This window comes from Pseudoliparis swirei, chromosome 15 (assembly GCF_029220125.1).
Source record: "Pseudoliparis swirei isolate HS2019 ecotype Mariana Trench chromosome 15, NWPU_hadal_v1, whole genome shotgun sequence".
Lineage (NCBI taxonomy): Eukaryota > Metazoa > Chordata > Actinopteri > Perciformes > Liparidae > Pseudoliparis > Pseudoliparis swirei.
This window is the reverse complement of record NC_079402.1, coordinates 18,482,975-18,543,922: the sequence shown is the minus strand read 5'-3', so window position 1 is coordinate 18,543,922 and position 60,948 is coordinate 18,482,975. Positions and strand designations below refer to the sequence as shown.

General features: G+C 45.5%; 3 protein-coding genes across 3 annotated transcripts in view; 1 reads left to right on the top strand and 2 right to left on the bottom strand.

Moving 5' to 3' along the window:
- The first annotated feature begins 859 nt into the window (after window positions 1-859).
- Window positions 860-6,511, top strand: LOC130205307 (uncharacterized). Its single transcript, XM_056432577.1, has 2 exons — window positions 860-1,726; window positions 5,647-6,511. Exons 1-2 carry the CDS (start codon window positions 1,163-1,165, stop codon window positions 5,908-5,910), a joined length of 828 nt encoding a protein of 275 aa, XP_056288552.1. The 5' UTR covers window positions 860-1,162; the 3' UTR covers window positions 5,911-6,511.
- On the bottom strand, window positions 6,462-31,222 carry tnfrsfa (tumor necrosis factor receptor superfamily, member a). The gene is made up of 10 exons (XM_056432576.1): window positions 30,971-31,222; window positions 18,382-18,553; window positions 16,894-17,025; window positions 11,399-11,510; window positions 10,278-10,411; window positions 10,068-10,172; window positions 9,606-9,652; window positions 9,217-9,501; window positions 9,086-9,122; window positions 6,462-8,764 (listed from the first exon to the last, which is right to left on the bottom strand). The coding sequence occupies exons 1-10, from the start codon at window positions 31,001-31,003 to the stop codon at window positions 8,463-8,465; spliced, it is 1,359 nt and encodes a 452-aa protein (XP_056288551.1). The 5' UTR covers window positions 31,004-31,222; the 3' UTR covers window positions 6,462-8,462.
- A 12,504-nt stretch (window positions 31,223-43,726) lies between these two features.
- The window catches only part of LOC130205383 (netrin receptor UNC5D-like), a 181,429-nt gene continuing 164,207 nt past the window's right edge, over window positions 43,727-60,948 (bottom strand). The window contains exons 14-18 of the mRNA XM_056432711.1: window positions 56,930-57,160; window positions 54,057-54,206; window positions 50,880-51,044; window positions 50,483-50,661; window positions 43,727-48,499 (exon numbers count right to left, since the gene is read on the bottom strand). Coding sequence (XP_056288686.1) covers window positions 48,301-48,499; window positions 50,483-50,661; window positions 50,880-51,044; window positions 54,057-54,206; window positions 56,930-57,160 — 924 coding nt within the window. The 3' untranslated portion in view covers window positions 43,727-48,300. The remainder of the gene's footprint in view (window positions 48,500-50,482; window positions 50,662-50,879; window positions 51,045-54,056; window positions 54,207-56,929; window positions 57,161-60,948) is intronic.

Below are 60,948 nucleotides of genomic sequence, written 5' to 3'. Positions count from 1 at the left end.
CTCTGTCTCCCTCTGCTTTTCACTCCAGGTTGTTTCTGGGTAAGGAGATCTCGTATTTCTGCTGAGGTCAGACTCACCAGCGGCGCTGCATGTCATTAGCGGAAGCAGCCACATCGCCATGGATGTAGCAGAAGGTCGCCCTGATTCATGGACGCTGCGTCGTCACGCGGCCGCCGCCTCGGGCCGCCGTTTTCCGGCCTCCCGACTGGAGGAATCCAAGAGCCGGACGCCCCGACGCCATTTTTCAAACGCAGAAATTGCTGAGGAAGAGAAACCGCGTCCCGCTGTTTTAAAGCGGGCGGAACGAGATCGGCAATGAACGTCCGGAAAACGTCCAAAGAGCGATCGGCGCGAGCGCGAAGGAGGCGAAAAGAGAGCGAGCGGCGACGGCGGCCGAGGGACATTAAAGTTCACATGAAGGACGCCGGAAAAAAAAGCCGTCGTCCGTCAGCGGGACGTTTCCCGAGCTGCTGCTCGGCGCTCTGGCAGCTCTCCGATGGAAACCTCAAGCGCTTCATCGCAGTTAGAGATACGGAGAAGTTCAGCGATGAAGAGAAATGAGCATTTCAACTTGAACTTGTTGCTGATAAGAACTCAGGAGCAACATCCTGTAAAAGCTGCATCGAGTGAGCCTGATGATGATGATGATGATGATGATGGATTTTATGTCGAGGGGCGACTCTCGCTGGCATCCAGAGAGAAGACAGGATCCATTCATCGGCCTCGGGCCAAGATAAAGGCTACTCAGAATGATAATGAAGTGGATTTCAATGAGCAGATAATCACACAAAGAGACGAGTGGCGACGCCAAGAGGGAGAAGGGGAACCAGAGCGATGGCAAACAAACACTCACGCAAACCAGAGAAGATTAGCATACCTCCTCGGGGCGGACTTTACACATAAGACGGCTAATAACGACGACGTAGAGACCAAACAAGTGCTCACTGAGTCGGGAGGAGGAGTCTTAATCGTGTTATTCCTTCCAGACGCAGACAGGGAGACGCACTCATGCCCGTCATGGTGTCTGAACGCAGACGCTCGGTGGGAAACAGTAACAACACCCATTGAGTGGCAGTTTGACCCCCCACCCATGCGGAAAGTTATAAAAGAGATCTTTATTTTCGAACCAGAGAGCTTGGAAGAAAGCCTGTTTTCATGAGAAATGCACGCGGCGGATAGAAGTGAGAGAGTAGCGGAGAGGAGAGCTGAAGCGACGACAGCGTCCGCGTATACTGAGGATGGGCTCGAGGGAACGGCTAAAACGGAGAGTGATAATAGCGTGCCTGGTGAAAATATGGGCATAAATCACACTAAAGAGGAGGAAAATGTGACATCAGACGAATCGGTCGTATCTTCGCCGCCCTCACTCAAGGTGAGGGAGAGGGAAACGGCAAAAACGGCGGAGACAGCTCAAGTAAACAAAGAGATCAAAGAGAAAACATCAAGAAGGGAAGTCTTGGCTCAAGGCGGCCCACGCAAAGAGGACAGCCTGCCGAGCACAGAGACACCAGAGCAGGCCAGATTCATCAAATGGACAACTGGGAGTGGAGAAGTTCCTGTTGGGAAGTCCTTCTGGGGCCTCAGGATGAGAGAGGACGTCCCGGAAGAGACGAGCGGCCCTCGAGAAGAGACCGGAGCCAGAGCTTTGACCAACGGGCCGGAGACAGACGGGAAAGTCGTCCAACGTGATTCAGAAATGAACTCGGTTACGGACACGCGGCCAAAAGTGAGTCACGTTGCACAACCGCAAACATACACATGAAAAGCACCGGTTGGTCATCTGGCACCAGCGTGGTGCGCGATAACGGATCGCCCTCCCACATCTGTCCGTTATGTAATCGTAATGTGTGTCGAGATGAATGTTTACTTTCCATCGCAAACAAAGTCTACCGACGGGTAGTAAGTAAGTTGAACCTCAACCTGCTGACAACCGATTAGCTTAGTTTAGCACAAAGAGAGGAAACACAGTTCCCAAATTACCATTTTATATCTTAATTGTTTAATCTCCATGAAAAACAAGGTGTAGGAATGTCTCGGTCAGACACAGTGACTTCCTGCAACCAATAAAAGCAATTTTCTTGAAAGCGAATTAATGTATTTTCAAAATGTCGAGCTTTTGATTTAAGGAAGATAAAGTGAGATATAAAAAAACAGAAGGAAAATTAGTTTTTTAATTTCACAGAAATGTGCGAAATACAATGCAGAGATGAATCTGACGGGAATTTAAAGTGATAATGCTGCAAGGATGAGAAAACAATGTAATAATGCACAAAGGCAGATTATTTGAAATAACTTTTTTGATACCCAATAAATGATCCAAGAGAGAAAACAAATGCTGCATTGCAAATAAAAGGGCCACAATATATATATATATATATATTGTATTTTATTTATAAATTTATTTCTATATATATATTAGGGCTGTCAGCGTTAACGCGTTAATCTATGCGATTAATTTGGCCGCGATTAACGCACTAAAATATTTTAACGCAATTAACGCAACTTTGTTTACTTCCGGTGTCGTTGAAGTTGTTGCACTCCTCTGAGTGTCAAACCGCGGCAGTCCGCCTCCTTCCTCCCGTCTGCTCCTCGATATTCACAGAGAAGCAGAGGGCGACGTGTCGGTGACGCGGGGCCGAAGGTGCAGGTGACTTTTTTCTTTGCTCCGCTCGATGCGCGCGCAGACGCGCCGGCATGGAGCTCAGCGGCGCTGGACGGAGAGCCGAGACGTGTGAACGACACGTGGAGACAGAATGACATGCTGCTGTAGAGACGATCAATAACAGACGTTTTGTTTAATAAAAGAACAAAGACGTCTTTAAGGAAAGAACCTTACATTACTTCTGCTGTAATCTGGCGCTATAGAGAACATTACAGGGGGGCGGGGCCTCACCCTGATAGAATGGTGGGGGAAACACTGGGATGTGTCACATGCAAAAGCCTTTAAAAGGTGAATTTAAATTTTTTGTAAAATCGAGAACATGAGCCCAGCCTCCAGAGGGTTAACATGACATATTTGTCAGTTTACTAAGGCCACTTGTTCTGCTGCTGTTCAATGTTAAAGATGACAGGACCAATGGGGTTTTCTAATCTGGATGTTTCACTGAAGAAACAATTTATCATCCACGATATTAAATACCTCGCTGGCACTTTATATGTAGGAGCCTCTTTGAAAACACAGCTCTGTGTGAAGTTTTGTCCTTAAAAAAGAATACAATTAAACAAGTGTCTAAAATACACGCTGTCTGAAGTGATTACTCGTTCATTGAGAAAATGTAGTCTATAGAAGAAAAAAAGTTGTAATCGCGATTAATGAATTTCAAAATGTGCGATTAATTAGTACTTTTTTATATACATATATATATATATATATATGTGCATGGGGGGGGAATCTAAAATGAAGAAATAAAGAAATAATAAAAATTAAATATATATTTTATTTATTATTTTTTTCATAATATATATACGATAAAAGTATTTGCATTTTTTTTTTAAAGTTAAAAAACAGTGTTCAGCCTCAGTTGTTGCTTACTCAGTGGAGCCCGTACTGCTCTCGAGAGGCTTCTTTAAACCCTCGGCTCGCACTCGACCTGCAATTACACCACATGCGCTGTAGGGGCCAATCTGCCCCCTGGAGGCCAATGTCGCCGCTGCACGCTCCCTATAGCCATGCTCGCAGGTAGGGCTCGGGCTCCGATGCCGTTGCCTGAGCCCTGGATGCCTCCCGTGGGTATGTACAGGCCCTCCTGAGCAGCGACAAACTGACACCCTGGCTGAACTACGATATGACAATGTGTTCCAGGGCTATTTATAGTACTGCAATCAATCACCATTCTCAGTCAAGGTGCAAATATTAAAAAAAATGTTTTGTTTGTGTTGATGTGTGTGATATATTACGGCGATATATATATACGGTCACTTCGCAGAAACCGTCCGCACATTTCCCAATGCTTTAGTTTGAAAGTTATTTGCTTTTTGATGTGGCTGAGTTGGCTACCCCGGAGCATTGTGGGTAATGGTAAGGTCCACTCGGATTAGGGCTTTGTACCGAAGTACTGTTACGATGATTTGGACCTTTTTTGGTGTTACTTTAATTCCACCTGTACTGCAGCAGTGAAGAGAAATGAGTTGCAGTGCCGTTTCCAGCCACACCGACACGCCGTCGGACCGGTAGCTTCTGAAACGGCCGTGAACACCAACTGAAAATCCGCCATCTTGGATCCACGCGCCGCAGCTCCTCGCTGCCAAAGGACCTGATTACACATCGCTGTCTGTTCAATGCACGATGTATTGTAACGTCTCGGACGTTATGGCACTGATGACACGGAGACGGGACGACGTTATTAATCCTCACTTTATTGGGCATCCACCAACACAGACGCGTGCTCCTAAACTTAGCAGCTCGAACGTCAACAACAACGCTTCCCGTCAACCACCCTTAACTTCCGTTTTCCGACAGGTTAACCCCGCCTCCCCTCTACTCCGCCAATCATAGGCACGCCCCCTCGACCAGCACGCACGGTGCCACACTGTGATTGACAGCCACTTCACAGGGTCGCTACAGTATTATCATTTTTTATTAGACATTATGATATATAATAATTCATATATTATATGTCACCCAATGTTTATGTAGTATACTGTTATTAGATATTAGATATAGTATATATAATACATATATTATTACATATATATATATATAGATATATTTTTTTAATGTATATATGTTAGGGCTGTCAGCGTTAACGCGTTAATCTATGCGATTAATTTGGCCGCGATTAACGCAACTTTGTTTACTTCCGGTGTGCGTTGAAGTTGTTGCACTCCTCTGAGTGTCAAACCGCGGCAGTCCGCTTTTTTCTTTGCTCCGCTCGATGCGCGCGCAGACGCGCCGGCATGGAGCTCTGCGGCGCGCGGGACGGAGAGCCGAGACGAGTGAACGACACGTGGAGACAGAATGACATGCAGCCTTTAAAAGGTGAATTTAATTTTTTGTACAATCGAGAACATGAGCCCAGACTCCAGAGGGTTAACATTACATGTTTGTCAGTTTACCAAGGCCACTTGTTCTGCTGTTGTTGAATGTTAAAGATGACAGGATCAATGGGGTCTCAAATACACCTTTGTGGATGTTTCACTGAAGAAGCAATTTATCATCCACGATATTAAATACCTCGCTGGCACTTTATAGGTAGGAGCCTCTTTGAAAACACAGCTCTGTGTGAAGTTTTGTCTTTAAAAAAGAATACAATTAAACGAGTGTCTAAAATACACGCTGTCTGAAGTGATTACTCGTTCATTTAGAAGATTTAGTCTTTAGAAGAAAAAATAACTTTTAATCGCGATTAATGAATTTCAAAATGTGCGATTAATTAGTTAATTTTTTTAATCGATTGACAGCCCTAATATATATATATATATATATATATATATAATGCTGCATTGCAAATAAAAGGGCCACAATATATATATATACAGTATATAAATATATAAATAAAATACAAAATATATATATATATATATATTGTGGCCCTTTTATGTGCAATGCAGCATTATATATATATATATATATATATGACATTAGTAAAAAATCCTCATTTACTCATTGAAAAAGTGAATGCAGATGAAATAAATTCTCCTCCACAGCCGGCGCTCTGCAGAGGTTTGACACATCGCACTGTCGCCGGGCGGAGACGCTGTGCGGAGAGAGCTGCAGCAATGGGATCCAAGAGGTCTTCCACGGATGCACTCGAGTACACAGGGGAGTGGGAGGAGGAGGAGAAGGAGCACATCAGATGCCAGAAGGACAGCCTCCTCAATCACGACCAGCGCGATCATTTCTATTATCTTGATGGAGTGATGAGAAGGGTGAGGAGTAATCTGTACCCCTTTTACAGGAGACGCAGGTAACACAGAGAACAGGGTCTTCAGGGCGAGAAGCAGAGGAGGCTCTCGGGAACGCGTCCTCGGTTACATCCCACGTCTTTCCTCTGGGAAATAAATCCAGTCACTTCAAATCATCAGGCGCTGAAGATGATTAAATATAAACACAACAAACTATTGGAGGCCCAACAAAGAAACAACGTATTCAAGCACCGACGATGCAGAGGTCTCATTTTTACCAGCTGAATATGAAATGCAATATTTCTGATTGGAGGCGAGTCGGCCATGCTGGAATGTCAAGGAGGAAACACACTTCCTGCCTGGGCTGTATGAGTTCATGTAGTATTTATGGAACAGATAATGACCCTTCTGACCAGGGAGAATACTGAATTCGGTCCGAGGAATCAGAACATATGTACAAGAGAAGTTATATGCCAGAGCTTGATTTTATATTAATGTTTAATACTTTGATCTGAACAACCCCGGCAGGCGATAATATTAATTCAATGTAATAAAATGTACTATGTGTTATATAATTCAATGTAACTCGACATGAAAACATCAATTCAAAGACGCTCATCTGTACAAAACATTTATTTGAAATTGACATAAAAACAGCTTTGACTTATTTGCATAATTTATATCTGAAATCCATGACAAGCAAACAATAACTGAGGGAGAAATGGCTTAACGGCAACGCTGGACAGAACGCTTTTCATTTGAGTTCATTGAACAGTTTAGGATTTGGCAAGAAGATACGCTAAAGTAAAAACAGGGACATTATTTTTTTGTTGAAAAAAGGACATACACGTGACGGCGCCACGGAGCGAACAAAACATGCATGCTGCTACTTCAAAGGCCGAGAGGAATCTTCAAAAGAAACAAGAGAACTGTTTTAAAAAAAGGAGTTAAAAAGGGAGAATGTTCATGGAGAGAGGGAGCGGGGTGTTTGGGATCCCTAGAAATTGATGCCGGCTGTATTTTCATTGTCTGTCAACAGATGGCAGTGCCAGCACTGTAGCGTCGCTCTTCAGCAATAATATATATCTCTGTAACTCTTTCCTTTATACATGCTGCAGGGGAAAAAGAGGGAAAAATCTAGTTTACAAAACGTCACAACCTCGACTGTAATAACTTCACGCTGCACTATCTTCATGTTGGTTTGTTAATAGAGCTGCATACACACACACACACACACACATTGTGTGGCTTCAGTGCTCTCTGGACCTTCCTATGTACACGTGACAGACTGAGGGAAATACATTTATGCTTCTTTTTTTTGTCTTTCTTGAATAAAAAATATTTACCCCCCCCCAAAGAAAGAAAAGAAAGCGTCCTTCATCTTGTCCGAGTCCGACCGAAGACGGTCGGACTCAGCGGGTCAGTTCTCGTTTTTTACTCTCCGACCCCGATCCGAGCATCGCGAAGGCCTCCCCGCCTCCCGAGAGGAAGATGGCGGCGCATTGACGCACTGCCGGGGTGGACCGGAGGGCTCCGCTCGGGGTCAGAGGTTAACGGAGAGAGAGAGAGAGCACTGCGGAGCGTCAACGGCACCCTTTGAAAAAAGTTGGACGTCAGTAATTTTTGTTTTCCAGAAGACGTGTTTGTTCGTTTGTTTGTTTGTTTTCTGAAAACGGCATAAATAGTGAATTATTATTCATTAATAATAAATATGTCGATAAATAAAAACGTCGTATGCGGAGCCACACGAGCAGACAACAGACAAAAGACCAACGTGACTTTGAATGTTCAAATATAAAATCGTTACGCTCCACGGACGCCGTGTCGCCCGGGTCGCTAAATAAAGTTTAGGTGATCAAATAACAACGCTTGCGATTAGTAAAGCTGCAATTTGACCGGCCGTGTTCTTCTGACCGTCGGTCAGGGAAGTGTTCACGAACTGGTTTCAGAGAAACCGAAAATCAATAAAACAACGGAAAAATATAGCATGATTTAAGTTTGAAATCCTACATGTGCCAGAGGTCAGTGCACCGTATGAGTGACACAGCTAATGCCACTCCTACAAACCAGTGTATATCCTTGTTTCCAGGTCGTGTGATCAGAGGACCAGATGCGTGACACACTCACACACAGAAACACACACACTCACTCACACACACGCCCAGAGAGGTTTTCAGTATTTGGACGCGTGTTGCTCCATTAGAGCGTAACACATGCGGCCGCGTCTGCCTGTGGAAGCGGAACAACTTCACGTTAATCTGCTCTCGTTTAAAAAAAAAAAAACATTGAAAAAAAAACACGTTTTTCATTGTCGGCGGCGTCGTTGCGGAACTCGACCGCGCGTCTCTGTCTTCATTTTTCGGTATTACGCCTTTTCGCATTCGGCGAGTAGTCAACATCTTCAGAGCTCTGATAAATACGGCTCGACTTTCCCCCTTTTTGTGTGTTTTTTTAATTTTTTTAAACTACTGGCTTTTTGAGTGCGTGGCTCGTCGGCCACAAAGAGGTAAGCCCGTTCGTGACGCGCGGCGTCCACACGCGGCACGTCCGCGTGCTTCCCACTGTTCTCGCATTAAGTTCTTTGTGTTTACTTCACTCCCCCCCCGCTGCCTCGGCTCTCAGGGCGCGTCCGCGTGCTTGTAGTAGCCCCTCAGCAGGGCGGCGGAGGCGATGCTCTCGGCCGAGCGCCGCTGGTCCATGCTCAGCAGCGCCTCCAGCAGGTCGTTGATGTCCGCCTTCAGTCCCTGCCGCTGCATCCAGTTCTTCAGCAGCTCGTACACTTTGTCGCCGGGGGCGCCGTTCTCCGCGATCCGAATGTGGTTGTCGCTGACCCCGATCATTCTGAAGAACTTGTTGTGGATCCGCACATCCAGGAACTCGTCGAACAAATCGAAGCTCTTCTTCAGGGACCTTTCTGACCCTTTAAAGATAGAGAGAGAGAGAACATGTAGATTGAGCACAAACTTTCCCCCGTTATCCCTCCGGGGATGCACACGTGAACATTTTGATCCACGATCAAACGCAATCTGTTAAGCCGTGTCCTCTTTAATTCAGCATAAGAAAGAAAAAAAAACGAACGCCAAAGAGGAGGCCGCGCTCCTCCGGAAGGCTCGGTCGGTCGCCTGACTGTCATGAGGTCGTTAATCCATCAAGCAGATGATGTGAGAGTCCCTCTCTGCGTACAGCTGCCGGCTCAAATCAAGTGGCAATAACAAATGTTGAGAGCAATCAGAATTCTCACCTTGGAGAGGCACCAAGCGATGCTGCAGAGGGTCGTCCTGCAACACAGAATACAAATGTAAGCCCGGGGGGGGGGTCACGACTCGTAAATGAAACGCCGATGATTTAAAAAACGCCTGCAGTTGCCCGCACCATGTCTGCGGGCGGCAGCCGGAGGGCGGCGGGGCTCTGCTGCGGGGTGTTCGGGGGGTTATCGGAGGAGGACGCGGTGGGCGTGGCCGACAGGCTGGTCTGAGAAGAGCTGGTGGTGTTGGGCAAGCTGTCTCCGAGACCCCGGTCCTCGTCTTCCAGGGGAGGGGAGGCCTTGGTCAAGCCGGTCTCCTGCAGCAGGGGGCGGGACTCCGGGCGGGACTCCTCGCCCTCCAGACCGGCGTTCTGATTATTCTGTCTCTCCTCCGCCGTGTCGCCGCTCTCGTCCTGACCACAAGAGAAAGGAGGACGGTGACGCATTCTGAACCTGCGACACGGCCATAACTAATATTACGAAGACGGTTCAAAAAAAATTTTAAGCAGTAACTTACGATAGGAATCTTCACAATTTCACTGGCCTCACACTGGCTCCTTGAACCTGTTCATAAGCAGACAAACGGCATGAGGAATACATACTTCCATAAGAAAAACAGCAATGCAAACTAGAATGGGCACTCGGTAGAGCGCATACCTTCGCATATCACAAGATTGGGCATTGAATTATGAACATTTTGGCATTAGTTGCATGGCAATTGATTAAAAATTGACCGTGCTATGGTAAAAAGAAGATTTTGACCTTTCCATGACCTTTGACCCGATTGATCCCAAAATCTAATCAAATGGTCCCCGGATAATAAAGAATCATCCCACCAAATTTCATGCGATTCGGTTTAAAACTTTTTTTGTTATGCGAGGAACACGCATACAAATAAATAAATAAATACACGGCGATCAAAACATAACCTTCCGCATATTTCAATGCGAAGGTAAAGATGCACTCCACGTCAACTCACATGGGATTTCACATGAGCGCCGCTTGAAGATGAACCACCACCACAGAGCCAGACTGGCGAGGAAGGCGAGGATGATGATGGTGAGGGAAATGCAGATGGGTGAAACTGGAAAAAGAAAATAAAAATGGGTGAAATGTGATGGATCAATTAGGAGAGAAGTCACCAGCAACGCGAGGCCGAACGGCTTTTGCGTGAAACAGCGGGGTTTACCGATGTCCGCCGGGGAAGTCGGGGTCGGCGTGGGGAGAGCCGTGGTGGTTTCCGTCGGGGACAGATCCCGCTTGCGACACTTCGTGTTCGAAAACGGGGTGCAGCTCTTCACCTCCTCCTCCCCGGATTTACACCTTTTGTGGAACAGAAAAATGTATCTGCGTTAATAGAAGAACTGAATGATAATTGCATAACCGTTGGAGCTTCAAGCTGGTTCTCAAGACCAAGGAACTTTACCCAGACACTAGAAACCTTTTGAGGACCTCAATGCGCTTCTATTGCGGGTCAAAGGGTCCAGAGATCTGGTCTGGAGGTAGAACTTCATCTAAATTCTGTGCAGCAGTAAATGCCGTGGTACAAGGTTCATTCATTATTGTGTATACTTGTTCCCCTCTTTCTTTCGTGGCGTGAGCACTATTTGATGTTTGTTGTTCTTTGCGTCTTGTACACTGTACCTGGATATCATGTGTACCGAGACATACAACAACAACAAAATGTACACAGAAAGTGACTGTATAAAAATACTTATTGTGGCGTTTTTGAAAACTAAATAAAAAAAGTGAGGAAAAAAAAGTTGATGTACTCAGCGTGTCCGATAAAACCGTGTGGAACACTGAGTGAGTTTACCCCTGCACATTGTCTTCAGTTCTTTGAAAAGTTGTCGAGGAACTAAAAATGACCAGGAACGTCTCGGTGGAGACTCGAGAGTCCTTTTGTTTGTTTTCCGCCACGCCGAGGCTGAACTGGAACGAGGCGAGCATGAAGCCACGAGCAAAGCCGTCGGAGATGGAAACACCAACAATGCGACAAGTGGACGCTTGAGAATTAACCCTTCGTGCTAAAATGACAATTAAAACTGGAAGACGTTGATATGTAGAAGTGGAAGCGATTTCAGGAAGGAAGCAGATGACAAAATGTCTAAATATAGTCACTTGCACCTTTGGCTTTTGGTTTGCTGTTTGTTTTGTTTGCTGTTTGCACTCTTGACCATATCTACACTGCATTTTTTTATTTACGGTATCCTGCTTCTTTGCACTCTCTGGTCAGATGTAAAACGACATTTCGTTGCCCCGGTGCCTTCAATAAAGTTTCATTTTGAATCCGAATCTGATGACACTTACTTGGCACAGCGTTTGCAGACTTCGCAGGCCTGGTCCGGGATGCAGAAGGTACCCGGTTGGCACTGGCAACTGGTGTCTGTCGTCGTGGTGCAGGGTGCAGTTTGGATCTCGTCTGAGGAGAGGGAAGTTACGAGGAGAGATGAACTCGTGGCGGGGGGGGGGGGGAGTTTGTTTGAGATACGTGGTCAAAAATAACGAGGGACTCGAATCCAGCCAAGTTAAAAGAGATGAACTCTCCACACATGTAGTGTCGAGACGATCCAGTGGCGTTTCAGCCAGTGAAACAGAGAGTCTTGAAGATAAGCGGTGCAGCTTTCACCCGGTGATCCAACTTTGGACTCGTAATGAACTCGTGACCGCTGGCATCCATGAATTGAGAGAGTACAAGAAGGACTTCTCCGGTAATTCGTTGGCGCTTGCCAATTATGGCGTATTTTTTTCTTAGAAAGATAGGAGGGAGATAATTGTGTTTCCAAGTTTGCCTCCCTCTTAGATAGAATTTGGCTCATTTTAACAGGATAATGAGCGTGGAGAATCTGGCATGGCTCATTTATTAAATTGAGACGTGAATAGACCGTAGCCCCGGCCTTTGAGATGAGATCAGAATGAACGACGAACCAGCGGTCCACCTCCACGGGATGACCTTTCACACAAGCGCCGCGTGCATGCTCGCCAATTAAGGATCGGCGAGCACACTTAATGTCAAGTTATCTTCTTCCACACCACTGTTCCTCACATTTCCTTCAGACAATTCGTCTCATTTATTGAAGCAAATTATGACGGCAAATAAATCGTGTAAATAACCCCTTAAAAGGTTTATTGTTTTGTGTTGATTGCCTTATTTTGTATCTGCTTTATTGGTTTTGATGTATGCCTTTTTATATTGTATTGTTTTAATGATTATCTTCGCATTGAAAATGCGGAAGGTTATGTTTTGATCGCCGTGTATTTATTTATTTATTTGTATGCGTGTTATTCGCAAAACTCAAAAAGTATTGAACCGAATCGCATGAAATTTGGTGGGATTATTGGTTATTATCCGGGGACCATTTGATTAGATTTTGGGATCAATCGGGTCAAAGGTCAAGGTCATGGAAAGGTCAACATCTCTTTTTTTTTTACCATAGCACGATACATTTTTGTCCAATTGGCATGCAACTAATGCCAAAATGTTCATAATTCAATGCCCAATCTTGTGATATGCGAAGGTATGCGCTCTACCGAGTGCCCATTCTAGTTTTGTATATGTTTTAATCTACTTCCGCTTTGAGCTAAATTAGACTTTTGTTTTGAAATGTTAAAAGGAAGCGCACCTTTATTTTATGTTAATATACAAACTTGACGGTACGGCTAAATGTTACGGACGGATGCGCATTTGATATAAAGTTTTCATAGTTTTAATGGACCCGTATGAGGCTAATGCTCTTACGGTGGTGACAAGGAGGTATTAATTCAAGAGTTTCGGTTCATGTTTATACAACGAAAGAAAGGAAATAAAGAAGTTCACCAGCAGTAAAGTCACGCCGATTGATATACGGGGATCCGTTACAAATAGAAAGACAGAGACATTAAGAGCGAAGATATTCATCCGTAAGGCGAATTTATGACCCGATTCCCTCGTCACGAGACTTCTGTTCAGTCAAGTACAACGTGTCCCGAGGTACAAAGTCCACAATTAGTCACCACTCGTGTCGCCTTCGTGAGGGAAATCCTCAGCGGTGCTCCGTTTATGAGCCGAGGACGTGTGTGTGTGTGTATTCCACGAGGTGAATGTCTCTCTCCGTGTGTGTGAGGTATAGATTACAATAAAGTGTAAAGATGTCAGCAAGATGAAAGACTTGTAATAAAAGACTCGGGGAGTCTGTCTTCTCTCAGTCGACCTTAAATCCTCGATGTGACCATCATTGGGATGATCACAGTCGCCGAGGTGTTGCCGGGTAGAACGGGCCGGCGGATAGCACAGCTGTGACTTAAGCTATGCTATGCAGGACTATATATGGAACGAGCTGACGGCTCGCAGCAACTCCTTGGATTGTAGGAGCATAAACACGCGTCGAGAGCAGGCGCTTCGTCACCAGGCTCATGTATGGGTTCACAAGTGGGCTTGATGGAGTTTCTACGCATGACACAGGATCAGTTATAATCCTCTTCTTTCTCCGATGTATTTTGAATATTGATGTCTGGGTGTCACAAACCGTTTCACAGCCAGGATCTAAACAGATATTTACCTTCGCATTGAAAATGCGGAAGGTTATGTTTTGATCGCCGTGTATTTATTTATTTATTACCTTCGCATTGAAAATGCGGAAGGTTATGTTTTGATCGCCGTGTATTTATTTATTTATGTATTTATTACCTTCGCATTGAAAATGCGGAAGGTTATGTTTTGATCGCCGTGTATTTATTTATTTATTTATATATTTATTTATTTGTATGCGTGTTATTCGCATCACAAAAAAAGTTTTAAACCGAATCGCATGAAATTTGGTGGGATGATTGGTTATTATCCGGGGACCATTTGATTAGATTTTGGAATCGATTGGGTCAAAGGTCTAGGTCATGAAAAGGTCAACATCTTCTTGGATCGCATGGAATTTGGTGGGATGATTGGTTATTATCCGGGGACCATTTGATTAGATTTTGGGATCAATCGGGTCAAAGGTCAAGGTCATGGATAGGTCAACATCTTCTTTTACCATAGCGCGGTCAATTATTATCCAATTGGCATGCAACTAATGCCAAAATGCCCAATCTTGTGATATGCAAAGGTATGCGCTCTACCGAGTGCCCATTCTAGTTATGTATGTTGTGATCAAAGCGAGAAACTAGTCACAGAAGTTAAATTTCCAACAAGGAAGAAACCCTTGGTGTGGTCTGTGACTCTCTCTCCCTCAGCGACAGTAACGCTCTCCTCTGTGGTGGATGGCCGGCCCCAGAGGGAGAGAACACACTGCGGCTGTGTGTGAAGCGGTGAGCGGCGCCTCAGGTCCTCTGACACGAGTCTGTCAGTCGCTCCAGAGTGCAGGAGGAAAACCTTTTGGAGAGCCGGCTTTTAGCTTGTGTGTCCTTCTGCCTGAGGACCTGAGAGCAGCTGGAGGAGGTTCATTTTTCCTGTTTACCTCAACTTAAAATCTAGCTATTCGGCCAGGCCTTTGATTGTGAATGATAATAGACATTATATACTGTTATTATTCACTTTTTTTTTGTTGTAACTTTTTTTTTGGGATTATTTTTCTTATTTTATTCACCTTTTTAAATTTCATGTTGTTTTACTAATGTGACTATTATTTCGGCTTTTAAATCAAAGCTGTTAAATTGTTCACGTTTTTTGGTCATTTTTTTGGTCTTTTTCTGTTGTACTATACACATAAAAAAAAAATGTTTTAAAGGTACTTCTGACATCCGAGAGGCATTGCTATTGACATGACCGTATCATAGCGTGTGCTGTTGTGTGTATTGGTTCATATCTCTTGTATGTTTTGTGAGCCGGATCACATCTGCACTCGCTGCATGTAAACATGACACAAAGACACAAAGACACAAAGAGTGTATCAGAGCAGTCCTTAACGGGTTCCCCTGCCAAGCTTCTGGGACAATGGAGTAGTTTGTTTTAATTCACATGTTATACAACAATCAACATGTAACGGCAATTTTCCAACACAAAACTATTTCCTTTGGGATGTTGTTTTGTTCTTTTTCGTCAGACGGACTGTAAAAAATAGGTTAAAAAAAACATTTTTAAAACTAACGGGAGATTTCTCTTATTGATCCTTTTTATTGAAAAAGAGAAGAAAAAAGTCCTGATTGTAAACTTTCAACAAAGAGTTAAACAGTCGACCAAAGCGGACTCTGCTCGGCTCTCTGACTGCACACTTTAGTTAATTCCATCAGATATTCTGGAGGCATTTTTATTTATTCGGATGCAATGTGAAAAATACTATTATTATTATTTGTAACCCTATTTGCCCGGTCCTGGTCCTGCCCAATGTGAACAATGGATTTTCTGTGTACTCGCGGTCTACTCTAAGTAGTTTACGACGTTAACCTAATATAAATCATACCTCGTAGGTATGAAAACAAACGCCCTCCTCAACATTAACAATACGGAGACAACATGCAAAACGACGGCTTAAACTTCGAGAACGCAAAGTTCCAACTAGCACAATAAATAATTCATTAAATCAGCTGCAGCCTCGACAATAGAAGATTCTTCCTAAAACAGCAGCAGTGCGGTGGACCGGGGTCCAAACAGCAAGGGCCACTTATTCCAGGTGTAATTCACATTTCCTTTGCCGTGTCCCCGTTAATTATCACGTGGTCGTAAATAAAGTTCAAACCGGAGCAGAAAGACACAAAGCTCCGTCTTCTAAAGCGCGATGAATGAGCACAAAGCGCGTTCCGTGTAACTCTAGCCTCTTTTCTGCAGCTCCGGCCTTTCACGGGACACAAAGACGCCCGGCGTGGGACACAATGAGACACGGCCACACCCAGTTCAGCCAGGTAGGAGAGAGACACACAAGCGGCTCCCCAGAGACGGCCGGCGCGCTCACATTCGGCCCCAGCGGAAAAAACAAAACCGCGGGGACACGCCCCCGCGACTCTGTGTGGAACATCACAAGATCACATTTTCTGTGGAGTGGATCTGAAAGGCGGGGGGGCGGGGCCTCAGACAAAAAGGTATTAGCTTTCCCCAAACAATACATCTTTGACACACCGGATTTCAGAAGACTCCACTTTGGAGATAAAGGGAAAGTGGCGCTACTTTAATTCTTTTTTTTTCTTTTTTCTCATTTTCAGTGTTTTTATAAACATTTGTCAAAGAATATTTCCTTGTACGAGCTGAGCTGTACTTCCTGGAGTTATTTAAAGAAAACACTTGTTTACAGGGCAGAGGCCCGAGACAGTCACCTATTTATCTTTCACATGAATGGATGGAAAATACTTGATTAAATTGATTAATCGACTGGTCGATTCATTAGAAAGCTTCAGAATTTGAATAGCAGCTTCGCCCTGAAGTCATTCATTTTTACACATAAATGCTTCCAAATGTAATTCAGATTTTCTTTCAGAAGTTTGTTTTTACTATTAGCAGACACTCCATAGATCTAAACTATTTGTTTTTATTTATTTAACCAGGAAAAGCCTCGTTGAGATTTAAAAAATCTCCTTTACAAGAGTGTCCTGGCTAAGAAAGCAGCACATTACACAAAGTCTCAGACAATACAACATGAAACAGTGACAGACAATCTAAAAATAAATAAAAGATAATTTTTTTTATTTTTATATCACAGCATGAATGAAACCAAAACTAAGACTATGATTAATGTTGCATGTTAATATGGTGAAATGGGAGGTTAAAAAAAGCCTGGTGGTCTGACTGGCCGAATAGAAGCCATTGTTAAGTTGTTCACCCAAATCTTAGCCAATGTAATTTTAATTAACAAGACAAATCATGACTGCTTCCCCCTGACTCGGGGGTGCGGGGCCCTGGTTACCTGAGCGGCAGTGCGTGCACGGCAGACAGCGGTTCATCCCGTTGGAGTGCTCCGTGTAGGTCTGTCCGTGCTCGCAGGGCAGACAGGTGCCTTGCTCCTGGTCTCGGTCGCATCCCTTCTGCACAAAGGTCCCTGCAAACAACAACATGAATACATTCATGAAGGCAGCCGGCTTCTTTGACGCGACGACAGAGTTCCTTGTAGAACGAGGACGCTGTGGCAGGACGTACCACACTGCAAACCGACGGGGGGTGGCAGCCAAGTAGAGGAGGTCGGTTTGATTTGACAAATACGCAGATGTTTGGGACTTTGGAGGTTTTATGTGTTACCCGAGGCGACAGGTTTCCCAGAGGTTAACGTCCACATTTCATGGCGACTAGAGGAACGAACCGATTCGCTGAAGTGCAACACCCAACCCCTCTGGTCCGTTGCCCCGCTAATGGTTTGCGTACTGGGAATAAAACCACTTGATTCTCGTGTGATTTCGGTGCAGAATGGAAAACATGCAACAGAGGACACCGGCATCTTTGGTTGAGCTCTGGGTATCCGGTAAATAGTGTGTAAGTACACTACCGTTCAAAAGTTTGGGGTCATCCAGACAATTTCGTGTCTTCCATGAAAACTCACTTTTATGTATCAAATGAATTGAAAATTGAATATAAAATATAGTCAAGACATTGACAAGGTTAGAAATAATGATTAATATTTGAAGTATTAATTTTGTTCTTCAAACTTCAAGCTCAAAGGAAGGCCAGTTGTATAGCTTATATCACCAGCATAACTGTTTTCAGCTGTGCTAACATAATTGCACAAGGGTTTTCTAATCAGACATTAGTCTTCTAAGGCGATTAGCAAACACAATGTACCATTAGAACACTGGAGTGATAGTTGATGGAAATGGGCCTCTATACACCTATGGAGATATTTCATTAGAAACCAGACACTTCCACCTAGAATAGTCATTTACCACATTAACAATGTAGAGTGTGTATTTTTGATTAATGTTATCTTTATTGAAAAAACAGTGCTTTTCTTTGAAAAATAAAGACATTTCTAAGTGACCCCAAACTTTTGAACGGTAGTGTACGTCTGGTTACATAAAAGACACAAACAGCACAATAAGAGTAACCTTACGGTATCAATTATTTGGTCATTCGACGTGGGGGGCATGTGTTTTTAGGAATACAAATGTAGTCTACCAAGTGAACGGGAACCAGATTGGATCAAATACAAGCGCTTCTTGGAATTCAGAATGGCAAACGACATAATTAAATCAGCGAAGCAAATACATGCAGCGGCTGTGTGTCGGCGTAATGTGTTCTGGGCGAAAGGAAAGAAGGTTAACGGACTCAAATTCTTTATATAATATATATAAATACAGCGGTTTTTTCTTCTTTTTCCTACGACTTGGAGCAGTTGGCCTCCTGCTCCTGGCCATCAGGCTTTATTTCCAGACAATGCAGAGAGTTCTGCGTGGGTTCCCCTTACCGGCCTCGCAGTTGAGGCAGCAGAGCTCCTGGTGGAGGTACTGCTCATTCTCCACACACGTCCTGTGCCGCCGCAGGGTGAGGTTCTTGTGTTCGTCGCCGGCCCACTGAGACGCCGGAGGGTCGGCCGCGTGACACACCAGCCCGACGAGGAGCGCCGCCGCCACCAACAGCTGCATCGTCGAGGTCAGGGCGTGGAGAGAGAGAAGAGGGGGCAGAAGAGGAAACGCGTTGCATTAGTTTTACATACAGACTCGCCCACTCAAAGCAATTACGCGAAGAGGAGAGTCTCTCTTCGTCGGGAACCTTGTGCGAGCAATCTACGACTTAATTTGAACCATCTGATCTGAACATCGGCCGTGGGAAAGCAATTACGGGAGCCGGAGCGGGCAAAGCTACCCCATGTGTGTGTGTGTGTGTGCGGCGCACGGAGCTACACGCTAACGTAGCGTGACCAGATTTGAGTTTGTGAAAAAGAGGACACTTCCGGCGTTTCTCAATTCAAAGAACACAAGTACAGACTTGTGTTCTTTTGGAGTCCGGACTCCGGAGTCTGGTCTTGGGAGTCCAGACTCCGGAGGACGGTCTTTCTGCGATTGGAACAGCAGCTGACTTGATGACGTCACCACATCAGCTGTTCTTGCTCCTGGGTTTACTCTAATTATTCACTGTAAATTATGTTTTACAGTCAAATAAACAAAACATCCTAAAATGACATTCCGTGACTCAACAACAGTGGTATTTATAAAAAGTCAACTGTCAGTAGTTTATTTTCTCCTCCGCTACTGTTTCCGGTTGCTGGTGAAATGCATTCTGGGATATATGCTGGCCAGAGTACGCACAGGTCTCCTCTGATGCATCCTCCGGAAAGTGGGAGGATCAAGTCACATCCGGGCATTTTGACCGTGCTTTGCGAGAAGCGGATTTTGAATTGGAACATGTCCTCGGGCTGAGACTGATGACGTTTCACGAGTCACGAGGACACAAGTAGAGGAAAGTACGCACAAGTACGCATATTGAGAAAAGCCGTTTGTCCCGGGGTAGTAGTAGTGTATAGCATGCCGCACAAACAACAATGCAACTAGTGGAGGCGGCGAGGTGCTCAGTGTTGCCAGATTGGAGATGTGAAGTATCGTACCAAAGGCTCAAAATGGTCGTATTTGGAGGATAATTATCGTGTATCTGGCAACCCTGAGATCGGTCGACCGATGACTGTTCTCTCGACAGTCGGAGCTCGCGCAAGAAGGTGGAACGTAAGGGAGATACCATTTCCAAAACTTGTAAGGGCGTAATAACTAGTTTGCGAAAGACCCAGAGAAACACAAATATCCGACGAAGCAAAATCCCGGACGTTTTTGGAATCCCTGCCGGACGCTTTTTTTTTCCCGGTCTCAAAAAGAGGACATGAGGACGTCTGGTCGCCCACGCTAACGACATGCGGCGCAACGGGCGACCAAACTTCATGACTCCGTGATCTGGTTCTCTAGTCGGAGCGGTGTGAAAGGAAGAGTTTCGTGGAACAGAGAAAGGGTCTGATGAGGTATCTCGGTCCGGAGACCCATTCATGTGGCGGATAATAACAGGGCTGGTCCAGGTGGGGTACCCGAAGAAGAATACAGCCGATCGCTTTAGTGTGGCCCCCAGGCGCTGGTGTTTATTCACACGCTTTTCACCATGTCAATGTGAGAAGGCCCCATTCACTGGCAAACAACACACTTTAGTGCCTCGACTTCAAATGACCCACATTCTTAAACCCCCGGCCCTTTGAATGCCGCGACATGCGACACCGCCGTCCAGCGCCCCCCAAACGCAACGCGACACCTCCTGGGTAAAATGAGAGGCCTAGATCTGGAGGTTTTTTTGTTGTTTTTTTTGTCTCTCCCCTCTCCACCTCGAACCTCCACCTCCACCTCCACCCAGACCAGGAGAGAAAGGAGGAACAGGTTAGGGGTGGAGAGGGGCCAGGTTGAGAAGTGGGGGTCGATTCAAAGAGAGATATTGTAGACGGCAAGTTGGAGGTTGAGATGAGGTTGGGACGCTCTGCTGGGAATACAAATTTTAAAAAAGACAGTGTGGGAGAATGAGGGGAATAAAGAATGATAAACAGAGGTGGAGAAAGAGGATCAGGCTGGAGCTGTGAATGACTCCTGACGTTCGACTTGGCTCTCTGGAGGGCCGCCATGCCTTGTTGTTCAAAAGAACTTTCCCCCCTCTCTCTCTCTCTCTCTCTGCCTTTCCCCTTCTTCCTCTCCCTCTGCTCACGTCAGACTTTCCAAAGACGCTGGGAGGCAGACGGCCGGCAGAGCAGTCACAATCACACCATTTAGATCTATCCAAACATTCTCTGGGAGGGGGAGACACTAGAGAGAAGGAAGAGGGGAGGGGAGGAAGATAAAATGAGAAGGGGGGGGGGCGGAGGGGGGGACTTGCATGACACAGGGTGAGTCTTTAGACTTGACCACACTGTGTGTAGGACTGCATGGTTGGGGGGGATGCAGGGACGTGGACTTGGGGAAAGAGTATAAGTAGAAGGCCGGGAGCAAAAAGGAAAGACAGACAGCTGAGGAAAGAGGCACTAGGAGGTAATCCTACACGTCTGCAAAGCTCCAGTCGAACGTGACATCGAACTAAATTACCAGAAGTGTCTTCATCCTGAGAAATCACATGGCCGACCTGACAGCAGAGATGCACGGACGGCATGGAGATGACCTCACTTCCAGTCTTTGTTCGGTCCCGGGCCTGTGATTCAAAAACACTCCCAGCGGTGCAGCTGCCCCCAACAGCTGAAGGTTCGCCACACACAAGATCCAGTTGCATTTTTCTTTTTTACAGAAGAGAAGCAGAGCTTCATCGCTTTCATCATCGATGAATCGTTTGGTTTCTAAAACGAAGCGGGGAAAAGATTTTTTTTTTAAAATCACGATTGCCCAGAGCTCAAGAACCGCATCTGTTCAGCTTTTATTTTGAAATGGAGGTTCAAGGAGTCTGAGGGCAACCTCGCTGTGTGGTATTTTCTTTGAACGCGGCCTGCTGGCAGACAAGGAGAAGGAACGCGTGTCCGCGGCGGCTGCTGAACCACTGAGCCAAACGCGGTGTTTAAATAAAACACGTCGGGCGGCCACAGCGCGGCTCGGTTTTACCGCCGCAACCGAGCGAGAAGGAGCGAGAGGGACTGGAGTGACCGTAACCTCAGCGTCGCAAAGCCCTCCAAACCCACAATCCCTGGAAAACCTTGGCTGAAGGGCTCGAGTCCACTTCACACGGCCCTCTCCATCGAGTGGGGCTCGGCTGCAGATTACTGGGTTTAAACAATCTCCCGCCGTGGAGCTTTCCCGGCCCCCGTGCGTGTCGGTTAGTGCGTCGCTCGTGCGGATGCAAGTTAAACTAGAACGGGCACTCGGTAGAGCGCATACCTTCGCATATCACAAGATTGGGCATTGAATTATGAACATGTTGGCATTAGTTGCATGCCAATTGGATACAAATTGACCGCGCTATTGTAAAAAGAAGATTTTGACCTTTTCATGACATTGACCTTGACCTTTGACCCAATCGATCCCAAAATCTGATCAAATGGTCCCCGGATAATAACCAATCATCCCACCAAATTTCATTCGATTCGGTTTAATACATTTGTAGTTATGCGAGTAACACGCATACAAATAAATACACGGCGATCAAAACATAACCTTCTGCATTTTCAATGCAAAGGTAACTAATGAAAAGCGCCAATAAACTAACTAACTCCAATAAAATAACGACGGGCGCCTCTGTTTACCCGACAACAGTTCGCTTTCCTCTTCGCTTCCTCTCCGAACACCCGGGGTTCTTCCAAATTGCCTTGGCACAAACGCAACGCATGTACACTGAGACCCAATGACAGGACCTCCTTTCAGCTGACTCGTGTTATCAATGGGCCTTTTAGAGGGGCCCATAACTCCAGAACCCTGAGGCCATTGCAGGGAGCTCCATTATTTAAAAAAAGAAGAAAGATGGGCAGAAACTGAAAAAGGGGAGGTGCTTTCTTTCATATGTGATGGATGATTTAAATCACATCCAACTAATAAAGGACCGACATGATGCTCTTCATTATTCTCCTGCGAGCCGACGGAGACTCCCGCTTTTCTCGTCAGGCAATTATTTCCTTTAAATCAATTTGACATTTTTGGGATCGTTACGATATTGCGCCGTCAGATACCATGACGGAGAATATTAGATTTAAGATTTTTTTCCGGGAAGGATGTGAAACTAGAAATACACACAGAATTGTAATCGCGTTTGACTTTTTCTGGGATTACTCGTGCAGAGTGCATTGCAAACCCATTTAAAAGTTGTCCCTTTGTGTTCCATGCAATCCATGAAATCCACGTCTTGAGTGGAGGCCAAACTGCACGCCGAATTGTGTATCCGACGACAACTTAATCAGTTCATCGGATCATAGACGGCTAGGAGCTCCATTAAGTTGACGAACACCGATTATCAGTCATTGCTGCTTTATTACAACCGACGATATTCAAGGACACGATGACGGACCGGAGGATGGAAAACAAACATGCTTTTTTTCCCCTCCGCGGTTCATTTGCAACGCTCCTCAAAATGAACCCGGCGTTGCCTCGAACCTCTTTGTGAGACACCCCGGCCTCCCACAGCCACAGGAAGGAGAAACATCCACCGCGCCTCATAACAAGAGGAGGCGACACCGTCGGCGTCACAGCTGCCGCCCGGTGAAATCCTCCGCCATCATCCGGTGTCTTTGTCAACTCACAACGAGAGAGTCCGATTTCTATCGAAGCAAAGATTAGTTTAGTTTAGTTTAGTTTATTTCGATCGGCAAAATATACAAAAATCAAAATTCAACAAAAGAAGAAAGTGGCTGACCGAAAGGGTCAAGGCTGAAGCTATCAAGCTTATAAATGTCCTAACCTATGATTTCACGAAAAAACTTATTTCAAAGAACCATATACACATAGATGGAAAACATCTTTCGCAATTTTTGCTTGGGAAAAAAGAAAGAAATAGAAGATGATGATTACCTTCGCATTGAAAATGCGGAAGGTTATGTTTTGATCGGCGTGTATTTATTTATTTATTTGTATGCGTGTTATTCGCGTAACAAAAAAAGTTTTAAACCGAATCGCATGAAATTTGGTGGGATGATTGGTTATTATCCGATGACCATTTGATTAGATTTTGGGATCAATCGGGTCAAAGGTCAAGGTCATGAAAAGGTCAACATCTTCTTTTTACCATAGCGCGGTCAACTTTTATCCAATTGGCATGCAACTAATGCCAAAATGTTCATAATTCAATGCCCAATCTTGTGATATGCGAAGGTATGCGCTCTACCGAGTGCCCATTCTAGTTTGGTTGTGTGTTGTGTTGCAGTAAAGTACTGAGAGGTATTATGGTATCTGCCAGAAACTAACCTTCATTGCCAATCGCGTGTAGTCTAATTGAATTAGTAGTATTTATATTTACACTGGCAAGTAGTAAAAAACATAAAAACAGCTACAAATCAAAACACAACCGAATCACTGCCCTGTAGCGTAAGTCTTCTATTCGTGCATCAGTGAAATCTATTGTCCAATATTAGTTTGGAGTTGTTTTTGTGTTTTCTTTGTAACTTAAATCAAATTTCCCCAACATTTAAACTCTAAATTAACCAACAATCGCCAACTTCTGCGCTTATGTTCAGTTCAAATCCCTCCAGGCTGACCTTGACAGCACAGGGAACGCTCTCTGCCTCGCGGATAAGGGGCCTGGCGTGCCGCAGAGGGGTGACCATGCACGACACCGACGCGTCCCGTCTCAGACGAAGAAGACGGGCGCGACAGAAGACCCGACGCCGAAACCCCAAAGTCCAGCCGAGCTACATTCGTCATTATCGGGCCGAACGACGGAAAACCAAGAGAATCACTCCCGTGTGTCAAGTTTGAAGCAGATAAGACAAGAAGGCTGCACGCACACACACACACACACGCACACGCACACGCACACACACGGTTTATGTTTGGGAGCGTGTGAATAGCGGCGGCCCCCTCCTCTCAGGGAGCACAGGAAGCTCGAGACAATACGGAGGCTTCATGCAGGGTTCAAGCTCCAAACTGTTCCCTCCATGAGCCTCAGAGCCCCGGCACCCGATCGGACCCGCAACACATCCGCTCGGCTGGGTATTTATAACTGGGGGGGGAGGGGGGGGCTGCAGCTCCACGACACAAATTCTTGAGTTTCCTCAGGGAGGTACGCCTCGCTTTAATAAGACGCGGCGTGTGACGGTGTGTGTGTCGCAAGAAGGTTGGGCGACGTTCACCTTTGAATCAGAGAAGAAGGGGGAAAAAAAAGGGTGGGGGGGGGGGTGTGGACAATCTGCGACGGCGGTCTGCAACCACACGTGACGCTGACCACATCAGTGTTGCCAGGTCCGCGGTTTTCCCGCGGAATTGGGCTACTTTTGAAGTGTTGCCGCGGGTTGAATTTGTTGTCCGCTGGTTCGGGTAGACCTATTTTGCATGCAAATTACATGAATATCTTTCAATAAAAATCCATATTTAAAATGAAATAATTTATTTATACCCAAATCCTACCAAACTGACTCCAGATCAGCTTTTGTCACACAGACCTGGCAACCCTGGACCACATGAACAGAGCATCTATTATTGTTTTGCCGACTGAAAGAGAGAGTGCTGATTGGAGGAGGGTAGGGCTGCAACAACGAATCGATAAAATCGATAAAAATCGATTATTAAAATAGTTGGCAACGAATTTCATTATCGATTCGTTGTGTCGCGCGATTATTACGGCACTCAATAAGTCACGGAGTATAAACAAAGTTGAGTTGAGAGCAAAGCTGTGCAGGAGAAACCAGAGCGGAGAGAGAGCACAGGCGGAACGCTGCGTTGTGAGAGCCAATCAGCGCTGAGCTGCTCCTCTGTGGATGAATCTAATTGGCTGCTGCTGCTCACGTGGCGCTGGATGCGGAAGTCCTTCACGTAGTCCGAGACATTCACGGAGCTAAGTGCGCCTCCGGGTGACGTTATGAACCCAGACACCAGGGCGCTACATGTCACGACGTCTGTGGCATTTCCATAAGAGTATAACGTCGAAAACATGGTTATTTATTCAGTGGCGTATGGCGGAAAATATTTTTCCACGAAGAAAGGCAACGGAGATAAGCCCCGCCCCTCACCGTATGAGGCGTTTAACCCATAAATAGCCAACTCAGGAGAGTAAAGCGCTGTCAGTCTGTTTGTGACAGGGTTCATCACCATGGTAACCAGTGAACAGGTCCATCACCATGGTGACCAGTGGGTCTCCAGGACCTTTCCATGACTTTAAACCAAATTTCCATGATTAAACATTTTGTGAAAACTCTGTCTATACATGATAAAGTGAGAAGATGTAGTATTTAAACTAACAATGAGAATTCCAAAGCATATTGTATATATTCTGTGTAAATTTACATTTGAATATAACACATTTGCATTACTTTTCCAATTATTTTGGGATTTTATTTTTTTTAATTACTTTTCTAGGCCTGCTAATAGCCATTTAAAAATTCCATGACGTTTCCAGGTTTTCCATGACCGTACGGACCCTGTTTTGAATAAAGGGTTACAATTATTTTGTTTTTGTTTTTTTATCCGATTAATCGATTAATCGACAAAATAATCAACCGATTAATCGATTATCAAAATAATCGTTAGTTGCAGCCCTAGAGGAGGGGGGCCGGGGGGTTCAAACGGTCCTAAGCAGGTGCATTTGCGATCCAGTTTTCAAATTTATTTTTTCTCGCGTTTTTGAGGTCGGTGCGAGTTTTCTGACGGCCGGTAGCTCAACACACATCACAAGAGTTCACGCGTTCGCTCCGTCACACACACGGCGTGTTCTTCAGCCCTTTTCTGAGAAGCCGAGCGGCGACTCACAAGACAACACCAGGAGGGAGAGGATGACAAAAAAAAAGAAGAGCAAAGAGCGGATGACTAATGGAGTCGAGGAGGCGGGGGATCCATCACCTTGCTCCAGACAAACGCATTAGCTCCATTAAAGCTCGTCTTTGTGTCAGAGTGAGAGAGTCCATGAAGCGCCGGCAGTTAACGGCCCTCTTTGTAAACACATCGCAGCAAAAATGTAGAATATGCGGCGGCTGCAGCGGCTCGGAGAGGAACCTAAGTGACCGTCACCCGCTGGAATTTATGTTGGATTCATGTCTTTGTAAACAGAAGTCCATTCTAAACTGCAGACAACGGTTGAGTTTGTTCTGAGTCTTTCAACTTTTTGTCATAATCTGCCCATTCATCCAGGAGAGCGGGAAGTCAGAGGATGGAGCAGCTTTAAAGCACTCGGCTTTAGTGTTATGGTATGTTCACACACTCAAAATCAACAGATTAGTCGCCAACTTGTTTGAAAATCATTAGAAAACCTCAATATAATGAAATGAAAATGTGAATAATTGCCGTTTTATCTGTTTTCTATTCAGAATAAATTGAATGTTTTGGGGTTTTGGACTTTTGGTTGGCATAAAATAAGCAATTTAAAAAGTTCAACTTGGGTTTTTTGGAGAGCCATTCTTGACCAATCTTCTGACACTTAATTTCAACTAGTAATAGATTGATGGTTGTCTCGACAACGGGCCTAAAAATTGTTTTTAAATTAACTTCAAGTTGCTTATTTTGATCAACCAACAGTCACAAGCTCTAAGAAGTTCAGTTTAAAAGAAGAATATGTCCCAAAAAGCAGTAAATCCTCACAATGTAGAGGACCACAGGACACGGTACTCGTTTATCTTATGTTTGATTTACCCCGTTTCACTTTATTACTTGTTTATTACTTCAGGTGAGAACCTTGCATAAGCGCTTTGGGTTTCTTTTCTCACCTGCACTCATTTGTGTGTTTTAATAATGTGACATTTGTACTGTTTTTCTTTTATTGTGCGAATAAATAAATAAAAATAAAAGTTAGGACTCGAAAATCTTTGCGTAAAAAATTATCTGAACCATAAAATAATTTTGAAAATAGTTGATGATCAGTTGACTTGTGGCTGAACTGCCCACATGTATTAGCTTTTGTGACACGTAAAAGCATTTTAATGGAGATTTCCATCTGCTTCATAGAATCCTTTACTAAATCCACTCAGGCTGCAACTAAAAATAATCTATAGTCCATTATTGATTATTACAAGACACATATATATAGATTTAATATGTCTACTTAATGCCCAAAACATAGTTTCTCACCCAAATTGACATCTGAAAATAGCTACTTTCTCCAAACTTCAAAAGATATTCAGTTTAACAAAATGACATCAAACAAAGAACGGCAGCAAACCCTCACAGGGGAGCAGCTGCTCCCGCTTTTAGTTTGATTGAAAGTCATGAAAACCACTAGAGACGAGTTGTTGACTCTGTTCAGCTGGAGCAGCATAATGGGAGAGCAGCGTGTGAATAGACGGCTTTTCAACTACATACACACTTAACAAATACACATAGATAACGTGTGAATAAAGAAGAGAAAAAGGGGGCCAAGAAAAGCTCCGCCCCCTTCGGCAAACAGTGTCCATGACGAATAGAATATCCTCAAGGAAGTAGTAAACTCATGTGATTTGACCCGTCAGATGACTTCTGTACACATGGGAGGACTATGAGAGTATTTCACCTCAAAGTAGTTATACACCGTGTGTGTGTGTGAGATAAGGATTGAGTTATGTCTTTAAAAAAAAAAAACACACACACACATCAGACCGAAGCCGGTGAATCAGTGTGACACGCATTGGCTCCTCCCACAACGGTCTCCCCGCTGGACCGCTCTCGTGTCGGCGCTGACTTGCCTCCGTTGGTATGCAGGCCGCACCTGAGCACAGGTGGCACGCCCGGGGTGAGTCAGCGGGTCTTTTGATTAACTGGGGAGGGATTAACCTTGAAACGACGGGCTGTAAAAACAACGTCCACGGAAAACAATAGATCGGCCCACGTCCGCCAGGCCTCCCATCTAGGAAAGGATGAACACCTGGCTTTCAAACCCTCGGTCTCTGACAGCGAGTTGGTTGCACCGCGTTGCATCATTCAGTCAGTGCGTTTACATGCATTCGAATAACTGGCTTAGTCGGACTGAAATCGAATTATCTGTTTCATGTAAACACCTTTGTTCGACTATGTGCGGTCCGACTACGATCCGATTAACACCCCTGGATAACTCCATCCGATCCGGTTGATAATTCGACTATCGCGGCATGTAACGGTGAATTGGATTACGGCAGAGCGATGCGACCCGAGAAGTGTTAACAGGGGTGCTGAGCGATTAAATATATCTCTTGTTCTGCCTGTTTTGTGATATACATGCCTAAAAGGTGCCTAATATTTCTAGACTGAAATAATATCGGCATTATAATTGTTATAACTATGAGGATTTTTTTAGTTGCCTATTTTGTGGAGCCCCCTCAGGACTTGGTGCCCTACGCGCAGCGCGTAGTGCGCTATGGGAGCGGCGGCGCTGCAAACAACGCTATGGAGAACACAAGAGCCACACATTTCTGGACCGAAGAGCAGACAGAATTTATGCTTAATGTATTGAAGGAGTTGAACATACTAAAGTTCATGGTTCTTTCTCGAAATGTTGATGTTGTTGTTGGTTGTTGTTGGTAGTGGTGAAGAGGTCAAGCGGAAATGGCTGTATCGCCACGAGTTGTAATGAAAACAGCGCCACCTATCGTATCGGATATGACATGCTTTCAAAGGCCAATGATTCAAATTACTCACTGCCATGTATATTGGGATAATAGCAGATCCCCCAAAAGATAGCAGAGTCCGACTAAAGCAAGAATCGAATTATACCATCATGTAAACGCACTGAGTATCGCTCTAGACTGCCGCTGGGCCCCCCAGTGACACAGCTCGCCCCAGATGACCCTCCTGCCCCGTCACGGGGTATTTCCTGTGTGAACCAACACCCAGACCTTCATTAAGCCGTCGCAGATAGTGATCTCCGTCTCTGAAGTACATCCATGCCACTAACATCAGCATATCTGTGTATTCTCGACAGGAAGTTTACTGCACGGCCAGGCACGTCCACCCAGGCAATTTGAGGGGGTGTGTGGGTGTGTTTGGGAGAGGGTGAGGGGGGGGATTTAAAGAGTGGGGAATGGGAGTGATGGGGGGATGGGAGGGGGCGAGGGTGAAGTTTCCCCACGGTCCCTTAGCAACAAGGCATAGCTGTCCGGGCCTCCAGAATGTACTGCGGTTTACAGAAGAGATAAACATTGACTTCGCCACCCGGAGAAGTCAATCTGATTCCAGCGACGGGAAAACGGCTTCGAAAAACAGACGAGACGACGCGGGAGACTCCACGTCGAGGCCCACGGGCACGTCGGCAGATGTTACGTCCGCTTCGACGACTCAATCCGAAGCGGAGAGCCACACTGGGAGGGGGGTGACCGCTTCACGGCGTCTTGCGTGCAGTTTACTCACATCTCATTCGTCTGAAAAGGAAACCTGGAATGGATGGGCTCCAGTTTGCAATGAGCATGTACAGTATTTATAGTGTCGGGCCTTTGGTGCCGCACAGATGGAAAAAACAACAGCGGGGGAATGAAAAGACGTCTCTGTGAGGGCGAGGGGAGTGGAATAAACCTGAGTGGAAAACCGTTGAGGGGAGTGTGCGGCTTTAATTGACAAAACTGGCGATGTGAATTCTTGGCCTTTGTCCTCCGGGGTCGAACTAATTCACAGCTTCAGACTTGTTACTTAACCCCCCCCCACCCTCAAACCCCCAAGTTGAGGCTCAACACACAACTTGATTGAAAAAACTTGCCGGAGTAAAAGTCCACAGCCGGGGCACCGAGCTTATTAACAGTGCCTATAGGGCCCGCTACATCCGCTGTGACAGACCAGGAGCCACCATACCATGCCTGTCTGAACAATGTGACCACATGATGTCCGACACAGATGGCGGCCGTAAGGTTTTTGAGAGTGTGTGTGTGTGTGTTGGGGGGGGGGGGGGAGGAATGATACAAGCACATGTACTTCAAAACCACAAAACCAGTGAGCTCCGGATGTGCTTTCTTAAATAATACACACTTTTTAATCAAGCAACACCAAACAAAGAGTGTTGCTTCTTGTTGTGTGTGTGCGTGAGAGAGAGAGAGAGAGAGAGAGAGAGAGAGAGAGAGCGGACAATGAACAGGCTTGTTTAATCTTCTCCCAAGTTCACAGGCCGTGATTTTTGGTCCCATGTTAACAGCACAGCTTCCAAAAAAAATTATTAATAAATAAATAAATAGGGAGGCAATTTTTATCTGGTTTCGACGTCACGAGGAAGTCAGTATTTAATATATTTATGATTTATTAGACCTATTAGCCGACCATTAGAATGACCTGAATACTGTTCCTGTCCCGCTGAAGCGCCTCGAGCCCTCCACCAAAACAAGGAGCTCAGTCCGCATTAAAACACCATTATAAGCTCTTTAAAAACAATACTATCAAACACTGCCAGCCACGAGCAGGTATGAGAACGCACGCGAGGAAGAATTCAGGGTGTGTGTGTGCGTATGTGTGTGTGTGTGTGTGTGGGGTGGGGGGGTTATTGTCGTGTTTACTCACAGAAGGGTTCCCGACCACCGGATCGAAGTTCATCTTGGGAACTTCGAGATGAGAGGAAATTCCGGAGACTTCGCGCTCCGAGCCGAACCCGTTTTTAAGTCTCGGGGTAAACAAAAAAGTAAGAAGGAAACCAAAAGCAGGCGTACGCGTCCGGCTGTGAAAGTATCCGCCGGCCGGTTTCTCTCATGAGTTTTCTCGGTACCGACACCACGGTAGACGCGTTGTTTTCTCGTCCCCCTGTGAGAGAGACAGTCCGAGCGCCACTGGAGAACTTTTTTGTGTGTGTGTGCATTGGGGCTGCGCGTGACGTCATAGCGACCCAGGAGCCAATCACAAGGCTTCAGACAGAATACTAATGAGGTGAAAGAAGGACTGATACTTCCATGACAATAACACCAGTGGTGGAATGTAACTAAGTATCTTACGATTACATTGGTACTGTACTCAAGTAGCATGAGTATTTTAATTTAATGTAACTTTATACTTCACCACAACATCTCAGAGGTAAAGGTTGTACTTTTTACTACATATACTTACTTTTATTAGGGTCACTTTTCAAGTTCAACTTTCTTCACACCCTTCCTGTCCAGTGTTGATTTTGATTTTGATTCTTCTTCTTCTTCTTCTTCTTCTTCTTCTTCTTCTTCTTCTTCTTCTTCTTCTTCTTCTTCTTCTTCTTCTTCTTCTTCTTCTAGCCAAATAAACTATTTATTGAGCTGGAAACGTTGCAAAGCCAGATGTGAGTACTTCTACTTTTCATACAAATACAAATTCTCCTGATAATACTTGTGTACTTTTTCTTCGTAAGTAAAGTTAAAGCAGGAATTTTACTTGTAGTGTAGTATTTTCTTAAAGTGTGGTATTGGGTACTGAGCAGTTCCTCTGCCGCTGCATACCTCAGTGAATAAATACTTTACTTAAGTAAAAGAAATAAAGTACGTGCACCAAAATATACTGACAGTACTCATTATCCAGAAGGGCCAATTTCAGAATAATATACTGTATATTTGATAGTTTGATAGATAATAGCATGAATGGTTCCATCATTTGTAAAATGTTGCAGCTGGACTCGCTGTGAGAGGCTCACTGACCTCTTGTCTTTACTCAGCCTGCATTAGTACACCATCATTCATGTGTTGCTCGTATTTTGTATTATCAATCTGAATCTGCAACAACAACAACTCAAGTTAGAGAATAAATGGAGAGTACAAAGTAGGCGCACAATAATAATGGTTGGGGAGTAGAAGTATAAACAGCCAAAAGATGTAAAAAATAAAGTACCTCAAAACTATTCATAATTACGGTACTTGAGCAAATCCTTTCAAAGCAAAACAAAACAACATTATTGTTGTGACTTCACAGTCTGAAGCTCTTTCTGTGGAGAATAATAAGCTGCACTGGTTTCATTATAAATTGAAGCAGGCTTTTATAACTCAAATGGTGCTTTGATGAGAAACTCACCCAAACCACTGCAGCCATTAACGAGCTAATGTAATGCGTAACTTACTAGTAATAACTAGCTAATGTGCAACAAGCTGAAGCTCCAGTGAATAAATGATCTCATGACTTTCTGCACATGCAGACACTCTATGGGAAGAGTTCTAAGTCCAACCCAGTGAGAAAAGGAACAACTTTAAGGACTTTTCAGTACTTAAAGTGTATGTAAACTACCATTTAATGATAGCATAACATTATTTCCACTGTTTGTACTCGCCTTTATCAAACATCAAACTTCCTCCCAAATGTGGTTCCTGCTGACAACATCTTATCTGGAGTGGGTCTGAGGCCTATCTGTCTGGGGAGGAGAAAGCGGAAGATAGTTTTGGGCGAACCTACACGGGACCATTCCAGGATAATTAGCACAAAATAAACAAACAAATAAACAAGCAGAGCCAAACAACTTGTGTAGATAGAGAGATACCTCTCTGTCTGCCTCTTAGTCGGACCGACTGGTGTGATGAAAGAAGGATTGCGCAAATTCTGGACCCAGTTTGTTGGCTGTATGTCTCACTTCTCATTCACCGGTCTGCAAAAAAAAGAAGGATATTCGTTAAATATCTTGTGACCAAAGTCACGATGTTATTGTTCACCATTATTATGAGTGTGTGCCATGTGGGGGGGGGGATAAGGAACGCCTTAGTGAGCATACATGTTGGTGAGAAAGAGTGTGATCCGGTCACATCGGAGATGCTGGTTATTGTTGGGCATCTAAAAATAAGAGTTGACCTCTGTTGGCCGGCAAGTTAAACAAATCCGAGGAGAAAAACTGATGCGGCGGTTCACACACGAGCGCGTTGTTGTTTACTCAGAGGAAGAAAAAACGCCGCCTGCAACCAATGTAATTAGAGTTTAAGCTCTGGGAAGAGTGAGAGGAAAATAAAAGTTATCAGTGTTTTTGGAGCTGAACACCCCCCCCCCCCATCCTCCCCCTCCCACAAATGGTAAAGTAATGATGTTGTGTGCTTTGGGAGAGGGTGATGAATCAGACTTAACGCTTCAACATTTCATCGTTTCGGGGAACAAACAAACACGACATCCAGCTCCACGGCAGATGCATCTCGTCCCCCGACAAAAAGTCAAGCGTGTCCCAATTAAAGCTATCGAGGAAATCTGTATCTTCCACTTGGAGGACATCCTGTGCTGCTCCTCCTGAGGTCACCGGCTACGTGCTCAAAAACAGGAAGCGTGTGATTGAGTTGTTTGCAGGCTTATCCTGAGCAAGTCGGTATTTATGGCCACTGGGTTGATGAGTTCAGAGAGACGCACGGGTGCAATAACACATTCTAGAATTCACCGTGTGTGATCTGAGGGAGAAACGTCTGACTTTGCCCACGAAGGAAGTCAGTCGCTCAGGAGTCATTTGCATTTCCTGTGCGTGTGTGTGTGTGCGTGTGTGTGTGCGTGTGTGTGCGTGTAGGTGTGCGTACAGCAGATGGTGGTGGGTCGGACAGTATTTTTTTCACAGAAGTGACCCGTTGGGGGGGAAAGGCAGAGCAAATAAAAGGAAGGGAAACCTTCCTGAGCGTCAGTGAGTTATCTTGTGACGCCTGCTGGGTATTGTTTCACTTGCTGTTTAGGAAGGTCGAAAAAAACTAAACAAAACAGAAAAAAAAAGACAAGGACAAGGAGCTGAAAAACTAAATGTAAGACATAAGCCCTGTCGGGATCTGGCTATTTAGCATTACTCGTTTAAACAGAAGCACATAACAAAAATCCCTCAATGCACTCTGTCGTATACTTCTTAGAATTGTTTTTGATTTTGTTCCCAAATTAAAAGCAAATGCTTGGCAGCGACATCAAGGCTTTTTTATTCGTGACAGAAAACAGGACAGGAAATTGTGTCAGAATAAATCCACATTCTTTGAGCAGCAGGGACACGACAAGGACGGCGGCCTCTCGTCGCCTCGCCGTCTCCGCTTGAGATACGAGGCGCGGGGTCATTAAACTCCTCGCTTCATCTTTTACCCGTGGCATTTACTCTCCCGACGGCGGGGCCGTATTTGTCGAAGGAGCCGATGCGACCGTGCACCCTCGGCACATCGGTTCATGCGAAAGCTCTCGATGATGATGACGACAACAACGGAAACAACAGCCGGAGGGTCGTGACGGCCTGTTCACGGTCAAAAGTGAAAGGTCACGGGGTGAATGGCTGACACGAAGGGGGCGGAGGGACGACAGAAGTCAGGGGGTATTGTTTATGTCTGTGTCCTCCGGAGAGGGAAAACACACCATGTGCGGTGTTGTGGATGACTCCAAGAAATGGATGGAACTTATTTATTAACAATGGATCACACGAGCAACCGCACGGGGAATTATCAGCCGACTCTGCAATTCTCCTCATCTCCACGGAGCGTTTTTTTAGCTCCGGTCGTCTCATTGTCACGGTTTTAACGGCCCGGCACTGATGTGGCGCTTCACTCTTTTCTGTTGAAAGCCAGACCGGAGAGTCCAGGGCTGTGCTGGCGGCTCTGTGAGGCTGGAGAGGCGCCACGGCGACGTGGAAGTGCCTTAAACCTGCATTCTTGCTAATCGCCAGCAGGGGGCGAATTCTGATTTTATAGAAGTCAATGAGAAAGTAACTCTTCTTCTCTCTTGATTCATCCCCTCAGTAAATGTTGTGTGAGTTTATGTTCTCAATAGCTTGTTTTTAAGTCTTCTTTAATACAGCATGATGTTTATTTAGTAAATTCATTAGCATGGTATGCTTTAGGGCTGTTTTAGGACTTAAACTCTTTCACAGTGTGTTTTCAGTTCATAAAAGAGTATAATGAGGATAATGTTCCCCATCTTAGTTTAGCATGTTAGCACACACACATTTACTGATTTAAAGTCCAACGGGGGCGGACGGGGAGTGTGATTGGTTATGCATGTGTTTGGTCTGTGATCGTATTGGACCAATCAGAAGAGAGTCCATCACCAATGTTATTATCTGTAATGGATTCCTCGCAATCTGTCCAATAGTTGTCGAGACATTTCAGTCTGTACCAACAAGTGTCAAAAAAGCCGATGAACATAATGGACCATTTAGAATTGATTTTTTCGCGTGGAGACCAAAATCTGAGCAAAAAATTAAGGGTCAATGTCCGACTAACATTTTCCTGGTGGCCACAAACGCAACTCCGAAATAAGAATGTTGCTCCATATCTGCAGGATGTGTAAAATAGACAAATATTTGCAAGTTTCTCATGAACTTTAAGGGTGATAATATGTCAGCGCTATATGTTTACATCTCGTCTCGGCTAGCACCAGACACCGAGGGCAAAAAGGCTGTGTGTTGCAAGAGACATAGTTGTATTCAAGAATTAGATTTGTTAAAGCAAGAGTGCATCCTTTCAATTTGATGTGAACATTTAGTTTCAGAAAGAAGAGTTTGAATGAGACTTCAGCATGTAACACCATTCCAACAAATCCTCGAAATTGGCTGTATTTAAAAAAGATGTAATGAATAAGAGAGGACAGAGAACCTTTGAAGAGCCTCTTCTGTACTCTTAAACAATGACCTCTGAGTACCGAGGGGGGGAAACAATGCAGCTCATGTCGAGCTCCTCAAGCTGTTTGACAAAAGCAGAAGACAAATGGTGGAGGAGTTCCTGGCCGAATACTCTGGAAATACATTGTCAAGTGTCTTATTGTCGGATCAGCTCACACTTCCTAACACGCACAGGAGGAGGAGAAGCTGTTTGTTTGTGAGTTGAGAACAAATGGGTTACAAGTGAGTCCGAGGCCCGGGGCCAGAAGAGCCTCGTGACTGGTTCTGTCTGGTTGAAGCCGGGCTGCATATTAACAAAGTGGATTACGACTGAGTGAGGAATGCTCGTCTTTGTTGAAACCTTCGTCGGTGATGTCATCAGTACTTTCCCATGGCACCACCTGGCCAGAGATCACAAGGAGGGGCCACGCAGTTTTAAAGGCATGCAATCTAGCCTTCCCAATGTGGCCTGATTAGTCACCTGACTCTTTTCTTTTTCCTTTTTTTGAAAGCGATTTTTCGACAGAAGACAGGCTTCACTCGGCAGTGCCATAAAGATTAGCTGCCCGGTGAACCGTGTAAACACACTGACACAAATCTGCGTGTTCGTGTGAGCCGCACGCAGGAATGTGTGTGGGTGTCGCCGTCTGTTCATTCCTTGTGTATACGCCGTGATCTCGTGGAGAAAATGGTGTGAATGTATATCTTTATATTGACATGAAAGACAAATGCGTTTGACTGACCGTGTTTCCATGCATTCGAATAACTGGCTTAGTCGGACTGAAATCGAATTATCCGTTTCATGTAAACACCTTTGTTCGACTACGTGCGGTCCGACTACGATCCGATTAACACCCCTGGATAACTCCATCCGATCCGGTTGATAATTCGACTATCGCGGCATGTAACGGTGAATTGGATTAGGAACTGGACTTTGCGTCTTTGCGCATGCTTGAGATCCCGCCGCCCTCCTCCCCCCCTCCCTCCCATGTCGTGACCCGGAAGTCGAAAGAGACGATAAGTTGTCACTGCCGGGAGCCTGGCCGGCAGAAAACAAACAAACAACGCCAATAGCGCCGTTTGCATTCGCTGTACTCCTATTAACATCATGCAAGAATAGTAGAGGGATGTAGCTTCGCCTTGCTCTCTGTTCGCCATCTTTCTCAAAATGTTGTTGTTGTTGGTTGTTGTTGATAGTGGTGAAGAGGTCAAGCGGAAATGGCTGTATCACCACGAGTTGTAATGAAAACAGCGCCACCTATCGTATCGGATATGACATGCTTTCAAAGGCCAATGATTCGAATTACTCACTGCCGTGTATATTGGGATAACAGCAGATCCCCCAAAAGATAGCAGAGTCCGACTAAAGCAAGATTCGAATTATACCATCATGTAAACGCACTGAGTGTGTGGAGATCATTAGAAATGGAGACAGTGAGCTGTGCGTTTGCATGTGTGTGTGTGTGTGTGTGAGTGTGTGTGGGTGTAATGAAGAGAGTCTGTGGTGAGAGAAATCCAAAATAGAAAAAAGTGTGTTGGAAAGAGACAGTGAGTGTGAATTAAAGGAGGACTCGTGGCAGAAGCCACAGTGCTGATGTGAGCCGTCTGATCCACGGGGAGACAGTTGGCAGGAGCCGCCAAAAAGCAAAGTAATTCAAAGCATGCGACGTGACGCCGTTCCCTGGGACCGCAGACCCCCAAACACACACACACACACACACACACAGTGCAGCGATACACCTTGTAAAAGTCACAAATGCTCCATTCCACGTGATGCAATTAGTCACAGTTCCAGCAAATTTGCTCTGCAGCGAATCTCATAACGGTGTGGCGCCTGTTGAAAAAAAGACACATCCTCCAAACAACTGCAGGGACACAGTAGCTCGACTTTACTGCGTCCCAGGTTCATCAGAGCAAGAGGAACGAGAACTTTCGTAGCCGATCGGCACAGTGGTGTGCGAACGGGGCCCAATCGATTGGTGTCGGTCCGCTCCAGAACTGATCTCCTGTTTCATGATAATCAGCACAGAGATGTTTTCTGTCTTTGTTCTGGCCGACTGCACAGAGTCGTAAAAAAAAGAAGAAGAAGGGTTGGTGCGTGTAAAGATTGAAGTGAAGATGAAGTTGCCACGGTAACAGGAAAAGGAACTGATTTCAACGTCAACGGCACGATGACGGAGAAGTGGAACAAAACAATGAGAGCCGGCGAGAGGAAAACCAGAGTCCAACTCTTCTTAGGTTAGTTCTCATGAGCTGCACATGACTTGCATGTAGCTCTTCTCTCTCTCTTTATTCCCCCCTTTCCCCCTTTGCACTGAGTGCCCCCCCTCCCTTCTTTCCTCCACCACTCCCCCCCCCCCCCGCTGTCCCCTTCCTCCTCCTCCTCCTCCTCCTCCTCCTCCTCCTCCTCCCCCTCTCAGCGCAGCACATAGACTTCCTGTGTGTCCTGGCCTGAATGGTATGTGCATGGAGTGGGTGTCTGGGAGGCCTTTCATCCGGCATGGAAAGAAAAAGAAAAAGTCAAGAGAGAGGGTGAAAAAAAAAAGGAAAAAAAAAGAAAGTGAGAGAAGAGAGTCATCTTTAATCCGTTTGACTCGCAGCAGTTGTCCAGAGGCGAGCGGGGTGGGGGCACATTAGAGGGTCGAGAGGGCTCCGGTTGTGCCAGGGATGTGTGTGCGAGTGTGTGTAGTGTATGTGTGTGTGTGTGTGTGTGTGTAGTGTCCGGAGGGGAAGAGAGAGAGGCCTGCTGGGAGAGCCGGCGGCCTGCCCTGGACAGATGACATCCGGCTGGAACATGCATTCGTCCGGCTGAGTGACGACGCTGAACCGGAGCAGGTTTAAAAAGATTAAAATGTGAACTGAAGCACTCGTACTGTGCAGGTTTTAAATGATATTACTGAATAATGCCTGTTTATGATTTTATGTAATATAATTCCTGTGTGAACCTCACAAAATGTGTGCGGTGACAAAACGCTGATTGTGCGGCACACTGTAATAGAAATGGAATGGGAGCCTCGCGGCCTCGCGGCGTTGTCAGACAGGGTGTAGCAGGCCGCTGCGTGCCAGGCCCGGACCCTACCCACGCGGGGCAGGGGGGCACATGCGGTGTGACTGCCTCATGTCATGGAAACAACCTACAGCCGCTTGTGTGTGTGTGTGTGTGCGCGCGTGTGCACATGCGCACATCAAATGTCAAGACATGCCAAGACAAGATAACCCCTCGAGAAAGGAGCACACAGTGCCATCTGCTGGTGGGGTTTTAGTGTTACTGTCAGTTTAGTTCGAGGAAAGTGTCATTGTATATAGATCAGCTGGTTGATTCTTTGAATTTACATCATTAGACTTTGATATAAGATATATATATATATATATATATATATTCTATTTATTATAGATATATATATATCAAATGTATTATATATATCCTATTCATTTTATATATATATATATATATAGATAGATAGAGAGATAGATAGATATATACTTTATTAATCCCCAAGGGGAAATTTATACATACAAAAGTCTCAATAAATCATTTAAAATAATTGGACTCTTGGAGCTAATGAGCTATTTATAATGCTGGTGGATTATTTTAATGTATATATTTAGACTTTTAACTTTTATATAAGCTATATATATATATATATAGAATATAGAATATACACTTTTATTTATCCCCAAGGGGAAATTAGTTCTCTGCATTTACATTAACCCATATTAGTTAGTTATTATGGTGGCTGGTGTGAAGCCCGAGAAACTGGGGGGGGTTCAGTGCCTCAAGGACACTTCACGACTTTGCTAATGGGGAGAGCGGGGATCGAACCCACAACCCTGCGGTTGCAGGACGGCCCTCTTACCCCACTGAGCTAAAGCTCAGCTATATATATATATATAATAAAACAACTAAATATATACATACAAATAATTGGACTCTAGGATTGACTGTTAGATGTTTGACATAAAAGTATGTATTTGATGTAATTAGCCTGGTACATTAAACAGACATCTTTGATTTTTAAATCCACAAAGTGAAAAAGTAAAGGTTCAAGAAGAAAGACCATTGCATTCTTTATTTGTGGTGTGTTACAGGAGAGTGAGATATGAATGAATCGCCTTAATGAATTGCTGTTCAGCGTTAGTGTACACCAGTGCACTATTTATTTAAATGGAGCCCTTGTTGTTGCCCGCTGCTCTCAACCAGGGAGTGATACTTGTGCTTTATCCGTTATACTTTATTTATTACTGGAGTAAAACACTTGAAATACCTCATTTATATCACTTTCTATTTGCTCTTACATCAAGTATCACCGTAACACGAATGCATGGGTAAACTATGTGGGATATAAAACTCTTAACCCCTTAGTGCCGCACTATGTCAGATTATAAAATATATCTTTTGGCTTCACACACAATGTGTGTATATGTATATATATATATATATATATATATATATATATTGATAAGTCTGGCCAACTGTCGTTAGATTTACTCACTGGAGGCCTCACAGTATGATATATATCAGAATCAGAATCAGAATCAGAAACAGGTTTATTGCCAAAGAATGAATGTTTTCACAAACAAACAAACGAGGAATTTTTTTTGGTGGAAGGTGCACATTTGGACATGACAAACAACAATCAACGCAAGGAGGGAGGAGGAGTGGGAGGAAGAGGGAGGAGGAGGAAGAGGAAGGAGCGGGAAGAAGGAGGAGAGAGGAAGGTGGAAGAAGAGGTGGTAGTCCTGGGGGACACAGTCAGTCAGTCGGGGTCCGATGATATGCCGACCGCCCGTCGGAAAAAGCTATTGGTGTGGCGGGAGGTCGTGGCCATGATGGACGCAGCCCTCTCCGAGGGAGGGACTCGAACAGGAGTGTCCAGGGTGGGAGGGTCGGCGACAATCTTTCTGGCCCGCTTCAGTGACCTGGAAGTGAACAGGACCTGGAGGAAGGCAGATTGCAACCCTCCTCTCGGCCGAGCGGATGATGCTCTGTAGCCTGCGCTTGACTTTGGCTGTGGGTGCAGGGTACGAGACGGGGATGGAGGAGCAGATGATGGACTCCGATGGGCGTGTAGAAGTGTACCATCATCTTCCCTGGCAGGTTGAATTTCCTCAGCTGCCTCAGGAAGAACATCCTCTGCTGGGCCTTCTTGGAGATGGAGCCGATGTTCAGCTCCCACTTGAGGTCCTGGGAGATGATGGAGCCCAGGCGGTAGGACTCCACAGCGACGGGGGAGTCACACAGGATGAGAGGGGCGAGTGGGGCTGCATTCCTCCTGAAATCCACAACCATCTCCACTGTCTTCAGAGCGTTGAGCTCCAGGTTGTTCTGGCTGCACCAGGTCACCAGGTGGTCAGTCTCCCACCTGTCTCGCCCCGCCCGCCCGAGATGAGTCCAATGAGGGTGGTGTCATCCGCGAACTTTAGGAGCTTGACGGACTGGTGACTGGAGGTGCAGCTGTTGGTGTACAGGGAGAACAGCAGAGGGGAGAGAACACAGCCTTGGGGAACCCGTGCTGGTGGTCCGGGAGCCTGAGACGTGTTTCCCCAGCCTCACGTGCTGCTTCCTGTCGGTCAGGAAGTCTGTGATCCACCTGCAGGTGGAGTCGGGCGGCTGTAGCTGGGAGAGCTTGTCCTGCAGCAGGGACGGGATGATGGAATTGAAGGCAGAGCTGAAGTCCACAAACAGGATCCCATGAGGTTCCTCGGGAGTCCAGATGCTGGAGGATGTAGTGAAGGGCCATGTTGACTGCATCGTCTGCAGACCTGTTGGCTCTGTAGGCGAACTGCAGGGGGTCCAGGAGTGGGTCGGTGATGGTCTTGAGGTGACAGGACCAGCGTTCAAAGGACTTCATGACCACAGAGGTCAGACGGGCCTGTAGTCATTGAGTCCTGTGATCTTGGGTTTTTTGGGGACGGGGATGATGGTGGAGGCCTTGAAGCAGGCTGGAACGTGGCATGTCTCCAGGGAGGTGTTGAAGATGTCGGTGAACACCGGAGACAGCTGGTCAGCACAGTGCTTCAGGGTGGAGGGGAGGCAGTCCGCCCGCTGCTTTATGGGGTTCTGCTTTTTAAACAGCCTGTTGACGGCTCTCCCCAGGATGACGAGGGCTGAGTTGAGGGAGGTTGCTCCAGAGGTGTGAGCCCCTGAGGGGCTGGGGGAGGCCTGGGCTGATGGTCTGTGGCTTGTTGGTGGGGCTGTGGGGGATTGTCTCAGGACTGCTCCATTGTCTTTCAAAGCGGCAGTAGAACTCGTCTGCCAGAAGCACATTGTTCATGGAGTGGGGTGATTTGGGCTTGTAGTTGGTGATCTGCCTGAGCCCTCTCCAGACAGAAGCAGAGTCGTTTGCTGAGAGCTGCTGTTGCAGTTTCTCAGAGTACAGTCGTTAGCATCTCTCACCGCCTTGCTAAACCTGTATTTGGACTCTGTGTACAGGTCCTGTCCCCACTCCTGAATGCCTGGTCCTTCTGCCGTCTTAGCTTCCTGAGCCGCTGTGAACCAGGGTTTGTCGTTGTTATAACTCACCCTGGAGCTGGATGGAATACAGCTGTCCTCACAGAAGCTGATGTAGGAAGTTACAGCCTCTGTGTACTCATCCAGGCTGTTGGTATCAGTCCTGAAGACATCCCAGTCAGTACAGTCAAAGAGCGCCCGTAGATCCTCCAGAGCCTCACTGGTCCACTTCTTGAACTTCCTCACCACAGGTTTGCAGAGCTTTAGTCTCTGCCTGTATGAGGGAATCAGATGAACCATGACGTGGTCAGAGTTTCCCAGTGCAGCTCGAGGGACGGCGTGATAGGCCCTGCTGATTGTTGTGTAGCAGTGGTCCAGAATGCTCTTCTCTCTGGTAGGGCATTTAATTAACTGTCTATATTTAGGGAGTTCGTGGCTGAGGTTTCCTTTGTTAAAATCCCCGAGTACAATAACTAAAGAGTCCGGGAAGGTCCGCTCCACACGCCGTATCTGTTCGGCGAGGGTCCGCTGTGCCTCGTTCACGTTCCCCTGCGGCGGCATGTAAACTCCGGCCAGGATAAATGAAGCGAACTCACGTGGGGAGTAGAAGGGTTTGCAGTGAATGATAAAAGATTCCAGGTCCGGCGAACAGTGCTGTAGAATCACCGTTACGTCGTTGCACCAGCCGTTGTTGAGGTAAAAGCAGATTCCTCCACCCTTTTTTTTCCCGGAAAGCTCCGTGACTCGGTCCGCTCGGAACAGCTGGAAGCCAGCGAGCTGGAGCGCAGAATCTGGTATCGAGCCACTAAGCCATGATTCCGTGAAACACAGAACGGAGGATGAGGAGAAGTCTCTGTCTCTCCCCACCAGCAGCTGGAGTTCGTCCAGTTTGTTGCACAGTGAGCGGACGTTGGAGAGAAATATGCCCGGCAGCGCTGTACGAGATCCCCGTTTCCGTAGCCGTACCAGCGCTCCCGAACGTTTCCCCCTCCGCCGGCGTTTCACCACGTGGGCGAAGGTGAGCACACCTTTTACAAAAATGTCCAGTAACTCCACAGAAGTTAAAAACGTTGGAAGTAAATCCGCTGGAGTTGTTCCCCTGATGCTCAAGAGCTCTTCTCTGGTGAAAGAGCTCTGGGAATCCCAGCAGAAAACAGTATTTAAAACGAAAACAGTAAAAAACATCGCGCACCAACACACCGAGGCGACCTTTCGCGGCGCCATCAGAGAACAGTATATATATATATATATATATATACAGTATATACATATACTGTATATATATTTTATTTTTTATTGTTGGTTCCCAAAATGAAGATGAAAGGACACTATGATCTATCACAGATAAATAGGGAATCCTATGCTGCCACTGCATATTTATTTCAACACAATACAGTATATACATGTTTCAAAATGGCAAATCTTTGAAAAAAAGAAAAGAGAGAAGAAAGAACCGGCGAAGAGCAGCATGACACTTTTCACCTTCTGAACATAAACATTCATATAGCACAGAAAACAAACCTTGAGTACAGAAAAATATATTGAGATGTCTCAAATAAAACATTCCACCGTATACATAACCTATGGCAAATAAAGTCATAATTACTTCCAGCAGTTTCATTAGATAAAATTGACGGATGTGAGATAAAGATTTTAAAAGGCAGTAGATTTCATCCAGAAAGAGAAAAGCAGAGAAATAGAAACAACAACACCCCCCCCAAAAAAAGAAAAAAAGCAGTTATAAAGTCTTTAATTAATCTTTCAACATGTTTGATGAATTGTTACACTTTTACTCAAGTTAGCATTGTTTTCGCAGATCCTAAGATAGGAGGCGGTGAGAAAAACACGTTACATCACACGTCTGAATAAGCTGAAATAGTAGCTCTATACTGTCGGCTGGATTTCCCCCAGAGACACACAATACAGCGTTTCTTTAAAGTTACACACAACTTTCCCTTCACGCACTCGCAAGCAGACACACACTCGGAGTCAGCGGGTCCAAGGAAAGGACACAGCGAGCATCCTCAGGAGACAGACGGTCGCATCATTCAGGGGAGATAACGGCTTTAAATGCTTGTTGTTGTTGGGAAACACCTCTGAGGTCTCTGAGCACGGCCGAGAAACAATACAGCTCGCATACAACGCCAGTCTTTTGATTATTGGTGTGCAAAAAAACTTAAACAACACAAGTCTGGTCAGATTCTATGACGACAACCCCACACGGAGAAGCACAATTAGTTAGAAAACTATGAAGCGTATCGGTTGTATTTATTTATTTGCTCCCTCCTGTGTGTAATTATGTAAATGTGTCTGTGTGAGAGAAGGGGGGGGGGGGCTTGGCACAGCAAAGTCGATGATTTGCAAAAAGAAAAGCAAAACAAAATAAAGTGAGTCAATAAATGGAAGAAAACTCATGGTTGGTGTGTGAGATGTTTAGGGGGGCACATACATTGACAAGAACAACGATAGCAGCAACAACAAAAAGTGTTTTTAATGAGCTTTGGCAGCCTTCAGACCCCCCCCAAAAAAGAAGTAAATTCCAGTGAAGTTTCAAGGCCTTCTGCCAAAAGAAAAAGGAAAGAAAAAGAAAAGAGTTCCAGCCAAGTCCAAAGTCATCATCACGCCCATTGAACCGTCACGAGGTGGCATGACTCGTCGTCAGCGTTCGTTATGGATCTGCGGCCCCGCCCCCGAGTGGAAGTCACTGGCAATTAGGGCGGAAAAAACCGGATCACTCGGACGACCGAAGAGAAGCCGTCGACCCGCGCGCTCGAGGCCCGTGACGTCCCGTCAAGTGTCCCGGTCCGGTTCTGCTCAGCGGACCATCAACTCGGAGGCCGTCGACACTAACGCGCCCTTCTTCAAGCTCTCCGTCTGCTGGAAATCATTTTTGAGCCGTTGAGTTTTAAGATAAAATCTAAGTTTGCCATAAATGTGCTCCGGGTCGAGCAGACGGGTTCCGACACGCGGCGCGTTGTGGGGAATCGCTCAGGGAAACCGTCGTCTTTCAACTCCATTCTTTCTTCCTTCTCTTTTGAGGAGTCGGCGTCGGTGAGAACATTTTACCCCCCCAAGAACATCGGCGTCTGGCGCCGCCATTAGCCGACGGGGGTCCCAGACTCTGAGTAGAAGATTGCTGTGGCAGGCGGCGCCGCGGGAGACTTTCATCCAGTCGTCAGCGCGTTGGAAGAAGTTAGCGGGCAAATGAATCAACATGCGACTGGAAAAGGGGGGGGGGGGGGTAACACATATACATGCTGGTGTCCGTTATTGAGGACTTGAGTAATGATGAAACAAGATGGTCCCAAAGAAGTTTCATGTGACTTTCCCTTCAAAATGTGGAATTGCCAAACGGATCCGGGGCTCACCAACGTTACGATGGCCTCGCACGACTTTAGTTTGTGATTTGAATACGACTGAAAAGACATTTATTCTATTTCTGAAACTCGAACCCATCGGAATAACCTCCGTGCTTGTGGGAGCAGTTTTCGAAATAAATAAATAACTAAATATATATATTTGATGCTAGCCGTCTCTCTCGTGGCGCAGCGGCTGAACGTTGTGTTGAGGCCGAGGTTTTACGGTAGATTACCGTCGTTGAGAATGCCGAGAACAATAATCCCACTGACAACAACAACAACAACAACAAAAAGAATGTTTTTGCTTTTTCTGGGGGTTTGGGGAAAAAATGTGGGCTTCGGGTGAAAAAAAAATTCACAATTTTCTATCAATTTACAGACGAAATAAAATATTATCGATGGTAAAAATAATCATCCGCTTTAACCCCAGTTAATTAAATGCATGTTTCCACATAACTTCTGTCTTAGTAGCAATAATGTCGGATTCTAACTATATGCAAACTTATTTAAAGATCTGTGGAATTATAATAGGTTAAAAAATACATATCATTTTAGTTTAGCTTCGTCACTCCCTTGCATAGTTATGTTGTGGCCGCCTAGTGGCCTGCATGAGCGTGTGCATGTAGCCGCGAGCTAACAGGACTATTGGTGTCGTGTCATGGTGGTTGATGGTATTTTTGTGATGTGCGTTTTTCTAACAGGAGACGTTGCCAAGCGGACGCGTTACATTTGACCGAGCAAGACTTTTGGACTCGCAAACAAAACTTTTAGATTTGCATTAACATGTTTTTATTTATTTATTTCACAAATTGAATAAACCAACTCTGTTTGATTGGATACTAAACACGCGGAAGTAACTCCAAACCACATCATAATACACGTTCAAACTAAGTTTGTATGTTACATGATAATGTACGTCGTGTTTCTTCCAGGTGTGAATGTTTTACACCGCGACCTTTCAGCCGACCTCTCGGAGGTCCGTCTGTCCACGAGGAGCTCTGTGATCCAGACACATCTCCTGCTCACACACTCGTTTGACTATTTGACATTTTGGGGCTCTTTGAAAATCTTGTTTCCAGGATCTCAGACTATCAAATGACATATCTCTGTGATTACGGTATCAGAACATCTCCATTATTACACAAACCAACTGGGGATTCGCTGTTCGGCTGCAGAGCTTTAATAGGAAACTGGGAGTTCTAGTTAATCAAAGGAATTCATAATTTGGGAAATTAGCTTGTTCGCTTCTGTGCTCAAATTCTGAAAAGCAGATTTTTACCAGAGTAGTTTCAATCCTTTCAACTCCATGCAAGAAAAGCAAAAAGCTTATTTCCCAAACGTGCTGAACTATGACTTTCAAATATTTCTAAGCAGGAATGACAGCAGGATCTGCAAGCTCAACTTAAAGAGTGCTTACGCGGCTCTTTTACATCATTCAACAAAAAGAAATTGGATTTTGTCTTGAAAATGTTTCATCTCTTTGCTGAATACAGTTTTTGAGGATTTACTGTCGCGGATTTCTCTCCACCGTAGAAGTTTCTGGAGAATTTAATTCATTAAGTGGATAAAAAGAGATGAGCCAACACAGAGTTCAGCACAAAGTCACTTTATCATGTGTGTGTGTGTGTGTGTGTGGGGGGGGGGGGGGCAGGTGGAGCAAATCTAGCTGGGAAAAGAGGAGAGAGGAGTGGGGGAGTACCCTAAGTGTCTCCACATAATGATATCCAACTATATGATCCCCCCTCCAAAATAAAAGCAGCTCAGATTAATCCGCAAATCAAATTAAAAAAAATCCCAGAGGGTCGCGATAAGCACACACACACACATCACTTAACCAGCGCCAGAGTATTTAATGTTCCCACCGCCTCTTCTGGTACCAAGTCACTCATCCCACACCGGGCTGAGCCGGGAGCGGGTCGTTCGAGATGACGGGTGGCGGTGCTTTGACGGTGTGTTCTGCACGTGGGCGTTTCTTAAAATCGCCGCTATCCTCGGGATCGACGCCAATTCATCCCCGTTTCTATGTTTAATCTCTCATCCGCCTTCTTTTTAAATTTTTTTTTTTACCCTTTTCTTGCTAATCGGTGTCAGCATCTGAACAGCCGACACTCCTCCCCGTCTGCTTTCTCCTCTGAACTCAGAGACACGCCGCAAGGAAAGCGAAAGAAAACGAAGCGTGAGGAGATCTGGAAAAGGGATGACAACAAAATGACATTACACAAAACATCTTTTGACAGCCCCGAGGACCGTTTGGGGGCGCAAGTGCCGGCACATCCGATCCTGGGAAGGTCACAACGCCAGCCTGATGGGCAGTCTGTCTAAAAGTCCTTCCTCACACAGATATCCATAATCCTTGGATACAGGTCATTAAACTTCTCGCTCACAGATGGGGGCGTGTTCCTTTAGTCACAGTCCACAACTGAGTTCCCCCGCTGTCCTCTTTCCTCCTCCTCCTCCTCTTCGCCACAGGTTAGCTAGAACACCTGATCATCAGTGTCCATGCAGTAAAGGTTCATCATTATTTTATATATATATCTGCCGCAGACCCGCCCTACCCAAGTTTAGTGAACTCTGAGTCCCGCTCTTCTCTGCTGCAGCCCCTGGTGGCGGTCCTGGGGGACTGGACCTTGCTGATTTCCTCCAGGGCACTGGCCAGAGAGTCCAGGTCCCCAGAGTCCTGGTGCTGGGCTTCCCACAGGCTCAGAATCACCGACGATGGGCTCTCTTGACATGCAAAGTAGGACAGGTTCCTACAGGCCAGAGCAAAGGGAACACTGCATTAGAGGAGTCATAATGGATGAGAACAAATCAAAGTGCCGGTTAATGGTGGCTCAGCAACGAAGTGATTGCCTCGCTCTAATTATACCAAGGCGGCCAGCGGAAAGACATTTTTAAAGGGGTACTCCAGTGATTTAGTATCGTACTTCCATACAGGACTCATAAGAGGATGCTTAAAAAAAGAGCTAATTTAAAGCAGCAGAGGCCGAAATATCGAGATTTCCAGCCTCTAGTGTCCATCAAACTCCCAGAAACACCGGATCCTACATTTCCCATGATACAACTCAGGAGAGCCTTTCGTTTCCCGCACCCCCAGTTTAGGCTGCAGGATGTCTGTTTTTACATCTCAAGTCCAAGTTGAGACCACCCTGATGACATCACTATCACCAGGGTTATTTATTTGAAGCAAAGTAGCAAAAGCAGACATTATTCTAGCAGTGGACCTCTCCTCGTGATGAGTAGACCTTCTTTCTTATTGGTCGAAGATATTACCCTCTTAAAAATGTCGTTGTTTCTGCATTTCCAGCTCAAATAATAAAAATGTTAATGGTGACTGTTTTTTTCTTTTCTTAACCCTTGTGTTGCCTTAGGGTCATTTTGACCCGAATCAATATTACACCCTCCCCCCGCCTTAGGATTAATTTGACCCCATTCAATGTTTAATGTCGGTGTTCTTTCAGTAGTCAACAAACAAACATAAAGTGCCTCACACTTAAACTTGGAAAACAATATTAATTCTAATAATTTTCTGGAGGTTTTAATTGCTGGCGTCAAATTGAACCCAAAGGGTAAAATATGTTAGTAAATATAAAGGTAACAGGAGGGTGAAACATTGAATCGGGTCAAAATGACCCAAAGGCGGGGGGAGGGTGTAATATTGATTCGGGTCAAAATGACCCTAAGGCAACACAAGGGTTAAGGTCATGACCGGTTTGGGTAAAGTGAAATCCGGGTACAGTTTGAGGCGTGAACATCTGGTTCGCAACGTTCCCTTTGCATTGACTCTCCTCCGCCCTGCTGTTATGACGCCCGTCCAACAGAGTGCACTGTTTCATTACGATGGGATTTCCTTTGTTGTGTCTACCCTCCTTTCCCCCCCCCCATGTTCCCTACAGAAATCATCTTAACTAAATGGAGACGACCCCGCGACCTGCTCGTTGGTGTGTTGGACCGGGCCTCTGAAATCACAGATTCACAGTTTGTTGTCAGCCTCGGTTTGAGTCATCTTAATCACGTGCTTCCTGTCACAGTTTCCCTCTCATGTTTCTCCGACTGGCAGAGCAGGTGCAAATACTCCTCTCCACTCCTCGTTTCCTTCCCTCACGCCGCCCGATGCAGCTGACTGCACAGATCTCATCTCCCTCGTGATTATTGACTCCTCTTCTGAACCACAAATAGAGATTCCCAAAAATACCTAAAAATCCTGTACAGCAAAATGCAAACACACAACCTCTGGAAAGTAGAGCGGCGGCTCATGCAGACGCTCTACTTGACGAGCGCGTTCCTCCTGCCAGCGGTACCATGAGCTTCCTTCTTATCTCCGGTTGTTTCCCACTGTGCTAAACGTGGCCCTTACACCCCCCCCGCCCCTCCATCTCCCTCTTCATCTCTTTCTATGTCCCCGTGCATGTGTTTCCAGATCTATAATGAAATCAGCAGCGTGCCGTGTTACTGACGGCTGCTCGGTGATGGAAGATTAGCGGCTGACACGGTGCCTAAATTCCAGATTAAAAATAGTATTCAAAGTGGGGAACGGCGTTTACACCGAGGGGAGGCCAGTGAATGCAGCGCTTCAATCATCCTGCAACAACACCTGGACGGAAAGAAGAAGAAAAAAACGACCAGCTGATTTATATCGAGGCTGAAGGTGACTCATCCGAGTGGTGACTGACAACTGCAGACAATAACGAGTGATGATGATGATGGGGACAATGGAGGTTTCTGGAATCTCATACCTGTCGATGTGGAGCTTCTGAGCGAGGAGCCGCCAGTCCTTCCCCTTGGCGTTGGCGGTGTCAAAGGTGGCGCTGATCCGCTGACGGATGGACGGGGGGATTTTAAAGGCCCGTGACCCCGTCTGAGAGGTGATGGTACAGTCCGACTGCGTGAAAAGGGGAACCACTCCCTTCTCGTTCTGGCAGCGAGAGAGAAGGAGAAGAAGGAGAAGAAGAAGAAGCGTCAGGGTGATTGTGATCCCTGAGATTCTCTACGTTAACATGAGGACGACGACTACATGAAAAGCTCTCTGAGAGGCTCATTAAGCCACGCCCCTTAAATCAAATTAAGAGTCATCCAGTGGGATTAAAGAACCTATTAACAAGCCGCTTGACAGACCCCCCCCCCCCCGCTCACCTCCATCACCGACGTGTAGACCTGCAGGATCTGCTCCTCGCCTTTGACCTGCCGGATGCCGATCTTGCAGGAGAGCTGTGACGAGGAGTGGCCGTATCGCTCCAGGGAGAAGGCACACTGCAGGGGGCGCTGGCTACTGGCCCACACCTGAGAAAAGGAGAACTCCTGGGGGGGGGGGGGATAAAAAAAGGACTCATTACGTCAGAAACACACCAGTTATTCGAGTCCCGCTCTGTCACCCACTCTGCTGTTTACATGATTAATTAAAGCCCAAATGAGTGGCCTCTTTAGCCGTTTAGCCAATCAATGATGTTACCTAATCACGCCGTTTACCCGTCAGAGGGAACACCAACGGGCATTAAGAGCCCGAGGGATGGAAATGCATCCCGCCACCGTCTGAATGAGCCCGTGAGTCATTAGTGCAACAAAAAAAATGTAATAAATTATACATGATACACATACTGACTGCTGCCTGGGAGAAATAATCAAGTTAGAGCCCCAACGATCAATCACTTCATTGTCAACCGCGAAATGAATACCGTGATAAGTGATGAATTGGTTGGAGTGATTTTGTTAGGAAAGGAAACAAAAGATTGAAGCTTTTTAAATGTGGATATTATCTTTGAGTTGTGTGGACAAAAAACTATACATTTGAGGCTGTCATCTTTAGCTTCGGGACACACTGATTTTGTTCCTTTTTAAACAATTTTATTTACTTTTTTTTTTAGACGATGAAAATAATTGTCAAATCAAATAACTTTGCATTACTTTTGCATTATAACCAACAATGTGGCTCATTACAGACCTACCTATACACCATTAGCATAAATAGTCTAAGTTGTAAAGGTGCGTTCACACCAAAAGCGAAGCGATTTTTCGCGTCGCCCAAAACGCGTGAGTTCACTCGCTCGACCATTCGCCGTGTTCTCACCGTAAGTGTCGAGACGCTCCGTGAGGGGCGGGGCTTATCTCTGTGTCTCGTCTCCGTAAAGACCGTTATCATCTCCTTCATCCACCAGAATAACTAACCACTAGTTCTGCTTTATATTTGTCGTGGACGTCCCACACACTAACGCCCTGGTGTTTGGGTTCATGACATCACCCGTAGGCTCACTCAGCTCGGTCACTTTCACCGGTGAAGTTACTGTTACGTCTGAAAGACTTCCGCTTCCAGCAATACGAGAGCGGAACTGGAGAGCTGATTGGCCCGAGTTGCGAGATGACCGCCTCAAAGTTGAAATATTTCAACTCGGGGCGAAAATTGTGCCGCTGTAAACGCGTCGCCCACATCGCGTCGCCCCAAACGCACCGCCCGGGAAAATATCGCGTCTATCGCAGCCACACGCGTCTGTACGTTGACTTTTCATGGCTTTTGGTGTTAAGTTTAGCTCCACACCTTCCTTTTTTATTAGTTGTCTTTTTTATTAGTTGTTTTCATCCAGTCTCACTAACTATCACGTCATTCCAGATCTTGCTTCCCATCTCATCAGTCCAGCTCCCTTCACCTGCCTCTGATCACACCCTCGTTAGTCCCTCATTACCTTCACCTGGTCTTCATGCCCATCTCACCTGTTGCCCATCCCCTCGTTAGTCCCTGTCTACTTAGGTTCCCTCACTTGCCCTCTGCCAGATTGTCTTTTGTTTTCGTGCCAAGTTCTTCAGCGTTATGAGTGTATATTCCTGACCTGCCTGACCTGCCTGCCCTGACCTCTGATTCTCTGCCCTGCCCCGTTTTGGACTTGTTTGTTTCTTGGACTGATCTCCCAGTTTTGACCCAGCCTGTTTTCAACTGAAGACATTCATCTTTGTTACTCCTGTCTGAGTCGTGCTTTTGGGTCCACTCTAATAGCACCGTGACATAAGTAATGACATGAAATAGTCCTCTGAATATTTCCTAAATAAGCGTACAACTCCAAGCACCAACTTCAGATTCCCCCGAGACATATTTACCACTGTTAGTGTTTCCTAACCCTAAATGTGGATAATATCCCTAGAATATTCTTGTAAACAGCAATCTGTGAGATCAGGACCTGTAATGTGATTATGGAATTAGCACCGAGATGTCCTGATTTACCCACGTTGCACTGCATTTCCTCCAAATAGTGGCAGCGGGTAAAAAAAAAAAAATTATCAAAGCGTTGGTGTAAATGGAATCTAAAAGAGGCCAATTTCAACTTCCATTACATATCACGACTGTGTGACCCAGACAGCGGCGCCGTGAGAACGGGTCAAAAACAGTGTTTTACGGATGAATCATCCGCTCTTCACTTCTATCAGACGGGAGGACGGCTCCTCGTGAAAGCCTCCTTGAGACCAGAGTGCTTTCTGAATGAAAGCCTTCGGCCATCTTCGCTGCAGGACCCTCGCACGGCGGCCGCTCCCTCTCCAAAGACCACCGTGTCGCTATTCTGGACACGCTGCGGTGGGCTAATCCCGCTAATAGGATGTCACTGGTGGGATAAACATCACAGGGCAGAACATGCAGCATGTAGACCCCTAGGAAGATAACTAGGAGATGTGTGTGTGTGTGTGTGTGTGTGCGGATGCCTGGCAGTCATAATTAATGTTGTAAGTGTGTGTGTGTGTGAGGAGGGGGAGATAGCTAGCCTGAGTGATCTCCTGCTGCGCCCTTGGTGCTGTCCTTCTTGCTTTGATGTGACCGAGCAAAGAAAAAAGGGGGAAACTGGTAAGGGAGACGGTTCTGATGGAGCGGCAGAGGAAGAAGAGGAGATGAAGGTGCGCCGCTTCTCTCTGGGGCTGGTTACATGAGAGGGGAACATTTAGCTAAGCCTGCGCGCTGATTCATTTTACACTGAATCACACAAACTCACAGTCTGGACGGCGTATTTTAATTATATTTTTTAGGCCGACCCCCGGAGGTTAGCATCACACTGGTTCTCTCGCCAGAAGCTCAGTGGGATTGTTCCATTGGATTTTGGATTTATTGCAGAAAATAAACGTTTATGATACTAACACATTTTGTTCAGTAGGATAATCCTCACAAGAGAACATCAATTTTATTACCGCACGATTAGGATATTAAAAAACGCACCCGTTAAACTTTTTTCAAGCTTCTGTTCAGTCATTTTATTTAAAAAAATAAAAAATAAAAAAAATCCCTTGAAGTGAGAGAAATACATATTTCCAGGTTTCCAGAGGACTCTAGAAAGTGCCTACCTGGCAGGTGGTGAACGGTTTGATGCTCCAGAGTAACTGTGGGACGTCCTGGATGGACACCTGGAGGCTGAACGTGTTCCCCCTGAACAGCATCCTTTTGGGCTCCTCCAGCAGCCGCCCGCCCCGGCTGCGCTCGCCGACTGCCACCTCCTGATGAGGAGGAGTGGTGGTCGTTGGTATCAGCGGTGGATAAAAGAGAAGGAAAAAGGAAGATATCTTATCAGGTTGATAGTCTGTGTTCCAAGCCAGGAGAACATGTTTCTATTGATATTTATAATACACCAAGAAACCACATACAGACACATCTAATACATATGTAATGGTAAGAGTTAAATGGTAGAGACTGACACATTGGTGTACAGCAGCTGCAGTACAAAGCGGGAGGAAATAGCAAATATAATGAGAACTAATCACAAAATATAGATAATAAAGATTATTTTTTAAGGTTCAAAACATGTCCACCAGAAATGTAAAGAGGTTAATGGTAAGTAAGAATTTTGAACATTACTCATTCATTTTTCTGACAGTAAACTGAATTTGGGCGTTGGACAAAACAAGCATGTTCTGACAATTTAGAAAGCAAAACAAAAGAAATCGACGAATCGTGAAGCTTGAGAACCGACACACCGTCTGAGGGTGTGATGAAGGCGGGGCAAACATGTAGTTTACACACAAAGACCAGACGGGAACAGAGAAAAAAAACATCAAAACAAAAGGCGTTGTCAATATTACACTTTTTTTCTCCCCGTTCCTGTGATATTTTTTATTTCTCCGGCTCTATGGAGAACAATAACGTCAGTGTGAGTGTGTTTACATTTTCTGTGTCTCGGGATCATGGGCTGATTCTGAGACTGGGACCCTGAGCCCAGACGCGAGGAAGGCTCGACACACGCTTTACGGCTCCTTCTGTGGCTGCCATTACGCATCTCTCTGCGTGGTGATTGTGTGTCTTCTCGAGTCTCACCGTGGTCGTTTTGCCCCTTTTTTAATAGTCGCCGTGAGTCTCTTCGCGGCTCTTTGCAGCCGTTTCGTATATCTTTGTTGTCTTTTTGTCTCTCAAAGATGCATCGGCTCAAAACAAGTCCATATCTCCAACTGACATGTTGCTCGTGAGGCGATTGTGTCTTTTATTCAGCGTTATGAGATATTTCGATTGGTTATTAAGATTCTCTGCGAGATTTTGTGTGTTTCTGAGTCGGTTTCTGCTCCCGGGCCGGTGCCTTCGAGGACCCGTCCAGTAATCCGGCCATGAGTGGACTAGTGGGCCCGGTATGTGTGGAGCTTTTCCTCTCAGTCACATCCTGGTTGTCTTCAACCGGATTAATGCTTCTTTGTTCACATACATTTTTTGTGTATCTTGAATGAAGTAAAAGTAAAGCGAGTGGCTCTACAGGACCACTTTCAGCTTTTTGGAAGAAGTTAAGCTGTGTGTGTGTGTGTTTAATTAAGATAAGAGACAATGACTTTTCCCAACAGTAGGTTTTGGTGGAGCGGGGCAAACTTCCCTCATTTTACCACAATTCACGGCGGACCGGTGCCGCATTGGAGAAAGAGTCTGATTTGAACGTGTTCAAATGCCCGTCGCGTGGAATGCGTTGCTGAGACGCATTTAATTAACAGGGAGCAAATTAAATTTTCGCAAAAGAAAGGCCAGAGAAGGAACCTCGGAGCATCTGTTGTCTTTGTAATTAAAAGTCCCTCTTTGTCTGCTAGTCATCAAGCATCTCCCAGTGGCAATGTTACTGAGCAGGCAGATCTTCAGTGGAGCACACACACACACACACACACACACACACACACACAAATAAGCCAGACAGCAAATTCTCCCAGGAAAAAAAACAGCATAACGACCAAACCGGTGCAATTAAAATGCAACTTAAATCATTTATTTACATGATGTCACAGTAAAGCTCTGTTCCACGCTCGCCGCGCTGATGGAATCGAGCATCTCAAGAAGCATCAAAAGAATTGCCGTGACGTTTTGAACGTAATCCGATCGGGCCTCGGCCGCGCGGCGCTTCCGACGCTAAGTGGCAAACGTCAGCGCGCTGACACCCGAGGCTCCGACACGTCAGCGGCGATCGCAACGATAGCAGACGTTAGCATTTAGATCAAAGCGACGCTGTGCCTATATGAAGCAACCTCACACACTCTGCGTGCTTTTTTTCTTTCTTTCAGTCGAGGCATTTTGGTGTTTTTCAAATCTGCAATTTGCCCTCTGTGGGACTAATAAAGGAATATCTTATCTGATCTATGACTGTCCTCTTTCGCCCTTAAAAGAAATTGGTCGAGTGAGATCTTTTCTTTTATCCATGGCCGATGCAGAGATGCTTATTCATGCCTTTGTATGAAAGTCAGAACTAAAACTAGAACATTTGACCATATTACACCCGTTTTAGCTTTCCCCTTCATGATTCTGATGACGCCCGACATTGTAACTGGACACGCCCCTTCCCACCTGCCTGATCTCATGTCAGTCTCCATCCGTGAAAGAGAAGATAGCATACAACCCCGCTTCCTTCAGAATAATCCTTCTCTGCAAGTCTATTTCTGCTTAAATACAGAACATTGCCTTAATTAAACCTTCAATTAGTTGCTTCTTCTGAAATCCGGTTCTTTGGAGAGTTTTTTCGTCACTCGGAACGAGGCTCAAAAAAGATGCCGCGCAGATTGTAAAACCTCCATTAAGACACATTTGTTATTGAGCTATATATAAAAATAAAATTGCCTTCACTTCACATGATCTATCCTGAATACACTGACTTAGAAATGAAAAACAAAACAATAAAATTCGAAGCAAACAAACTTTCTCACGACATCGGTTCTTCCTCGTTTTCCTTCGTCATCCTCCCGCTCCCCCCCCCCCCGTGTACCTGAAAAGCGTGCGGCGTGTCGTCCACACAGTAGACCCTGAGGGTGAAGCCCAGGGAGTTGCTGCTATCCGGACTACCAAACACGGCCAGCCTCAGCCGCTTGGCGGCGTCCTGGCTCAGCGGCTCGCCCACCAGGGCGTAGCGACCCGGGTGCTCCAGCAGCACGTGGCACCTCTGGGCCTCCAGCAGGCAGTAGCAGGACGCGCTCTCCTCGTCCACAGACATCACTTCCTTTGGAGGGAGGAACGGGAGAGAGAGAGAGACCAGATTTAGTTCTGATGCATTAAACACACATTTGAGCCAATAATAGTTCATTTGCGGGTTAATCAGGAGAAAAGCTCAATATTAGAACGCTGTCTCCCTGAGGGCTTTTTTTTTTTTTTTTTAAAGATCCAGCACCCACCTCGGGGGATGAGAATACTGATTCATGATGATTAACATTTCAATTACTGCCAAGAATTAGAGAGGTGGAAAGAGGCTTTAACTTCAGCTGAACAGCAGGCAGTCAGCCGGTGGTGTGTGGGTGTGACGTACACAGTCTCACGCTCACACACACGACCCGGAGGAGGTCGTAAACTTTATTGTTCAAGCTTTCCGGACCGTTTCCATGACCACAGTAGTAAACAAACGGGGCGTCTGCGGAGGAAACCGTGCGACGATCTCGCGGTGCGTGAACACCTGCATTCTCTCTCCTGACCAGCAGGGGGCGAGACGTCCGATTGTATTAAAGTCCATGAGAAAATAACCCTAACCCTCCTTCTCACTTGATTTATTCCCTCAATAAACATTGTAAACATGAATTCATGGTGTCGATCTTTAGTTTAATGTCTTCTTCAATACAGCATGATGTTCATTTAGTAAATGATGGTCCATTTACAGTCAAACGGACCGTAAAGCAGGGTACGCTTCAGGGCGGGCTTACTGTGATTGACATGCCGCTACCAGAGCCGTACACGGTGGTCTCTTGGTTATGAGCAGCAGTGAAACCAAATGGAAAGGTCAGCTTTCCCTTGTTGTTCCATGTTACAGCAACGCTGCGACCGCAGCTCAGACAGGGTTACGATGTTCAAACGACACACACCCAGAATGCAACGAGGTATGAAATTGATCTCGCGTGGAGCTCGAAGCGTCATCCGTACTTGCCGGGGGACCCGTGTCGCCGCCCTAAAAACCGCAAAAGACGGTTGATCTATAATTATATCTGCCGTCTGATGAGCTATTGGCATGGAGAGAAATACACATGTCATGTCCAAATGGTTTGTGAAAACATTCATTCTTTGGCAATAAACCTGTTTCTGATTCTGATTTCTGATTCTGATATACGAGTGGCAGCAGTGTTGCGCAACAAGCCACGAGAGCATCGGTGTCCAATCAAGTGGCGCCTGTGCTGTGTGTGAGGATGTGATGAAGACTGTGAACTGGAAGCCTTCCCTCGTACACAGACTCCGGATGTGAACCAATACACGAGTGAAAATATGATTTGAGAGATGTTTGTAAATTTACTGTACAAAAGGCTAAAAAAGGGATTAAAAGAAGATGTATTTCTATTGTAGGGGTCCAAGTATGGAATAACGTTAAAATGGATATCAGAATGGTCAACTCATTTTTGGTTTTCAATGGGATTATTTATAAAACAATTCAAGTGTGGTTGAAATGTATTTATATGGAAGATGTATGTGGATATATATATATATATAATTTTCATCATTTTTCTTTATTTCTATTAATTTTCTGATTTCATTTAGGATAGGAATATATAAGCATTGTTTGCTGCTACCTATACCTTTCAGTCTTTCTGTTTTGTATATTATATAGAATAATATTGTATTGCAATGATTGACTGAATAAAATACACAACAACAACAACAACAACCAGGCCAAATGAATAATGACCCACGGACTAAACAGATGGGGATACAGTCACACCGACAAAACGGATTAGCGGGGGGGCAGTCGGCCAATTGCTCCTCATCTTGTGCTCAATACTCCCCAAATCACCTTTTGAAACATGACCCACAGGTCCCCTCTACATATGGCCTGGATGAGCCATATTAAGCAATGCAGGGTAATTTAGTGGCCCACAGCTTCCTGAACCTGCCCCATTAGCGCTGCTGCAGATATGAAGAATCTCCACTTCATAGCTCATCCCCGCCGGGGGGAAATGATGGAGTCGGACTCTAGTGGTGCAAAAAGTGCACGCTTTAATGGGAATGGCACTGAGAGGCAGATGTAGCGAGAGAGAGAGAGACACAAGTGGAGAGAGAGAGACCTCCATCTCCCATTCTATTACTAATTCCAGAGATTATGTTTTGAGTAAACACCCTTCCTGAGATAAAGGGCTCATTATTTCCTCAGTGACGGAGACGGGTCACGCCGTAACATTTTCTCAGAGGAAATCTCCCCTTCTGTCTACGAACCTGTCTGCGTCTGTCTCTTCCTTCTCAGCCGCCCCTCTCTCTCTCTCCTATTCTCTCCGTTGGCATATAGCTACCATCGGTGATGGCTCTTTTGATATCTCCCCTTTGTGCAAACGCGCCTGCCGGCAAATTACGTCTGTGTAAATGCCACACGGAGGCAAAGGACCCGGCTGGGGAGAGAGAGCCACGGGCCCCTCGGAGGTCACGTAAACCCGCCGGCTACCGGGGGTCACTCTGCCACGATGAGGTCCGCGGAGCTTTTTGATGAGGTCAGTCAAACATTAAAAGAGCATCTCATCACAGACGTGTACGAGGGAATGGACAGAGGGGGTTTGGATTGAAGTCTGAACAGGTCTCTGCGAGCCTGTGGAGCGACGCTACGGGACGCAGCTGAAGGCCTTTTAGAGGTTTGATTTTACTGAAGGAAGCGTGATGTGAGGAAAGAAATCACAGCAGCAATAACAAAGATAGCAAATGCATACTGTGTTTCGAGCCATGGAGTCTTGAATATTTAAAAATGTTGAAATATTTTTAATCTGTTTTTGACCTCATGCTGAACTAGGTTCATAAACATTTTTGCTAAAAAATAAATTATATATATATAGATACATTTATAAAAAAAATTATATATATATACTGTATATATTTTTTCTTCTTCTTTTTTTACTGAGTTTAGAACCATGGAGTCTTGAATATTAAAAAATGTTACAAATATTTGTAATCCGTTTTTGACTAAACTAGGTTCAGAAACATTTTAGCATTAAAACAATCTCTCTCTCTCTCTCTCTATATATATATATATAAAAAAATCTAAATATAAAAAAATATATATTTATTTAAGAAGAAAAAAAATATATATAAATATATAAAAATATATATAGATATTTTAAAAAGATATTTATATATAAGAAGAATATATATATGTATATATATATACATATATATATATGTACAGAATTCGCAGTATGCACACACATTATCGTAAAGTGTTGCGTTTTTTATTTGAAGGAGGAAAGCTTTGAAATACTTGTATCATTACACCGGGGAAAAGAAACGAGTGTTTCAATGACTAATAGCCGCTATTTGCATTCAGTCTGACATTTCTCTTGGCTGTATGACAGCATGACGTAGAGCTTGAAAGGCTGAATTTTACACCGAATGACGAATCTGAGCTGGCAACCCTGAAATCGGCTCCGCGATTGCATGACTACACTACAGGATGAACATGTTCATCAAAGTAAGCGGGAGCAGCTTCATCAGATCGTTTTTGATATTTCGGCCGCTGGTGAAAGTTGTCGTGTTTGCACTTGTAAACATTCTGCAGATAACTTGGACCCGATAACACTGGTGCTACCTGCTGCAACGAGCTCAGTCGCACCTGGATGGAACCGGTGTCTCTGTGAGAGTCACTTTCTTTGACTTCTCCAGTGCATTTAACACCATCCAGCCACTGCTGCTGAGTGAGAAGCTGCGGGTGGCCGGTGTGGACGCGTCCACCATCTCCTGGATCACTGACTACCTCACAGGCAGACCACAGTTTGTCAGAATGGGCCGTGTGCTGTCTGGAACGGTGGTCAGTGATGTTGGAGCCCCACAGGGAAC

Coding starts and splice junctions, on each gene's coding strand:
- LOC130205307 (XM_056432577.1), top strand. CDS start 1,163: ATGCACGCGGCGGATAGAAGTGAGAGAGTAGCGGAGAGGAGAGCTGAA. Junction 1,727..5,646: donor TTACGGACACGCGGCCAAAA/GTGAGTCACGTT, acceptor TCTCCTCCACAG/CCGGCGCTCTGCAGAGGTTT.
- tnfrsfa (XM_056432576.1), bottom strand. CDS start 31,003: ATGAACTTCGATCCGGTGGTCGGGAACCCTTCT. Junction 11,511..16,893: donor GTGCACGCACTGCCGCTCAG/GTAACCAGGGCC, acceptor CCCTCTCCTCAG/ACGAGATCCAAACTGCACCC. Junction 9,502..9,605: donor AAATTGTGAAGATTCCTATC/GTAAGTTACTGC, acceptor TCTTGTGGTCAG/GACGAGAGCGGCGACACGGC.